The sequence below is a fragment of the Hevea brasiliensis genome, chromosome 14 (genome assembly GCF_030052815.1).
Source record: "Hevea brasiliensis isolate MT/VB/25A 57/8 chromosome 14, ASM3005281v1, whole genome shotgun sequence".
Lineage (NCBI taxonomy): Eukaryota > Viridiplantae > Streptophyta > Magnoliopsida > Malpighiales > Euphorbiaceae > Hevea > Hevea brasiliensis.
This window is the reverse complement of record NC_079506.1, coordinates 73,337,340-73,409,428: the sequence shown is the minus strand read 5'-3', so window position 1 is coordinate 73,409,428 and position 72,089 is coordinate 73,337,340. Positions and strand designations below refer to the sequence as shown.

The 72,089-nt window shown below is 34.1% G+C and overlaps 1 protein-coding gene and 1 long non-coding RNA gene across 3 annotated transcripts in view; one reads left to right on the top strand and one right to left on the bottom strand.

Moving 5' to 3' along the window:
• LOC110650183 (uncharacterized) overlaps positions 1 to 277 on the top strand; it is a 5,161-nt gene extending 4,884 nt beyond the window's left edge. For both annotated transcript variants that reach the window (XR_002493903.2, XR_002493902.2), the window contains one exon: positions 1 to 277. This exon is cut by the window's left edge. This is a non-coding gene — a long non-coding RNA (uncharacterized LOC110650183).
• Positions 278 to 23,664: 23,387 nt separating this feature from the next.
• LOC131173458 (uncharacterized) lies at positions 23,665 to 44,485 on the bottom strand. The gene is made up of 7 exons (XM_058135836.1): positions 44,425 to 44,485; positions 44,249 to 44,333; positions 44,049 to 44,088; positions 43,716 to 43,964; positions 39,076 to 39,175; positions 38,919 to 38,993; positions 23,665 to 23,689 (listed from the first exon to the last, which is right to left on the bottom strand). The coding sequence occupies exons 3-7, from the start codon at positions 44,060 to 44,062 to the stop codon at positions 23,681 to 23,683; spliced, it is 447 nt and encodes a 148-aa protein (XP_057991819.1). The 5' UTR covers positions 44,063 to 44,088; positions 44,249 to 44,333; positions 44,425 to 44,485; the 3' UTR covers positions 23,665 to 23,680.
• Between the last annotated feature and the right edge of the window lie 27,604 nt (positions 44,486 to 72,089).

The window sequence follows — 72,089 nt, the reverse complement described above, 5'->3', positions numbered from 1 at the left end:
AAGAATGCTCATGAAATCCAAAGAATGCTCATGAAACTATGAAAAACTTTGGCCTAGCTTTTGGTGTGCCACACAGCCGTACTAGACCACATGTGCGGTCAAAGGGAAGGAAGTTTGAGAGTGCTAGAGGGACGAGAAATAGCAAGGGATTGAGGGTTTGAGTTGTTTTTAGTTCCAAAATGTCAGGCAATTGTTTTATTTTTGATTATTATGTCCCAAATTTTGTTAGACTCTAGGTTCCAATGGAACTTGTTTATGTTATTATTAATTCCTAGCTTGAATTGTTTATGTTATCTATATATAATATTGATTGATATTTAATATTTGATACCCTTATATCATAAATATTGTGATATTGAGCACTATTATATGCTTCAATATAGGAAATAATATATTAAAAAAATTTACAGTAATTTGAAACAGATTGCATTTGGTTTTGAAATAGAAAGGATTTCTTTTTTAATTTTATTATGTTTAGAAACGGATTTGAAATGGAAAATCGAATGCATTTCGATTTTAAAAAGTGTTTTATTTTTGTTTTATTAATATTACAAGTTAGAAACTGATTAGAAATGGAAATCCATTTCAGGTCAATAGAAACAAAAAAGTGTCAGTTTCTAACTTGAAACGAATTTAGAAACAGAATTAATTCGGTTTCTAATTTAAAAATGGAAATGTCTGTTTTAAAATGGTTTCAGAATTTGAAACGAATTTCATAATCCATTTTAAATTTATTTAGAAACCAGTGGATTGTAAACTGAATATTTCAGTTTCAAATTAGTTTCTAATTGCAATTAGAAATCGATTTTCACTGATTTGAAACCAAATTTTCGGTTTCAAATTCCCTTTTTTCTTGTAGTGAACGGACAAATGATACTTATTAGGTTTGATGGATGAATTCCTGTCCATGTTGGTAACACTGGCTGGAAAGATGTCTATCAAGGGTACCGGTGGAAATGCCAACATAACTCTAGCTATGAAAGTACAAGCATAATTAATAATGGAGCTTGAAAGGTATCTCTCATTGCCCTAAAGTTTCATTATTTTAAGGATTTTAGCTATGCTAGATTAATTTTTGGTGGGCATAGCTAAAATGAAGGCAAAAATGAGATCTTGGTAGAATATGTGTGTGCTTTATGTGCTAAAGTTGAATGACTGGAAGTAGGTTGCGGTATCTAGGTTGAATTGCAGTGTGGCTTGAGGTTTAAATTTCTAGAACTTGGTATGTGCTTCATAAGATTGCCTTGCTAGAATTTTTTAAAAGTATTCTTGGGTTTTGGAGAAAGTACTTTTGTGATGCATTATTTGTTTCTATGAGATGGCTTGATTTCTTTGAATGTGCTGGAAAGTTTTGTGGTTTAAGCTGATAAAAGTGGCTAAATCTTGGTATGATGAAGTGAAGTTGTGCTTTCTAAGTGTTTGGGCAAGCCTAAGAGTTGATTAGTACAGGATATAGTGGAGTACAATTGAGAAATAATGAAGAGTTTATGGTGTTGTGCAATGAAAATTAATTGGTACAACTATACAAATATATTTTTACAACTTGTTTTTATTGGGCAAGCAATAAATAGTTCATATTGGCACCACAAGTCAATTAGGTCCAGAATTGCTCAAGAAGCAAAAAGTATTAGTTTTGTGTAGTGGATATCAATTTTCCATTGAGGAAGAAAAAATTTGGTGTTATAAGGTGCAAATTTGGTCCTACAGAAAATTTGGCAGCATTTTCTCATATAAATTGCTTTAATAAAATTTTCTTAACACCGCACACAAATCATAAAAATTAATGATGTTATTCAAGGTTTACAAATTTTGTGTCACACAATACAAAGGTTCAACATGTGATCAACATTTTTCTCAACATCAAGGGTCCAGAAAAATTCATAGAAGCTCAATTCACAGGTATCATAAAGCAATTACATGGTACAATCAATAATCATGCAGTACATTATTAATTTTATCAGAGGTGCATTACCTGAAAAATTTTAATGCCAAAATTTATCAGTTTTTTTCAAATGTACGTTATGCAAAAAATTTTTGATACACAAATTTCATCATTCCCATCAAAATTCGTTACCCAAAAGATCCAATACCCAAGATTAATAGTTTCTATCAATTATTTGCTACCCCAAAAAATCCTGATACCCATCTTCGTCAGTTCTCATCAATTCTGTTCGTTACCCATAAGGTTCTAATATTAAAAAAATTCATACAATTTCATCAAATTCAACTACGATTCATCATTCCAAAATTTTTTGATACTTAGAATCATGCAATTTGATACTAGTTTCATCAATTTTATCAATTGTCCATTACCCAAAAAATTTTTGATACATCAAAAAGCCATGAAAAATCCCAAGAACACGTACGTTTCCCCTTCCTTTTCTTTTTTTCCTTTTCCTTCTTTTTCTTTCACTTTTCCTTTCCTTTCCTCCTTTCTTTTATTTTCCTTTCATTTTTCTTCTTCCCTTTGGCGCGTTGCTGTCTTCCTCCTTCTCTTCATTGACGGTGGTCCTCCCTTCTTCCTCCTCCCTTGTTGGTCAGCAATGGTGGCACCTTGTTCTTCCTTTTTGCCAACTAGAATAGTTATTAGGGTGGGTTTTGTAAGTTCTTATTTGAGATGACAGTTTGGGTGTGGAAATTGAGAAAGTTGAGAGAAAATTTGTGAGATGAGAGAAAGAGAAATTGAGAAAGTTGAGAGAAAATTTGTGAGATGAGAGAAAGAGAAGCTGATTGAGAGAGAGAGAGAGAGAGAGAGAGAGAGAGAGAGACAGAGAGAGTGTGTGTGTGTGCATGAGATTTTGATATGTCTTGGTGGTTTGGGTTTCAATGTGAAATTTGGGTCTGAATAGTTGAGAAAGCTGATGGGCTTATTTGGGTAAAAGAGTTATGAAATGGGCTCATTATATTTGAGAAGCTTGGAAAGTGAGGGATATGTGATTGAGACCATTTTAAAAAAAAGTTGATACTGTAATTTGTTTGGGTAAGGAATTTGTGAGAACGAGTTCACTAAAACATTAGCAGTATGTCCTAGAGTATAATTTATAATTTGTATTTTATAAATATTAATTCTTATTTAATGGCATATATCTTTTCTTTTGATTTAAATTATTTAAATTTAATTGAAAATATTCTTTAACAGCTTGTTAAATATTTTATTTTTAAGATGTTAAGAATATGAGTGATGGAACAATCTAATACAAGTGTTATAAATCCTGGTTCACAGTCAAAGATACCTCATTGGGTATGATTTATCTGTATAGACTATACTTCTATTTGTTTCCAGATATTAGTATGAGATATTAATGAGATAGAATGCTAAGTCTCATACCAAATAACAAGCATGGTGGACACTTATAAAATAAATAAACTGAACCAGTGACATTAAGATGATGTGTACGTGGAGTTAACTCTTGTCAATACACTATCATCTAGATCATATATAATAGTGTATATAATCTCTTGACCAGAGATGATACGGTTATCTTGTAACGTTCTCACTTTAGGTAGTCCGTGCATTCTACTGTTCCGATTACTAATATCTGTTTGGACAGCCAGAATATCTGGAACTACACTCAAACTAGGGTGAGGAGACATTAAATGATGGAATAAAGACTAAGAAAAACTAAGAGAAAATAAAAGACAAGAATTGTAAATGAGTTAAACGAGCTGGGGTTACAGCGATGGGTGACCGTACGGGGAAGTAACTGCAAAGTCAGTTGTCGACCCCAGACCTGTGGAGAGTCATAAGAAATAATTTTTAGGACTTAATTGAAGGCTTATTGAGGCATAAATAACATTAAAAATGCCAAAGAAAATTTAGAAAATTTAGTCAATCGGTAAAGGAAATTATAAACCGACAAGTCCAACGGAGGGCATTTTGGTCATTTTAACCATAGAGTTAAATTTTGACCTAAATATCAATTAAAATAAGAGAGATTAAGACACATAATATAAATTAAATTATGAATTATGTAATGAAAAAATGAGACAAGAAGAGAAAAGAAAGGGAAATAAAATTTATTGCATAGGCATGATGTCCTAATGACATCATTTAAATTAATTAGCCAATGGGAAATTGACAAAGGGTTATTAAGAGATAAGAACACTTAAAGAAGACAAAGAATTAAAATTGAAATTATTTCTTCATCTCCTTCTCCATCTTGCCGTCCACCATGGTTATGGTGCTCCTTCCATTTCCAAGCTTTTGAGCTTGAAATCTCCCCCTTGCTCACTATAATTTTCCTAATATCCCTTCACTAAAATTAATCCTCACCAAGAGAAAGATTTTGGTTATCAAAAAGTGAAGAAATTCCAAAGTTTAGACAAGTCAAGAATTGAACTACGAGAGGTTAGTGCTAATCCTTTTTCTTTTCTTTAATTAAACATTGAATTGGAGTTGATAGGAGTAGAAATTGCATAAAATAAAAAGGAAACTCTTACCAATTGAATATCCTAAAATTCGGCAGCCTTAGGAGATGTAGAGATTTGATGAAATTATGAACATAATTGTAATTAGTGGTGTTAATTAATAAGTAGAGATGATACATATATTGAATTGTAAGTGATATGCTTGAAATTGTAACTTTAAGTTAGGGTTTTGGCCATAAATTAGGACTTTTGAGAAATTATTGAAAATTTGCATCTTGAGATTGGTTGTTGCTTAATTGAAGTGCCATGTATGTTAAATTGAAGGGAGTTGGAGGAACTTGAAATTGGGAGTGCTCTCTTGTGCAGGTTGAGGGACTCATTGAGTCCAGCTTGAATTTTGACCCATAACTGAAATTGTGTGGCTCCAATTGATATGAGGCCAATTGGATATGAAACTAGACCCAAAACACTCCATTTTTTTTTATAAAGAAACCATGCCCAAATTCTGTCTAAATCTTGACCTAATTACTGTTCCAATCTGGCCTACCAAATCCTGAACCCAGAAAAATGGCCAAATGAACAGTTCATTTGGCCATAACTTCCTCTAGACAGGTCCAAATGACCTGAATTTTATACCATTAGAAAGCTTAGACATAGGACTACAAATTTCGTGAAGAACACAAAACCTAGAAATGCCTCTAACCAAACCAAATTGCTGGCCCAAGTTAGGATACCAAACTATCTAGAATCATATTGTCCAGAAATTCTAGACTTAGGCATACCTGACCAGTTTTGGCAAAATGGCCATAACTTGGTCTACAAAAATCCAAATGCCATGAAACCAGTGGTAAATTTCCACAAGATATAGATCTACAATATTGATGTTTTGATCAGAACCCAGAACCTAAGGGAATTAAGTCAAATTATTAGAACAAGTTAGTATAGCAAATCCTAGAATTTGCCTCAACTACCACCTAACCCCAGAACAGAATTTATATCATAACTTTTACTAGGAAATCCCAAATGGGATGAGCCAAACTATTCTGGAAACCTAAGAAATATAGCTTCAACTTTGATTTAAAAACTTTTCTCAAAATTTGAGTGTAAGAATCCTAAAATGAGAATCAAAGCTACTGACCTGAACCTGAAATCCTGTAGACACAGGGCACCTGAGTCTATGTCAGTTAATTTGCTATAATTAATTCTACAAGACCTAAAAAATTGTAATTTAAAATTTTGAGTAATCATAAGACATAGGGTAACAACTTCTATGAAGAACATTAGGCTTAAAAGTGGCTATAACATGCCCAAATAATTAGGAAAAATATTGACTCCAGAATCTGCCTGGTTCTGGAACTTGAGTGAGTTAAGGAACTAGTTTTGGTTATTTGACCATAACTTGAGTTCTAAAACTTCAAATAACATGATTCAAAGAGGAAACCAAAGACAAGACATAGAGAGACAACTTCCATGAAGGAAGCATAGCCAAACAGTAGCCACATCTTGGCCAAATTGCTAAGAAAAGATAAGATACCAAATCTAGACCTAAAGAAAGGTTCAAGATATTATGTGATACATGACATGTAAATTACCTATATGAATTGCTAAATGTATAAGTTACATGAGAATGAAGGGGGAACCTATTTTCTCACTATAAATTAACATGAAACTACTGTAAAGCACTAATAGTGCATGACATGAAATGATAAGATCATAAGTAATTAATAATATTAATTTGCCCAAAGTATATCTAGACTTATTTATATAGTATGGATCAATTGGTATACCAATTAGGGACTACAGATTGCAGTACTTGTAGACCCTTATTTTGTAATGAGTATGTGCATTGAGGCTGTGGGAAACCCGATGATGAAAAATTATATGACTGTAAGATGTAATTGGAGGCATGGAGCTGAATTATTAATTCCGTGGCATAATCTTGAAAAAAATAAAAATAATAATAAAGTTTTGGGGAAATTAATTTGATTAAATTTAAATAAAATTTTATTTTGTTTAAATTTAATATGGGTAGTTCTTAAATGGATCTAATTAAGTTTAATTGGGCTCTATGGGCCTAAGAAAGCCTAATTAGGAATTTTAAATGGGACCCATTTAATTATTTTCTAAAAATTAAAATAACAAAATATCTCTCTCCTCCTTGGCCCCACTCTCTTCCTCACTCCCTATTGGTGCCTTCCATTTTTTCCTGTCTTCCTATTGGTTGAAACACCTCACCCATATCCCAGTCTTATTCGAATTCTACAATCGTAGTTGTTTAAGTCATCTAAACTTTATCACCCCAAGACTCCAAATCCTACCACACCTCTTCCTCATTCCCTATTGGTACCTTCCATTTTTTTCTGTCTTCCTATTGGTTGAAACACCTCACCCATATCCCAGTCTTATTCGAATTCTGCAATTGTAGTTGTTTAAGTCATCTAAACTTTATCATCCTAAGACTCCAAACCCTATCACACCTCTCTCCCAAAACCCTATAAATACCCTACTAGAGAAGGGAAGAAAGGGAGGATGGGAGGAAAGAGGAAGAGAAAATTCAGAGCTACAAGAAATTTAGAGATATTCAAGACTCTTTGAGTTCTTCCTTATTTTTTCTTTTCTTCAAGAAGATTTTCATACAAGATTTCTGAAAGGTCAGTTTTTATTGTTTTCTTTTCAAGATCTATGCCACACAATATTTTAATTCTATGCTCTTTGTCTTCAATTTATTTTATATGTTCATATAGATCATGTAATCATGTTTAATTTGAGGGGATACACAACTTTGCACATGTTTAGTTTCTCTTCTCAGATTTTTATTATTTTTCTTTATTTTCTTTATTTTTTATTACAAACAAAATTGGTAAGTAGCCCTAAGGTAAGTACCAAAGAGGTCATTTGCGTGGAGCTTATATGGAGCTAAACGGGAGTAAGCTAGGGATATCATTGCCATACTAGAAGAGAAGACCCTTTTTTAAGGGTAGCTTGCCCCAATGGCAACTGCATTTACCAACAAGTAAGTAGCTCTAAATTTATCGAATAACCATTGGCATGAAATTGTAGTAATAATAGAACTTTTATTTGGTAAATTAAAATTAACTTTGTTTTTAATTTAACTGATTTTTGCATGTAATTAATTTAAATAAATACTTTGTAAATTAAAATTAATCTTGTTTGTAAATTAAACTAATATTGGTATGTAAAATAAATTTAATTTAATACTTGGTAATTGTAAAATAAATTTGCATGTTAGAAATCTTTATTAGGTTGTGATTGTTTGGGACTTATGTGATATTAGAATAAATTACACATGTATATAATTAACTTAGTTCAATTATCCTTAGGGTAACTTGGTGAAAATTAATTAATTAGGTTAAATAGAAACATAGGGTTATTTGAAATTGAATTTGTTTGTAAATTAAATTCCCAATAATAAATTAATTTTAGTCATTTGATAAATATCATTTAAATAATTAGCAACCCCATAGATAGGAATTACTTGTGCCTGAAAATTGTGTGTAAACAACAACCTTTTTTGTGAATTACTTGCGTGTGTAGGATTAGAATTGCATTTTTTAGGATAAAGTTTAATAAAGGAATAATAAAAAAGACTTCTAGAAACATTAGTAGAGGACTGGCACTCGAATTAACGAGGTTAGACCAGGCGTAAGGGGTGCCTAACACCTGCCCCTTATGTACCCACTATCCCGAATCTAGACATTGGGCTATGGTAATGACGGTTGTGGAAACTCTGCAAGGAGTAAATTGCCATCCATGACCCTCGGAAGAAACACTGAATATGTCTCGGTTATTACCCGGGTGGCGACTCCTGTCTATCTATGCCTTCGTGGCATAAATCCTTAGTACCGTGGTAGTATTATGGGAAGACGGTACTTACCAGTGGTTTGATTCTATTAGGATTGTGTGAAGTGCATGTCTAGGAAATGCTGTCTAAGGAGGTGGTACTTAAGTGAGACCATTGTGACTCCACCATCTTTCTTGGGTATTACCTGGTGCATTTTATATAATTCTAATGGATGATATTTTGCCTCACGCCCCCCTCCCTACAGTTTGGCGACTCCACTGGGGACTAAATGGATAGTCACTCCAACATGTTTCTATTAGTATAATATTATTCCTTTATTAAACTTTTTGCATTGCACTACACTATCACACGGATCACCCTTACCCTTTTAGCCTCGTTAGTACTAGCCAAGGAGACCATGGTTCTACTCGAGCTATGAAGAATTGGTGAATGCTAGCACCCCATGCCCGTACCTTCGAGTATATAAAAGAGCCACAGCTCCGGCTGTTGTGCTTAATAGACAAGCTCTCGCATGGGTGACCCTTTTCCTACCCAATAAAGCCCATGAGCCATAGATTTCAACCCTAGGTACCCCGTAGATTTTTGTTGTGCTGGATTCGTATCCTTACTGTTCAAACCATAAGTTCTAGTGGTAGTTGAGATGAACCTAGGCCTATGCATAAACCCAATGTGTGTATAGGCCCAAGTCCATTTTAAAACCCATGCTAAGCAAGATGATGCTTACTTATGGTTGAACTTTAAGGATACAAATCATTTGTTTATAGAGGAAAGGTCGTCCTGGACCACCCCTGTTGGTGCGTCTAGTGTACCATAACCTAGGATAGAATTTTTTTTTCTTACCCTACACGTGAGAGTTGAAGGTATAAGGGGGCGAAGATTCAGTTCTAGAGACATTCTTTTCGGTTTATCATTTAGTCTTTGGTCCGATTTTAGTTCGGTTTATACAGTTCGGTTTTGGTTCAGTTTTGGTCGTATTAGTACGATTCGGTTTTGGCTTTGTAAAGGCAAAGGTAAAAATGAAAGTGCATATTCATGCATTCATGCATTGCATTTGTACATAGCATAAGATGTTAAAACCTTGTATTTTTTTTTCTCTTGTAGTAAACATAGCTTTAGAACACATCAGGAAGACTTCTAATAAGGTCACTTGGGTTAGGGAGGGAAAGAGATTAGTAAGAGTTACACCTGCGCAAGCTAAAATGGAAGACACTAAGGTCATGTTTAGACAGATGCTTGAAGAAGCTTTGAATGCCAAGATGGCTGAGCTTGAAGGAAAAATCATGGCCAACTTTGAGAAGAAGTTAGAGATGGGTGGGCCTAGTGATGTTCAGGTGAAAAGGCCTGAAGAAGAGACTAGTAAAAAGAAGGCCTTTGATGACGTTTGGGATGAAGAAGATTATCTCCAAGACAAGGCCAAAAAGAAAGAAAAGGGGACAAGTGAGGAGATTAGAGTTGTTACTGAGATGATGGAAAAACTTCAGGCCAGTGTGAAAAAGCAAGCTGAATTTACTGGAATGGGGCTGTTAGATGCAGATGACTTTGACATCCACTTGGATGGAAATCTACCTGAAAAATTCAAGATGCCTGATTTGGCTAAATTCGATGGTACTGGTGACCCAAAAACCCACCTCAGGTCTTATCTTATAGTCATGAAAACAACTGTTTTGACTAAGAACCAAGTCACTCAGTTCTTTTCTATGTCACTAGAAGGGGTTGCATCTTCATGGTATAATGGGCTAGAAGCCACTGTGAGAAAAGATTGGGAGGAGCTAGTTAGGAGATTTGTGCAATAATACTCCCATAATACAGCTTTAGATGTTACCCTGAGAGACTTAGAGACCACTAGGCAAAAACCAAATGAAACCTTTTCAGAGTATCTATTGAGATGGAGGAAAAAGGCCATGAAGATGACCAATAGGCCTACTGAAAAGGATCAAGTGCGATTGGTAGTGAAAAGTCTACAGCCTAGTTATTATGAGAAACTTTGTTATTATCCCTTGGCTACTTTTGAACAGCTATATGATGCTGGGGTATTAGTGGAGGATGTATTGAACAATGAGAGGAAGAGTTATCAGCCTAAGAGGGGAGGATACCAGTCAGCTGGCAACATTACTGGGGAAAATAAAGTCATTGAGGTTCAAACCGTGTCCCGCACCCCTAGAAAGTTCTCTCAATTCAACCAACCTCTATCTAAAGTCTTCGAGCGGCTCAAAGCTCGAGGCCTCCTCCAACCCTTGGCACCTAGACCACCACCAAACCCACTGCCACCCAATTACAATGCTAACCTATACTGCCAATTCCATCAAACTCATGGCCATGACACTGATAAATGTTTTCGGCTAAAACACGAAGTTCAGGACTTGATCGATGCTAAGAAAATAGCTAACCCAGAAAATCGACCCAACACACGCACCAACCCAATGCCCAACCATAATGTTCCACCTCCACCAGGACTTTACATGATTTCCACCACCTCCATTGACCCTGACCAAATTCTCAACCTTATCCAACCTATCCAAAAGCTTGATGAACCTCGATCTGTAATGACAATTGATATTTGGGATAGTTTCAGTGATGAGGAAGGTTTGTTAGATGTTTAGGTTGACTCTGACGGAGAGGAAAAGAGTAGGGTGAGCCACATGACCAAGAGTGGTAGATATTATCCTGATCCACCCATGGAGAAGGACAACGTGAGAGGGAAAGCCAAGGTGTTGGCTGAAGAGGACACAGATGAAGAGGATGATCAGTTCCTTAGGCAATTGAAGAGGACTCAGGCTAGTGTAACGGTCTGGGAATTGCTATTGGCATCGAAAACACGAATCAAGACGACCAAGGCCCTGAGTGTACTCAAGGTCTCCACGGAGATAACTCCAGAAGAGATTGCCAAAGTTGTGCTTATAGAAGATGGGGGTCATATTACTTTCTCTGATCATGATCTCCCAGCTGAGGGGAGAAACCATAGTAGGGCTCTGTTTGTGACCGCCGAGGTTGGAGGGTGGAAAGTGCCTTGTGTGATGCTAGATGATGGGTCAGCCATCAACGTATCCCCTCTGAAGATTTTGCCAAAATTAGGAATTTCTATGTCTGAACTAACTGGTTCTGATCTAGTTATCAGGGCCTATGATGATTCAAAGAGAAACGTGATAGGGGTATTCAAGACTATGGTTAAGGTGGGGCCTATAGAGACTGAAGTTGAGTTCACTGTGCTAGACATCCCCATGACATTCTCCTTACTGTTGGGTAGAATCTGGTTCCATCCCTTAGGTGGAGTCCCCTCTACACTCCACCAAAAGATCAAGATCCCGCACCAAGATGGTGTAATCACCGTCAATGCTGAAAGAGATGGGGAAGTAGCTATGCAGCAAGTAGATGGTTCGGTACCACTATTGTCTGGTTTCCAAGTTGCTGGGATCTAAGGAGACTGGATGGACCCTAGGGTGGCCATTATGATGAAAGAGATGAAGTTTTTTCCTGGCATGGGTTTGGGAAAACGAGCTAATGGCTTAGTGACTTTTCCAGAAATAAAGGGGCAGATCACTAGATATGGGCTGGGCTATCAGCCAACTGAAGATGAAGAGGGACTCAAGCCCACCAAGTTTATCAGGGAGGGCGCAATTGCATGGACTGATGACCAGGAGCTGCCGCATGTTGAGGAATTAGAACAAGAGGTCAGTGCCATCAAGTTAAGGTCTGCATGGAAGCCAAGCACTTGGACCTACACCCCTAAGTTTGAGTCTGTCTTTTGTAATGCTCACAGTAGTGATACTGATATTGTTATTTCTGATGTACTTGATGACAATTTTGAGGCAAAAATAAATAATATGACTAGTCCTTTTGCTTACTTGTTTGATGTTCATCCTAATGGCTGCACACATGGCATTCATAATCATTTAGAATCTGTTTCTGTTAATGCATTAAAATCAATCTCTATTAATTTGGGTACACCAGATGATCCTAAAGACATTAAGTTAGCTGAAGATTTAACCAAAAAAGAAAGAGATAAATTTATAGCCTTATTAATAAAGTACCAAGAAGCATTTGCCTGGTCTTATAAAGATATACCGGGAATTGATCGAGACATAGTACAACACAAGATCCCCACAGACCCTAACATGAGGCCAGTAAAACAAAAGAAGCGTCGCCTTAGGCCAGAATGGGAAGAAAAGATAGCTCAAGAGGTGAAAAAGCTCATTGAGGTTGATTTCATTGAAGTAATTAAGTATCCCGAGTGCTTAGCCAACATTGTGCCAGTCCCCAAGAAGGATGGGCGAGTTCGGATGTGTGTAGATTATAGGGACCTGAATAAGGCTACTCCTAAGGATGATTTCCCATTGCCTCACATCGATGTGCTTGTTGACAGTGCTGCTTGCATGGCCATATACTCTTTCATGGATGGTTTTTCGGGATATAATCAGATCCTCATGGATTTGATAGATAAAGCAAAGACAACTTTTATCACTGAATGGGGGACTTATTGTTATAAGGTCATGCCTTTTGGGCTAAAAAATGCTGGTGCGACTTATTAGAGAATGGCTACTATGTTGTTTCATGACATGACGCACAAAGAAGTTAAAGTATATGTGGATGACATGGTAGTAAAATCCCCAACTAGGGAGAGACATTTTAAGGTATTAGAGAAGTTCTTTCAGAGGGTCATCAAGTATAAATTGAGACTGAACCCTAGCAAGTGTGTGTTTGGGGTCACTTCAGGGAAGCTGTTAGGGCATATGATCAGTAGAAAAGGGATTGAGGTTGACCCAGATAAGGTAAAGGCAATCCAGGAGATGCCAGCCCCGAGAACGAAAAAAGAGATTAGAGGTTTCTTAGGAAAATTACAGTACATCAGTAGGTTCATAGCTAGGCTCACAACTACCTGTGAACCAATTTTTAAGCTACTAAGAAAGAATCAGCCAGTGGTGTGGAATGAGCAATGTCAAGAGGCATTTGAAAAGATAAAGCAGTACCTGAGCAATCCACCAATTTTGTCACCACCCATCCCTAGCATCCCTCTAATCCTCTACCTATCAGTGGAAAAAATGGCCCTGGGGGCAATGTTGGCACAAGAAGTAGAGAATCTGGAGAGAGCCATCTATTACATCAGTAAGAAACTCCTTGCTTATGAGGAGAATTATTCACTAATAGAAAAAACCTGTTTGGCTGTAGTATGGGCAACTAAGAAGTTAAGGCACTACTTTCAGACCCATTGAGTTATTGTAGTATCCCGGATGGATCCTTTAAAGTACCTATTTGAAGTACCGACGCTAGTTGGAAAATTGGCCAAATGGTTGGTCCTACTGTCTGAATTTGATATTATGTATGAGACTCGAAAAACCATCAAAGGGCGTGTAGTGGCCGAATTTCTTTTTGAAAATCTAGTTAATGAAGAGGAAGAAGTCGAAACAGCCTTCCCGGATGAGAGTCTCAAGCTAGTAGAGGTCCAGCTATGGAAAATGTACTTTGATGGGGCCATGAATAAGAGCGGAGTCGGTATAGGGGTAGTTTTGGAAGCACCGAATGGAGAACAATTGTTAATGTCAAAAAGGCTATGTTTCCCAACCACTAATAATATTGCAGAATATGAGGCTTGCATTTGTGGCCTAGAGGCATTAATAGCTGTTGGGGCTAAAAAAGTGGAGGTGTTTGGAGATTCAATGCTAGTAGTTTCCCATATTAAAGGTGAATGGGAATTGAAAGAAGAAAAGTTGAGGCCATACCTAGAGTATGCTAAGAAACTATTATTTAGCTTTGAGGAAGTGACAATGAAGCACATGCCTAGAGCTCGAACTGCATGGTCGATGCTCTAGCCACGCTGGCATCCTTATGGGAGAAGGGTGATCAGAAGTTGACCCAGCCAGTTATCCTGATGAGGAGTAGAATCCCATGCTATGAGGGTTAATAATAGCACATTTAGATTTAGAAGATGAGATGAAATGGTATGAGGACATAAGAAGATATTTAGAGGTAAGAGAATACCCACAGTCAGCCAATAGTAGGGATAGAGCTACAATTCATAGATTAGCCGTGGGGGGCAACTCTACAAAAGGTTCTTCGAAGGACTATTGCTCTTGTGTGTGACAAAAAAGCAGTCTGAGCAGATAATGGAGGAAGTACATGCAGGAGTCTGTGGTCCTCACATGAACGGAAGGGTATTAGCGGGCAAAATTTTAAGATTAGGCTATTATTGGTCTACCATGGATACTGACTGCGCTAAATTTGTGAAAAGATGCCATGAGTGCCAAATCCATGGGAATTTGAATCACCTACCGTCCAGTGAACTCTACAGTATGACTTCACCGTGGCCATTCTCAATATGGGGCATAAACATTATTGGGAAGATTTCTCCCACGGCTTCTAATGGCCATAGATTTATCATTGTGGCAATTGACTATTTCACCAAGTGGGTTGAAGCTGAATCTTATAAAGTAGTAGGGGCCAAGCAGATAAGTAAGTTTGTGCGAAAGAACTTGATTTGCAGGTTTGGGGTACCCCATGAGATAGTATCAGATAACGGCAGCAAGTTCAAAGGTGATTTCTTAGAATTAATTACCGAATTCAGGATTAAGCATCACAAGTCTTCACCATACAGGCCACAGACTAATGGGGCAGTAGAAGTAGCAAATAAGAATGTGAAAACCATTTTGAGAAAAATGGTTGAAACCTATAAGGATTGGCCTGAGAAGCTCCCTTATGCTCTTTGGGGTTATCGCACTACTACAAGAACATCCACAGGGGCAACTCCATTCTCTTTAGTGTTTGGGACTGAAGCAGTGCTACCCATTGAGCTAGAGGTCAAATCCTTGAGAGTGATACTAGAATCTAAGATTCTGGAAAATGAGTGGGCCCAGAAAAGATATGAAGAACTAGCTTTGATTGATGAGAAGAGGATGCGAGCCTTGTATCATATGCAGGCTTATCAAAGGAAGATAGCAAGGGCCTTTAATAAGAAGGTGAAGCCAAGAAAGATCAAAGAGGGAGACATGGTTTTGAAACAAGCTCAGCCCATCCCTTTTGATCCAAGAGGAAAGTTCAAGCCAAATTGGGATGGTCCATACATAGTCAAAAAGATCTTGTCAGGAGGTGTCAGAAGAATATCGCACTGGATGGGAATGAATTTCAAGAACCAGTCAACTTAGACAAGCTCAAACGGTACTTTGTGTGAGATAGGCCCGCTAGGCTGTAAACTTACAAAAGACGGTCTAGGCAAAAGTAAGGGTAAAAAAAAAAAAAAAGCTAGATTGAAAACTTGCGAAAGGCGGTCTAGGCAAAAGGAGAGATGAGAGAAGATCTGGATAGAAAACCTGAAAAGGTCATTCAGCAGGTTATAAAGCTTATTTCTACTTTGGAGGGTTAGAAATTTGGCAAAACCTAATGTAAGAGGGAGTAATGGTGTACCTGAATAAATAAAGAATTTTTTTATTGCATTAACTAGGAATGGATTTTATTTAATTATGATCGCGAATGTTTGTGTCTTGAGGGATACATCAAATGATTAAGTAATTGAACTGCATTGTTTTGATTTAATCTATGCCTTCTAAAAAAAAAAAAAAAAGGAGCTTGCTAGGTGGAAAACCCGAAAGGGCCGCTTAGGCAAAAGTTAGAGCAAGCCCGCTGAGATGAAAATCCAAAAGGACATTTCAGGCAAAAGTTAGGGCACAGAGAATGGAGTTCATGAAAGAGAAATGAGTCAAGACAGAAACCATGGGGGGAGAGAAGAAAAAGAAAAATCAGAGTGAAATTGTATTGTGACCTTAAGGAAGTCTTTTTTTTGGTGAACAGTTCTTCTAAAAAATTTTGAGGTTGTAAGAAAGTTTTTGCAAAAAGAGGTCCCCCAGAGGACTAAGTTTTTTTTTTAGAATCTAGTAAAATCAGCATGCCTATGATAGGAAGTAGCATACAGGAAACATAAAAATCAGAGAGAAATTTGAGACCCAATCATTCTAAATTTTTCAAATCGTGACAGAAATTTTTGGTAAGTCCTTAGACGTTATTTAGGGTGCATGACATAGTTGTGTAAAGCATAGAAGAACATGCATCAACATGTCACTTGTGGGTGTGTAAGGCGTAGAATAATATGCATCACCACAGTTTCAATTGTCGAACTACGAGGGGGTCTGATTCTTCCTCAGGATAGCGAGGGGGATACGTAGGTAGTTTAGGACCGTGGTCCTAAATACGAACCCACAACATTTCATGACAGATATTTTTTGGTAAGTCCTTAGACGTTGTTTAGGGCATATGGCATAGTTGTGTAAGGCGTAGAAGAACACGCATTAAAATGTCACCTGTAGGTGTGTAAGGTGTAGAAGAACATGCATCACCACAGTTTCAAGTGTCGAACTACGAGTGGGTCTGATTCTTCCTCAGGATAATGAGGGGGATACGTAGGTAGTTTAGGACTGCGGTCCTAAATACGAATCCACAACATTTCAAATCACACAGTTATCACTGTTATGAGGCCGTAGCTAGTCTCATGACGCAGAGTGTATTGACAGAGCAAGATACACTCATTTTTCACATGACACAGTTATTACTGTTATGAGACTGTAGCTAGTCTCATGACATAGAGTATGTCGACTGAGCAAGATATACTTGATTCTCATAGCCAATGTTTCATAGTTATTAGAAATTTGAGTTTCACTTTGACGAAACTTGAGCAATGCTTTCGCATTAATTTCAACTTTCGCCAAAGTGGGGGGCAAACTGTAGACCCTTATTTTGTGATGAGTATGTGCATTGAGGCCGTGGGAAACCCGATGATAAAAAATTATATGACTGTAAGATGTAATTGGAGGCATGGAGCTGAATTATTAATTCCGTGGCATAATCTTGAAAAAAATAAAAATAATAATAAAGTTTTGGGAAATTAATTTAATTAAATTTAAATAAAATTTTATTTTGTTTAAATTTAATATGGGTAGTTCTTAAATGGATCTAATTAAGTTTAATTGGGCTCTATGGGCCTAAGAAAGCCTAGTTAGGAATTTTAAATGGGACCCATTTAATTATTTTCTAAAAATTAAAATAACAAAATATCTTTCTCCTCCTTGGCCCCACTCTCTTCCTCACTCCCTATTGGTGCCTTCCATTTTTTCCTGTCTTCCTATTGGTTGAAACACCTCACCCATATCCCAGTCTTATTCGAATTCTGCAATCATAGTTGTTTAAGTCATCTAAACTTTATCACCCCAAGACTCCAAATCCTACCACAATTCTTCCTCATTCCCTATTGGTGCCTTCTATTTTTTCCTGTCTTCCTATTGGTTGAAACACCTCACCCATATCCCAGTCTTATTCGAATTCTGCAATTGTATTTGTTTAAGTCATCTAAACTTTATCATCCTAAGACTCCAAACCCTATCACACCTCTCTCCCAAAACCCTATAAATACCCTACTAGAGAAGGGAAGAAAGGGAGGATGGGAGGAAAGAGGAAGAGAAAATTCAGAGCTATAAGAAATTTAGAGATATTCAAGACTCTTTGAGTTCTTCCTTATTTTTTCTTTTCTTCAAGAAGATTTTCATACAAGATTTCTGAAAGGTCAGTTTTTATTGTTTTCTTTTCAAGATCTATGCCACACAATATTTTAATTCTATGCTCTTTGTCTTTAATTTATTTTATATGTTCATATAGATCATGTAATCATGTTTAATTTGAGGGGATACACAACTTTGCACATGTTTAGTTTCTGTCTCTCGTACTTTTATTATTTTTCTTTATTTTCTTTATTTTTTATTACAAACAAAATTGGTAAGTAGCCCTAAGGTAAGTACCAAAGAGGTCATTTGCGTGGAGCTTATATGGAGCTAAACGGGAGTAAGCCAGGGATATCATTGCCATACTAGAAGAGAAGACCCTTTTTTAAGGGTAGCTTGCCCCAATGGCAATTGCATTTACCAATAAGTAAGTAGCTCTAAACTTATCGAATAACCATTGGCATGAAATTGTAGTAATAATAGAACTTTTATTTGGTAAATTAAAATTAACTTTGTTTTTAATTTAACTGACTTTTGCATGTAATTAATTTAAATAAATACTTTGTAAATTAAAATTAATCTTGTTTGTAAATTAAACTAATATTGGCATGTAAAATAAATTTAATTTAATACTTAATTGTAAAATAAATTTGCATGTTAGAAATCTTTATTAGGTTGTGATTGTTTGGGACTTATGTGATATTAGAATAAATTACACATGTATATAATTAACTTAGTTCAATTATCCTTAGGGTAACTTGGTGAAAATTAATTAATTAGGTTAAATAGAAACATAGGGTTATTTGAAATTGAATTTGTTTGTAAATTAAATTCCCAATAATAAATTAATTTTAGTCATCTAGTAAATATCATTTAAATAATTAGCAACCCCATAGATAGAAATTACTTGTGCATGAAAATTGTGTGTAAACAACAACCCTTTTTATGAATTACTTGCGTGTGTAGGCTTAGAATTGCATTTTTTAGGATAAAGTTTAATAAATGAATAATAAACAAGACTTCTAGAAACATTAGTAGAGGACTGGCACTCGAATTAACGAGATTAGACCAGGCGTAAGGGGTGCCTAACACCTTCCCCTTACGTACCCACTATCTTGAACCTAGACATTGGGCTATGGTAATGACGGTTGTGGAAAGTCTGCAAGGAGTAAGTTGCCATCCATGACCCTCGGAAGAAACACTGAATATGTCCCGGTTATTACCCGGGTGGCGACTCCTGTCTATCTATGCTTTCGTGACATAAATCCTTCGTACCGTGGTAGTGTTATGGGAAGACGGTACTTACCAGTGGTTTGATTCTATTAGGATTGTATGAAGTGCATGTCTAGGAAATGCTGTCTAAGGAGGTGGTACTTAAGTGAGACCATTGTGACTCCACCATCTTTCCTGGGCATTACCTGGTGCATTTTATATAATTCTAATGGATGATATTTCGCCTCACGCCCCCCTCCCTACTGTACTGCTCACAGGAATAATCATTGATAGACAATATATGTCTGATATGATTGTTCTATAGGCTTTATGCCTGCCCGTTGGCCATTGTGCTTGATTTTATTTCTGGCTTTATGCCTGTCCGTTGGCCTTGTGCCTGATATGACAGATGTATAAATGTTAGACATATGGATATTTAACTAGTATACTCTCGTGTATCCAGTCTTTATAGTTTGTTATAGGTTACTTGGGCACATATATCAGTAATAAGACTGAACATGAAATAAATGAACAGAAAAGATCCTGATTAACTTAATTGCTTCCAAAGTTCTATAAACATGTAAAAGACTATAAACTCATGAAATCTATATTTCTTTATATAGTTATACGTGGAATAAATATTTCAATTATTTAGTTACTTTTATTTTAATTTATGCACCACTAAGCGTTATGCTTAGCGCGTGGGTTTTTCCATCGCGTAGGTACAGGAGACCACCAGCAGCCACAGTAGAGCATAGACAGGACTTTGATCAGACCTGCTACAGTATCAGTGTCACCTCAGCAGTCCGTTTTGGTAGGGCTCATGTAAATTTAGATTTTGCATTTTGATCATTGTATATAAGTAAATGTTATAAATTATTTTGAGACATGTAATTAAATTTTGGATTGTATATATATATAATTGTACATTATTGTATGTAATGTTATGTGAATGTAATGAAAGTTTAGTTTCTTGAAAATTTTATGAGTAATGATATGATATGGTACATGAATAATTGATATGAGAAATGATGTGATGAAATAGATATAATTGATTTTAACAGGTAAATAAGGAAACCCGCAATGCACTAATAAAATAGAGGAGACTTTGTTTAGGTCTTTATAAAAATGAAATGGGATAAAAAAAAAAAATCTACACGTAAGATAATGAAATTAAATAGACATTAAATTAATATTGTACACGACAAGATAGGATAGGGTGTTCCGACACCGAATGTAGTACACCTTGCTCGACTACACTATAGATGAATGAGGGGTGTTACATATCTTTTATATAGGTGGTTTGAGTTTGATACCGCTTGCATACTTGTTCTGGGTATGAGTATAAGGGCATGTGTTGGCTCTAACTAGTTATATATGGAGATAGGTGTTAAGTCAAGATGGAATCTATTGCCCTAAGTAAATAGGGATAAAATCCTATGTCTATCTCAATTGTTCTTGATATATAAAGTTCCTGGTCAGGATAGATAGACTGATTCAGAAAAGAGTTTCTAGTTGAAAAGTCTTAATCCAGAATTGGAATTAAGATGAGCACATATGATTCTAAGTAATTAGGGTTTGACATAAACCGTGACTTTAGCTAGAATTGGGATTATATAACAGAGAGATTTTAGTGTACAGTATGTATGATCAAGGTTTATGAGTTAAGTATAAATTAATTCATCACTAGTTAGATAGTAATGATATACTATGCTAGGCGTCAACTATGATTTATGAGAACTAAAAGTGGTATGAGAATTTCACTCTAAGTATGAAATAGTTTTAGTAATATTAAAGAGTTAATATTATTCTCATTGCCAATTAGTAATAAATATAGAAAGTCACACATAATAAGAATAATATAATCAAAGCATAATTAATTAAATTAATTAATTAAATGATTTAACTAATTAATTAAATTAATACTTTTGGTTTGCAATAAGATTACAAAGTCTCTAACATGACTTGAAACTAAATTCATTAATAAAAGTATTCAAGTTAATGTTTAAAGTGTTTAAATATAAACTTAATTAATTAATTATAAGGTAAGAGATTTTAATTTGATTAAAATGACTTAGAAAGTCATGAGAGAGGAGAGAGAAAATTAATAGTTAATTAGTATTTTACCTAATACTAATTAATTAAGGTTTTAATTCCCTAAATTAAGTTAAGTTGACAAGTGGCCAAATCAAAATAAGAAAACATATCCAATTGGAGAATTAGATGTGGACACTTGTAAAGGAGGTAATGATTAGTGGTTAACCACTAATTGACCTTAAGGGAATTAAAAGTTTCTAAGAGTTAGAGAATGAAAGATTAAGGGGTTAATCTTCTTCCTCTCCTCCGCTTTTCTCTCAAGCCAAGATTTCTTATCTTCTTCCTTATGATCAATTTAAGAGAAATTTGAACTTGTTACTGTTGAATTAAAGGTAGAGAAATTATTTCTCTATACTTTCATTAGCTTAAAACCAAGAAAAACCTTAAACTTCATCTTTGTGAAAGCTTGTTCAAGACAAAGAGAGGAAGCCTAAAGGAGTTTTGGGTGGAAATTGGTGCTTTGATCATCTTGTTCACGTGGACGGACTAGAGGATTAACTTTTGGAGATATAAGCTTCTCGAATTAGGTGTTGATTGTGATTCTGCGCCTATACGAGTAAAGTCCTTAATTTTATCTTAATATTTTTAAGGTTTAAATTTCCAAATGGCTAATAGGCTTTTTAGCAATTGAGTTACAAGTGTTGTAACTAAAACATGTGTTTTTACAATAGTACAAAGAACTTACATGTTGCATGACACATTAGGGTTTAAAAATTTAAAATTGCTAATTTCACACCTTTGGTTCTATTTTTCTTTCATGTAATTAGGTAAGAACGTTGATGGGTTGAGTGAGAGAAAAATAATTGTGAGTGGGTCTCAGAGAGTTAAAATACCATATTATTTTAATTTTTAAAGATCTTTGTGGTTTGGGAGAAGAATTGATCCATTGGTTATTAGTTGAAAAAAAAGAGAGTGGTGTGTTTAAAAAAAAAAAGAGAAAAATAAAATAAAGAGCTAAGAGAAAATTGTGAGCCCAGTATTAGAAAAAATTCAAAGCTAATTTTATTAAATAAAGTTTGGTTGGCACATCACTAGTTAATTCTTATTCGGTAAAATTAAAATGTTCTCTTATTTAATTTGTTAGATAAAATTTTAGCTCTACTATTGTTGTCAATTTTTATTCAATAGGTTTAATCCTTCAAGAGTTTCTCTATGGAAGCAAGTCAACAAGAGCAATACAGAAGGTATAGAATTTCAACTCCAACTCATGGCAGCTGAGTGACAGTCAAGATGACATTCAAATTTTTCTTTACATGTGTATGTTTACTAGTTTTTCAACCCTGCAAGTGCATAAATCGCTAACAAGTAATAAAGTAGGGAGTGAAGTATCATCCCACGAGGAATTTAGTTAGTAAGTACCAAACTACACAGCAGTTCTGACTGTTTAGGCTATCGAATATGAATGAAGAGTATATTAAACTTATTTTGGATGCTGAAAATAAACTTCGAATAAAATTATCTATTGAAACAATTCCAGAATTAAGATATCACACTGTAATCTTATTATAGATTTTAATCTCGTCTATTCATTGGATTGAGGATCGTCACTTTGATGGAAATTAATCCTAGGATATCCTAGGTCCTCTCTCAAGGCACCTAAGGTGTGTTCCAATTAGAGCCAAGCCTACTTTCGTCAGTGATTAGTCCTAACAAAACCCTTTAAGATCTATGATTAATTTTAAAACTCCACAAAGGTCATCAGCCTATCTCTATGTCAGATTTCCTAGGTTCAAAATCCTGATTTTTAATATTAATCTTCACCTTTTAGTCCTTCAATTAATATTTGTAATCAATACCAAGTGGGTATCAACACATAGCATGCATTAAAATCACAAGAAATTGAATCAAATGGCAAAACTCAAATCTAATAAATAAAACTTAATATTTGTCCATAATAATAATTACAAGCGTTACTCTCCTAATTCCAGAATCAAGGATTTACTCACTCATGGTGAGTTTAATAAACATAATAGAAATAAAATAAAAGAACATGAATGGTCTTAAAGAAATAGAACAAAAGAACCGATGAGGATTTTCTGCAGCCTTGAACTTGTGGAACTTCAGCTGGAGGCTTCTCTCTTGTACTGATGATCTACTCTCCAAGACGGTTGTGAATAATGTGAATATGAAAGTGAGATTAGGTCTGGAATTAAGACTTCTCTCCTAAAACTTCAAAACTAAAAACTCTATTCTGTTTTCTGCAACTCCTCTATTTATATTGAATGATTTAGGGTTAGGTTTTTAGAGTCCTCAAGGCATTAGGAGTCTCTTCTCTCTGTCAAAGCTAGAGCTGAAACCAATTCAGAAAACTGATTGTCGCGTGATACACGGCCTGTGTGTCACTACACGGTCTAGGGCCGTGTAACTTACTGGAGCTTAAATTATTGCATCTTGTATAGGGACAGGACTTTACACGGGCCTCAAGTAGTTACACGGGCCTGATTACATGGCCCGTGTACTTTTGTACTTTAGGAAAATCTTCAAGCTTGGCCCAGCAGAGACTTACACGGGTCTTTATATTTTACACGGGGCATGGTATACGACCCGTGTACTTTGATTCTTCCTTGGCTCTTTGTCTTTCTCCTGGCAGTAAGTTACATGGGTCTGTGTCTTTGATTACACAACCTGTGTAAGGTGTATCAGCAACACTTATCAATTCTTTGGCCTTTCCAAGCTCTCTGCTCTGCTCCTATGCCTTGGAACCTCTTCAAAACACCTGAAAACATACAGAAAACATAGAATTCAGAGTTTGGCAATGGAATTTACAAAAGTACATGAAATTGATGATTATGCATGAGATTACTTATCTAAATGCTATGAAATATTACACAAATGTACTTAAAAACATCTATATAATACAAGTATATCAGTGTACAACCTAAATTCTCAATCTATACAAATGGGGCATCTATTTACATCACAATTTAATTTTAATATTTTTGAACCACAGTTAATTAATGGGTCTAAGATATTAAATTGTCTATTTGATGTGACCTAGCCCATAACTCAAGATGGCAAAAGACTAGCAGGTGGATATTAATTATTTAGAGTTAGACCAATTAAATAATTAGCCATATGAATGTGTGTTATTTATTGTCTCAAAAATATCTACTAGAGATAATGGGTAGAGAGTGGATAAAGTGGAGTAGCTTGTAGTGGTGTTATTGGTGTTTACGGGTGGCTAAAGATGGTTATGGATAGTGGCAAGTGGTGAGAAAAATGAGCAAGTGGTAGGTAGTTTTTTTGAAGCAAAACTTGGCTACTAAGCATCTTTCCATATAAATAGATTTGCTAAGCTTCATTCTAAAGGAAAACAAACAATCAAACAATCAACATCTGGCAGACACAATCTCTTAGCTCAATTTTTCTTTTAGTTCAGCCTTTTCTTTTACATTTTAATATTTTTTTTTTTTAATTTTCCGGTCTAGTATCAGTTTCAATTCAGCATTGTTATTTTCTTTTCAAGCAAACAATTTACAATTCTTCGACAAATATTTCATTTCTTGTATTCAAGATCTTCAATTTTCATTGCAAGTTACAATTTCCTGTTCATATTCCAGTTCTTACAAATCAACTCTTTAGTTTTTCAGCAAGCCAATTTATTATTTTCTGCCAATGTTTATATTTTCAAGCAAATAAATCTTTCAATTTCTCAAAACTTTCATTCATATTTTTTGCACATATTGTAACATCCTCATTATAGCGATTTCGTACATTCTACTGTTCCGGTGACCAGTGTCGGTTTGGACAGCTAGAACATCCGGAAAAATATTTAAACTAAAGTGAGGAAGCATAATTAACTCAAATATTAATAAGAAAAAGTTAGGAAAAATTTTAGAAATAAAATACAACTAAGTTAAATGAGCCGGTGCCCTAGCGATCGGTAACCTAGAGGGAAGTTGCGGTTCTCGCAACTAGGAGCCCTAAACCTGAGGAAAAATTCATAAAATAATTTTTGGGACTCCAGAGAAGGGTCATTGAGGTTCCTATGGCATTAGAATGCCAAGAAAATGCTTAGAAAATTTTTTCAATCGGTACAGACAATTTTGGTCTGTTAAGCCAAACGGAGGGCATTTTGGTCATTTCGCCTTCAGAGGTGATTTTTGGCCGACTTGTCCAGTTAAGTAAATAATTATTATGACACAAAATGTGAATAAATATTGCTAAAAATTAAATTGAAAATGAGTAGAGAAGAAAATAAGAGAAAATGAGATAAAAGGCTAATTATGACATCACCATGATGTCATTAAACATTTACCACCAATTACAATTAACTAAGCTCAGTTAAAACAAATGAAAAGAGATAAGAATAAACCAAAAAAGGTCATCAGCCACACCCACCCAAAATCAGCCGTCTCCCTCTCCTCCATACCCATTCCACCATTGAAAGCTTACCAAAGCTTCATAACTCACCAAATCTCACCCCAAAACCCTAAACACCCTTCACAAAAATTAACCCCCACATCAAGAGCAAGGTTTTGATTATCATAAAGTGAAGAAATTCCAAGGTTTATACAAGCCAATAAAGAGACCAAAGAGGTTAGTGCATGTTAATTACTTAATCTTGTTTATTTCTTAAAATTTAGTTTGAATATGAACAAATAATTAAGAAATTGAGATAAATCATGTGTGAAATTGAGAATGGAATTTTGACCAGCTTTATGGGAGTGGTAGTTGATGGTTTTGATGGATTTAAAATGGCTTAGAAATGGTGTTAACGTGTAGACATAAATTTCAAAATGGATTAGTATGCCTAATTGACATGTGTTGTGTGAACTTTGAATTGGAGCTAGGGTTTGGACACAAAAACTTGGATCTTGTTCATGTGTTGGTGAATGAAAGTTTAAATGGTCAATTAGTGACCATTTGGCTGTGTATGATGAAGAATTGACGTGAGTTGTAGCTTGGGATTTGAGTTTGGCTGAGCTGCCTTGTGTGACTTGCAGGTCTGGATGTGAGTCTAGCCTGTTTGGGGAGCTATAACTTGGGTTGTGTAGGTTCAATTGGTGCAAGGCCAATTGGACATGAAACTAGACACATAATGGCACAACTTTGGTATAGAAATCTTGCCCAGAAAACCAAACCAAGTTGACCTAAAAATTGCCCTAATCCGGGTGACCTGCAGTCTACTTGGACAAAATGACCAAATGAACAGTGTTTATTCATTTGGTCATAACTCAGTGTAGAAAGGTCCAATTGACCTAAAATTTTACCAGAAGAAATCTGAGATATAGACCTACAACTTTGATGAAGAACACAAATTCCAATTCTGACCATAACCTAGTCAAATTGCCAACCAAACTTAGGTTACCAAATCTGGCAGAACCAGTTTTGCCCAGAATTTTGGATTCTGTCCAATCCGGCCAGTTATGGTGTTTAGGCCATAACTTTAGCTACAAAACTCCAAATGGAGTGATTCAAAAAAGGAAATGTAACTAGACAAAATAAGGAACAACTTTCATGAAGACAATTTTGTTAAATTCCTACTGTACAAATGACCAATGGAATAGAAAATATGAGGCTTAAAATCTGAAAATTTTGAATAACTAACACTAAGCTTAGAAATGGTATTGGCAACCAATAACAACAATTTTAGAATGCAAAATGTGGTATGTTAGGAGTATTAGAACCAATGTACCTATTGTCTATGTAAAAGTCAACATTTTAGTTGACTAATGAAATGAATAGTAACACTTAAACTTAAATTTCAAGAATTGTAAAATTTAAAAGTATAACATGCCCTAGTACACCTAGCAAGATTGGCTTGGATAGGTTGACATGCCAATAGGATTCAGTTAGCAGTACTGCACATGGCATTATGCCATTATGTGGTTTCATGGCTTTTAGCCATTCTGTCATTATGTTGATACTTGGCCTTGTGCCTAATGTTATTACAGCTTATTAGCTGTTCTATTGCACACCGGGAGATACATATGTGACTGATGGTGTGACGGCCCGAGGTACTTGATACCCAGTGCCAGTTTACCCATTTGTCCAGTCCAGTCATCCAGTATAGGTTACTTGGACAGCCAAAAATAAAAGTAAATAAATTTAATGAAATTATGAATATAACAAGTACAAAATAAATAAAATTACCAATAATGATCGAAAAATTATCTACATAAGACATCAGGACATGCACTGCATATTTATTTTCTGTTATTTTATTTTATTTTATTATTGGCACCACTAAGCATTATTGCTTAGCGCGTTGCTTTTTGCCACGCGTAGGTTCTGGAGAGACCGACCGAGAGCCCAGTAAACCACAGATTGGGTGAGATCTTCTGCAGCTCTGCAAAGTGTTCGTGTCACCTCACCGACATCAGTGCACTGGTAGGACACTAGGTTTTATTTTGGTATTTTGTAATTAACTTTTATTTTCTCATGTGTAATTAATACTGATGTAATTTATTTTAGTATTAATGTAAATAATGAAAATTGTGCTTATGAATGAACAAGTGAATATTTATTTATGACTTTTATATGAATTTCATATGAAATAAATAAATGAGAAATGGGAGTATATTTGAGAAATATTGAGATTTTATTGATGAAATGGAGTTTGGGAGTGATTGAAAATTTTGGAAGTGTTTTTCACAGGTTCCAAAGAACTGTTTTATCCATTTTTAGCCGGCACTCTACCGGATTTTCAATAAAATTTGCGGAACCTCAAATAAATTATAATTTTAATAAATGACTTAAATGAATTATATTTCACAAATTGTACTTCATAACTATGATAAAAATAAATTAAGGAAAAAAAAATGATTGAGATAAAATAGAGTGTTCCGGTACACTGTGTGACATATCTTACTCGGCTATACTGTGGACGGGTAAGGGGTGTCACATTTAGTGGTATCAGAGCACGGTTTAGGCGTTTATGGGCCTAGATTGAGTCCATACCATGCATTGCATTTGTAAGAGTCGAGGTGACACTAATGCAGATCTGTTTGTATTTGTTATTTTGATTAGGATATGGACCCTACATCACAGAGGGCAGTTGAGGAGGAAGTGGAGAGTCATGCTCCACCTGCAGCAGCTGAGACTGGGGGTAGGGGAGAACCTACTCCGCCAGCTTCAGCAGAGCCTGCTCAGCCTCCACAGGCCATGTTTCAGCAAATGGCTGAATTCTTCAGACAAATGGCTAGGGTAATACCACCACCACCACCACCTCCACATCAGAAATCCCACCTAGAAAGATTGAGAAAATTTGGAGCAGTGGATTTCTTTGGCAAGAGAGAAGATGATTCTGTTGCAGCCGAAAACTGGTTGAACAGAACAGGCAGAGTTTTGAAGTAACTCCACTGCACTCCAGAACAAAACCTAGAAGCTGCTGTATCTCTATTGCAAGATGATGCATATGAATGGTAGGATACGGTGTCCAGTGAAGTACAGCCAGAAGTAATAACTTAGGACTTCTTCCTCTCAGAATTCAAGAAGAAATATGTGGGTAGTGTATACCTAAAAGAGAGAAGAAGAGAGTTTATTAACCTGAGGCAGAGACAGCTGACAGTGGCTGAGTATGAAAAGGAATTTGTCAGACTGAGCCGCTACGGAAGGGAGATAGTCCCTAATGAAGCCGAAAGGTGTAAGAGATTTGAAGAGGGATTAAATGACAATATAAAGATCATGATTACTGCCTTGGGAATCACAGACTTCACCAAGTTAGTGGAAGCTGCATTAAAAGTTGAGAAAGTTAGAATAAGTGAGCAGACTAGAAGGGAGAGACAGCAGAAGAGGGGCCCGGGTTAGGCTAGTTCATCTCCTGCACCTGGAAAGAAGTTCAAAGGTCCACCTGCACAGAGTTCAGGTCAACCACAAGGTCAGGGTCAGTCCCAGGGGCCTAGGCCACAGATCACCCCTAGGAGAGGTCAGTCCACACCATTAGTGGGCAGCTCTCTAGGGATGGGGTTCAGGGGACCAGCCCCGACATCTTCTACATGTCCACATTGCCTGAAGTGGCATAAGGGGGAGTATTGGAGAGTGACTGGTGCCTGCTTAAGGTGTGGGTTGACAGAGCATCAGTTGAGGAACTGTCCACGCAGAACTGCTACAACTGCTCCAACACAAGCAGACAGACCTGCTCCTGCACCATAAAGGGGTAGGAAATCTGGCAAATCTGAGGTAGTGGGACCATCACAGAGACCTGCATCTGAGCCAGCAGAGAGGCCTGAGGGCAGACCACCTGCCAGAGCCTATGCCATGAGAGCTCAGGAGGAGCAAGATGCCCCGGACATCATCAGGGGTACATTCTCCCTCTACAATAAATCTGTGCATGCATTGGTGGATCCAAGATCCACTCATTCATACATCTGCATCAACCTACCCGTAGAAAGGGGGATACTAGTAGGGGAGAGTGACCAAGACATCCTGGTCATTAATCCATTGGGCCACAGTGTAGTGGTGAACAAAGTATGCAAAGGTTGCCCGTTAAGAATTCAGGGGTATGAATTCTTAGCAGACCTGATTGAGTTGCCTTTCCATGAGTTTGACGTGATTTTGGGAATGGACTGGTTGTCACGTCATCAGGCAATGGTTGAATGTAAACTGAAGAGGATTTCTTTGAAAACTCCTGAGGGTAATGAGATCACAGTTGTGGGGGAAAGGACAGATTTATTGTCCAATGTCATCTCAGCCACAGTTGCAAGAAAATTGATGAGAAAAGGCTGTGAAGCCTACCTAGCGCATGTGGTGGATACTAGACAGGCTAAGCCAGATCTGTGTGACATACCCACAGTAAGAGACTTCCCAGATGTGTTCCCTGAAGAATTGCCTAGCTTGCCACCAGAAAGGGAAGTTGAATTTGCTATTGAGATACTGCCGGGTACAGCACCAATCTCTATTACTCCTTATAGGATGGCGCCCACAGAATTGAAGGAACTGAAAATCCAGTTACAGGAGTTACTGGATAAGGGGTTCATACGCCCCAGTGTGTCACCATGGGGAGCTCCAGTGTTGTTTGTGAAAAAGAAGGATGGGACTTTGAGGTTATGCATCGATTACTGGCAGTTGAATAAAGTGACTGTGAAGAATAAATATCCGTTGCCTAGAATTGATGATATGTTTGATCAGTTGAAGGGAACAGGAGTATGTTTCAAAATTGATCTCAGATCAGGGTATCATCAGTTGAGGGTGAAGGATGCAGATGTGCCAAAGATTGCATTCAGGACCCGGTATGGGCATTATGAGTTCTTGGTGATGCCCTTTGGCCTAACAAATGCACCAGCGGTATTCATGGACCTTATGAACCGTATCTTCCATCCATACCTAGATCGGTTCATAGTGGTCTTTATTGATAATATTTTGGTGTATTCCAAGACCAGTGAAGAACATGATGAGCATTTGAGGATTGTTCTGCAAACCCTGAGAGAAAAGAAGCTGTATGCTAAGTTGTCCAAGTGTGACTTCTGGTTAAATGAAATTGCATTCCTTGGACACATAGTGTCAGCAGATGGGATTAGGGTGGATCCCAAGAAAATAGAAGCAGTGATGGAATGGAAGCCTCTCAGGAATACAACTGAGGTCAGAAGTTTCTTGGGGCTAGCTGGGTATTACAAAAGATTTGTGAAGGGATTTTCGTTAATAACTGCTCCAATGACCGAGTTGTTACACAAGAATGTTATATTTGACTGGAATGACAAGTGTCAGGCCAGTTTTGAGAAGGTAAAGGCTATGTTGATAGAGGCACTAGTATTAACACAGCCAGTGTCGGGAAAGGACTTTGTGATCTACAGTGATGCCTCTCATAATGAGTTAGGGTGTATATTGATGCAAGAGGGGAAGGTGGTCGCCTATGCTTCCAGGCAGCTAAGGCCACATGAACAGAATTACCCTACCCATGATCTAGAACTTGCAGCAATTATCTTCGCAGTGAAGATATGGAGGCATTACTTGTATGGTGAAAAGTGCTACATTTACATAGACCACAAAAGTCTGAAATACTTGCCAACCCAGAAGGAGCTCAACCTCGGACAGAAGCGATGGATTGAGTTCCTGAAGGACTATGATTGTGTGATTGATTACCATCCTGGGAAGGCAAATGTAGTTGCTGATGCTTTGAGTAGAAAATCCATCACAGCTTTGAGATCATTGAATGCCCGTCTATCCTTGGCTCGAGATGGAGCTCTTTTGGCTGAGTTACAAGTGAGGCCAAACCTGCTACAATAGATTTTAGATGGGCAAAAGGTAGATGAGAAATTAATGACTACTGTGAGTAAAATCTCAGAGGGGAAAGCAACTGACTATGAGGTGAAAGCAGATGGGTGTCTGTACTACAAAGGAAGAGTATGTGTACCAGATGATGGGGAATTGAAAGCCAGTATTCTGAAAGAGGCACACACCAGTGTTTATGCTATGCACCCAGGAAGTACAAAAATGTATCATGATTTGAAGCTTTAGTATTAGTGGCCTAGTATGAAGAAGGACATAGCTGACTATGTGACTAAATGCTTGACATGTCAGCAAGTCAAGGCAGAACATCAAGTTCCATCGGGTTTGCTACAGCCTATACGTATACCTGAATGGAAATGGGATCGGGTCACCATGGATTTTGTAAGTGGTCTACCTCTCACCCAGAAGAAGCATGATGCAGTATGGGTGATAGTAGATAAATTGACGAGGTCAGCACACTTTTTGCCAGTTAGGACTGACTACTCACTGGAGAAGTTAGCAGAATTGTATATCAGTGAGATAGTTAGACTGCATGGAATTCCACTTTCCATCATATCTGATCGAGACCCAAGGTTTACATCGAGATTTTAGAAGAAATTGCATGAATCCTTGGGTACACAACTCCACTTCAGCACAGCTTTCCATCCTCAGATGGATGGGCAATCAGAAAGAGTAATCCAGGTAAATAATTGAAACCAATTGAACTAATGCAAATATTGAACTGAAATGATAATAATAACATGAAATATTTGTCAGGTCCTTGAGGATATGCTAAGGAGTTGTGTCATTGAGTTTGAGGGAAGTTGGGATAAATACCTCCCACTGGAAAAATTTGCATACAACAATAGCTGTCAAGCTAGTATCCAAATGGCCCCGTATGAAGCACTGTATGGGAGGAAATGTAGAACTCCAGTGTGCTGGACTGAATTAGGTGAAGATAAACTGGTAGGGCCAGACCTGGTGAAACAAACTGAGGAGAAGGTAAAGCTAATCAAAGCCAATATGAAGGTTGCCTCAAACAGACAAAAATCCTATGCCGACCTAAAGAGAAAGAAATAGAATACATAGTTGGCGATAAAGTGTTCCTCAAGGTGTCACCGTGGAAGAAGGTACTGAGGTTTGGAAGAAAATGTAAGTTGAGCCCTAGGTTCATTGGCCCATATGAAGTCATTGAACGTGTGGGACCAGTAGTCTACAGGCTAGCTTTACCACCAGAGCTGGACAAGATCCACAATGTGTTCCACGTATCTATGCTAAGAAGATACCGCTCAGATCCTTCACATGTCATCTCCATGGAAGAAATTGAAGTACAACCGGATTTGACATATGAAGAAGAACCCATACGGATCCTGGCTCGGGAAGTGAAAGAGTTGAGAAATAAGCAGATTCCACTGGTGAAAGTGCTTTGGAGGCACCACAACATTGAGGAGGCAACTTGGGAAAGTGAAGAGACGATGAGGCAACAGTTCCCTCAACTGTTTACATCAGATAAATTTCGAAGACGAAATTTAAATTAGAGGGGAAGAGTTGTAATACCATCACTATAGCAATTCCGTACATTATACGGTTCTGGTGACCTGTGTCGGTCCGGACAGCTAGAACGTTCTGAAAAATATTTAAACTAAAGTGAGGAACCATAATTAACTCAAATATTAATAAGAAAAAGTTAGAAAAAATTTTAGAAATAAAATACAACTAAGTTAAATGAGCCGATGCCGTAGCTATGGGTAACCTAGTGGGAGCCGATGCCGTAGCTATGGGTAACCTAGTGGGAAGTTACGGTTCTCGCAACTAGGAGCCCTAGACCCAAGGGAAAATTTATAAAATAATTTTTGAGACTCCAGAGAAGGGTCATTGAGGTTCCTATGGTATTAGAATGCCAAGAAAATGCTTAGAAAAATTTTTCAATTGGTATAGACAATTTTGGTCTGCTAAGCCAAACGGAGGGCATTTTGGTCATTTTACCTTCAGAGGTGATTTTTGGCCGACTTGTCCAGTTAAGTAAATAATTATTATGACACAAAATGTGAATAAATATTGCTAAAAATTAAATTGAAAATGAGTAGAGAAGAAAATAAGAGAAAAGGAGATAAAAGGCTAATTATGACATCACCATGATGTCATTAAACATTTACTACCAATTACAATTAACTAAGCTCAGTTAAAACAAATGAAAAGAGATAAGAATAAACCAAAAAAGGTCATCAGCCACACCCACCCAAAATCAGCTGTTTCCCTCTCCTCCATACCCATTCCACCATTGAAAGCTTACCAAAGCTTCATAACTCACCAAATCTCACCCCAAAACCCTAAACACCCTTCATAAAAATTAACCCCCACATCAAGAGCAAGGTTTTGATTATCATAAAGTGAAGAAATTCCAAGGTTTATACAAGCCAATAAAGATACCAAAGAGGTTAGTGCATGTTAATTACTTAATCTTGTTCATTTCTTAAAATTTAGTTTGAATATGAACAAATAATTAAGAAATTGAGATAAATCATGTGTGAATTTGAGAATGGAATTTTGACTAGCTTTATGGGAGTGGTAGTTGATGGTTTTGATGGATTTAAAATGGCATAGAAATGGTGTTGATGTGTAGACATAAATTTAAAATGGATTAGTATGCCTAATTGACATGTGTTATGTGAACCTTGAATTGGAGCTAGGGTTTGGACACAAAAACTTGGATCTTGTTCATGTGTTGGTGAATGAAAGTTTAAATGGTCAATTAGTGACCATTTGGCTATGTATGGTGAAGAATTGAAGTGAGTTGTAGCTTGGGATTTGAGTTTGGCTGAGTTGCCTTGTGTGACCTGCAGGTCTAGATGTGAGTCCAGCCTGTTTGGGGAGCTATAACTTGGGTTGTGTAGGTTCAATTGGTGCAAGGTTAATTGGACATGAAACAAGACACATAATGACACAACTTTGGTATAGAAACCTTGCCCAGAAAACCAAACCAAGTTGACCTAAAAATTTCCCTAATTCGGGTGACCTGCAGTCTGCTTGAGCAAAATGACTAAATGAACAGTATTTATTTATTTGGTCATAACTCAGTGTAGAAAGGTCCAATTGATCTGAAATTTTACCAGAAGAAAGCTGAGATATAGACCTACAACTTTTATGAAGAACACAAATTCCAATTCTAATCATAACCTAGTCAAATTGCCAACCAAACTTAGGTTACCAAATCTGGCAAAACCAGTTTTGCCCAAAATTTTGGATTCTGTCCAATCAGGCCAGTTATGGTGTTTAGGCCATAACTTGAGCTACAAAACTCCAAATGGAGTGATTCAAAAAAGGAAATGTATCTAGACAAAATAAGGAACAACTTTCATGAAGACAATTTTGCCAAATTCCTATTGTACAAATAACCAATGGAACAGTAAATATGAGGCTTAAAATCTGAAAATTTTGAATAAATAACACTAAGCTTAGAAATGGTATTGGCAACCAATACCAATAATTTTAGAATGCAAAATGTGGTATGTTGGGAGTATTAGAACCAATGTACCTATTGTCTATGCAAAAGTCAATATTTAGTTGACTAATGAAATAAATAGTAACACTTAAACTTAGATTTCAAGAATTGTAAAATTTAAAAGTATAACATGCCCTAGTTGGACGACCGAGCATGAAACCAAATTGATTGAGAGAGATAGAAGTATCATGACGTAGTCGATGCTCCACAACTCTCTCCCACAACTTCATAGTATGGCTCATGAGTTTAATTCCCCTATAGTTTGAGCAATTTGTATGTTCATCAGGCATTTTCTTTGAGTTTAGAATCTTATTAAATAATTTAGTTAACCATGCCACTCCCATATCTCCCAAATACTTCCACACTTCAATTGGTATTTCATCGGGTCCACAGGCTTTACCCACTTTCATTCTCTTAAGTGCTTCCTTTACTTCTAAAGATCTAATCCTTCTAGTATAATTCACATTCTTTTCTATTATTCTATAATCTATATTCACGCTATTACCATTTTGACTATTATTAAAGAGATCATTAAAGTAATTTCTCCATCTTTCTTTAATGTCCTCATCTTTCACCAACACTTTTTCTTCTTTATCCTTAATGCACCTAACTTGATTGAGATCTTGACATTTCCTTTCTCTCCTCCTTACTAATCTATACATATCTTTCTCCCCTTCTTTAGTTCCAAGTTTCTCATATAATTTTTCAAAGGCCTGTGCTCTTGCTTGACTAACTACCTTTTTTGCCTCTTTCTTTGCTATCTTGTACTGTTTATATGCCTCATTATTATCACATTTAGGTAATTTCTTATACCATTCCCTTTTTCTCTTCACTGCCTTTTGTACTTCCTTATTCTACCACCATCTCTCTTTTGAGGGTGGTCCATGTCCTTTAGACTCTCCAAGTACTTTTCTAGCTACTTCTCTAATATTTGATACCATCTGTATCCACATATCATTGGCCTCCATATCCAGCTTCCATACTTCGGACTCGAGAAGCTCATTTTTGAACTTCACTTGCTTTACTCCTTTGAACTCCCACAACTTTGTTCGAGCTACACTATTTCTTCTGACCTTACTTGAATTGTTCCTAAACTTGACATCCAAGACCACCAACCGATGTTGACTTGTTAAAGCTTCTCCTGGAATGACCTTGCAATCCTTGCATAGAGCTCTATTTGTCTTCCTAGTTAAGAGGAAGTCGATTTGGCTTCTATGTTGCCCACTTTTGAAAGTCACTAAATGTGACTCTTTTTATAAAGTAGGTATTTGCTAGTATTAGGTCGTATGCCATAGCAAAATCCAAGATGCTTTTTCCCTCCTCATTTCGACTGCCAAAACCAAAACCTCCATGAACATTCTCATAACCTTGTCTATCACTTCCTACATGCCCATTCAAATCTCCACTAATGAAAACATTCTCTTCATTCGGTATGTTTTGCATTAAATCATCCATATCTTCCCAAAACCTTTGTTTACTCTCACTGTCTAGTCCTATTTGTGGGGCATAAGCACTAACTATATTTATTGTTTCTCCTTCTAGTACTAGCTTTACTAGTATAATTCTATCTCCTACTCTTTTCACAGCTATTACTGCGTCTTTCAATGTCCTATCTATGATTATGCCCACTCCGTTCTTGTTTCTCTCCTTTCCTGTAAACCACAGTTTGTACCCTGAATTACCCACTTCCTTACTTTTCTCTCCTACCCATTTAGTCTCCTGAATGCAAGCAATATTCACCCTTCTCCTTTCCAAGGTATCCACAAGCTCCATTAATTTTTCTGTAAGTGATACAACATTCCAAGTACCAACCCTGATCCTCCTCCTATCCTGCTCCTTCCTAATTGGTCTCCTTCTACGATATCTTCTATTGTTTTCTATGTCTATCTTGTGTTCTGTTCTACTATTTATTATACTATCTGTCCTATGGACTAACTTCTTTACCCACACCCGTCCATGATGTGGGAACCCTTGCTCACTTAACACCACACCCGGGCGCCGGCATAGCGCGTCGCTTTCGGTGAACGCCCTACACCCTTGCATATTTCTCACTACACCCGGGCTCCGATGTAGCGCGTCGTTAGTAGAGGACGCCCCAACGTTTATATCATTTGAATCCATATAATATTTATTTTTCAATTAATGTATGATAATATATATATATATATATATATATATATATATATATATATATATATATATATATATATATATATATATATATGAAAAAGGTTTAATAAAAGTTAAATTATAAAAGACTAAAAAGCGTTAAAAGATAGTAAAAACCGTCCAAATCAAACCTAACCTGCTTAATGTGAAAACCGAATATATGTGATTTTGTAATTTAATTGGTTGGTTTTAGTTTGAATACTATCAAAACCTACTTTGTCAGCTTAGTTTGGTAAAATACAGTGAACCCACCCAAACCAACTCATGTATAGCTCTATTTCTAGCGATCATCAAAATCATACCCCTTCAAAAACCATAGTTGTTAAAGGCTCAAGACGCACTAAGGCGCCAAGGCGCAAGACATAGGCGCATGCCTGAGCGCAATGAGGGGCAAAAGCAAAAAAAAGAAATTTAATTCATAAAATTTAAAAGTGATGCTTTTCCTTTTTCCTTTGGCATATTTGTGATGTTGGGTGTGCTGATTTTATGAGATTTTGATGACTAGTTATAACCAATAATACTAATTCTAGAAACTTCCCATTGTGTCAATATAGAATTCTTATAAATTGACAAATATCAAGTTTAAGTGGTAGTATTTTTTGCCAATGAAAGTGGTCACTAAAGGTTGAAATAAAGAAGGCATATCTCTCTAGAACCTTGTGCCTGAAACAAAGGCACACGCCTAGACGCATAAGACGCTAGGCTTCGAGCCTGGTAAGCCTTGAGCTTGAGGTGTGCCCGAGACACGCCTTTAATAACTATGTCAAAAACCAATGCCTACACATATATAACATTACTATACCATCTAACACCTCCTTATAAAGTCTTGCGAGAACTTTCAATGCACACTATTGAACTGACCCTCATTAGCTAATTAATATGTCTCTATCCACAAGAGCAAATGATGCTTATAAGGTAGCCATGATGTTAAGCCAATATTAGAGCATAATTATCTTTCTAAAACTTCCATCTCAAACACTCCGAGAACATACATCATATGATAACATGCAAAAATTGTTGAGTGACCTAAAAGGGCACTAATTCTATATATGTTGTTTTGCACATTTCTGTTGAAAAACATACATAGTTCACATCAGTAAAATCTTGTGTGCTTGATTTGCATGCATTCCTTTCTTTGTTAAATTCGGAGAAAATATTAGTCAAATTACAATTTAATTCATTTTATTTCGGATTTTTATAAGTGATTAGATTGCTTTACACATCAAAATGACTAGCTAAATCAATGTTATAATCTAACCATTTATAATGTTTATACTTTCCCAATGAATGATTTATAATCCCAACACTCCCCCCTCAAGTGCATTCAACCACATGGTTATTACTTGACAATTAGTTTGTATCTTTAACCCAATATGGGCCCAATTATACAACCTTATAGGCAGCTGAAACCCATAACCCAATTCGATCTCTGAAACCATGTTAAATTTGGAAAGAGTGCTTATCAAATTACATATTAATTCATTTCAATTCGAGCTTATAAATGTAATTAAGTTGCTTTACATATTAAAATGACTAGTCAATTCAATGTTGCAACTCAACTACTTTATGTTCACCCCTTTAATTTTTGTTCATTCCCGATGTGGGACTTGAATTCCCAACACTCCCCCTCAAGTGCAACCACGTTGGTTGAAGAAGTGTTTGCCTAACCTGCTTCAATGTTGGGCCACCCGTAGATGTGTTTGCCTACAAACTTCAGGCTCCAGATGTTCAGACCTGAACATGAGAGGGGTATGTTATCCCACTTTAGTTTGGGATAAAATATTTGAGCTATATATAAAACTTAAGCAAACCTCCTCCCTTGGAGCTCGCTTTTGGGGTAGAGTTAGACCCGATTCATTTTCTTTACATTCTTTTCAACTTTTTATACTAAATTTTCACTTATTGCAACGAAAAATAATTACCCATTATGATACTTATCATTAATAAAATTAACCAAAGAACAAAAATTACAGAAAAAGGGAACAACTCATCAATTTTACAAAATCCCTTGAAAAGCAAGAAAGCACCCTATTCAAGTAGGTTGCACAAACATTCAAAACCAGATAACCAAGTTTAACGTTAAAGCTAGCTGAATGAAAATACTAGGTGAGAACGAAAGAAGTACCTCACCAGAAGCTGCCATGAAAGTCATCAAACAAGAAATGGATCCTTTATGACCTCCAGTATATCTACGCACAAGCTGCAGAAAAACAAATATTACAAAACATGAGAAACAATAATGACAACACTGAAGAACCTTTTGGGGGAAAAAACCCACAAACCTTCCATGTAATCATTGAAAGAACTCTAATGACACCATCTGATCCACCAAAAGCAACCAAAGGACCATCCCTAGCAGTAGATCTACAAAGAAATTCCATACTACAGGAAAGGACAACAAAAATCACCATATTATATTATAAACATAAAAACAAACATGATAAGAGTGCAAAGAAAAAAAGCAAGGACATCCATGCCTTGTATTCAAGACAAACAATAAATTCATTAGGGGAGAAGCAAAAAAGGAAATATCAAATATCCTACAAAAGAGCCATGATATTAGGCAACTAGCTATTGCTAAAACAAAATTTATGGCAATACCTTTTAACTATGTGGACGATCTCTTAAATAATTTAGAAAATAGCTTGCAAAGAGTAATGGGGAAATCTTTTGGTGACTGCATTTAGGATTAGGGTTTGAATATTTAGAAACTAACGGTGGAGAAAGGACTAAAAAGGGAAAAGGGGAGATTTAAAATGAAGTGGAGGAAAGTAAAATATTACAATTTTTGGATATTGAAGAAGAATTGGCTTCAAACAGAGCTGCATGACGAAAAAGAATCCATATTAGTGATCCAACGAGTAAGATACCTACAAAAATCACTATACTCGAACCTGAACCCGATTAATGTTCTCAATAGCCGACCCCATCCCAAACTCGATTATTATTATCCAAAAAATACGCAAACCCATTTAATTTATATATAAAAATATTTTTTATTAATAATTATATTTTAAAATTTAATAATTCCATAACATAACTAAATTTTATTTGATTTAAAATAAAAAAATATAAAAATTTATAAACATTGTTATAAAAAAAACATATATTTTATAATTAATTAATTATTTATATAAACGGATTCAGGTAACGGATACCCAACATGCAAAACCTGTACCCATCACGAATATTATTACTCAAAACCAAACTCATCTCAAATCTAATTATGTATTACCCAAACCCATCTTATTAAGGTTTGGTCGAGTCGAGTACCCACAAATACCTAACCCGTTACCATCCCTAATTCATATAGCCAACCTCAACTAGTTTAGGATTCAGGCTCAATTATTGTTGCTATTGTTGAACAATGACGAAGGAAGGGGGCAAAGGGGTGGCGCCCCCCCCCCCCCCCCACCAAACTTCATAAAAAAAATTATTATATATACGTACTATTTGATTAATAATTTTTCATTTTTTTATTGCCACCCCAAAAAAAAATTAATGGGCAACAATTAAACCTTAATAATACATTTTTGAAATATTAAAATCAAGTCTTTGGGTCTAATTTTTCTCCTTCAAAGAACACTCTCTTGGCCTCTCTCGTCTCTCATCTTTCAATCTCCAGTTTCTTAAAGGAAAAGTGGTCCATCCACACTTGAATTCCAATCTAGAATTTCTGCTTTTTTTTATTCTATGGGTAAATCTGTTTTACTCGAATTAAATATTCTTCATTTTTTTTTATTCTTATTATTTTAAAATTAGGATTTTCAATTTCACACGTATAAGACTATTTTTTATCTATTATTATGCAATTGAACAAAAATTAAGAGTTTATTATTTCTTTCCCTCATCATGTGAGTTAATATATTTATAGATTTCCATTTCAACATCCACTCATACAAATAACAAGAATTTAATGTTTGGAGAATAACTGATGAAAGTTGAGATTATCCTTTGATTGAATAGGTTTAGATTTTTAATTTGCATATTTAGTTACTTAATTTCGATGACATCAATTTCATTATTCAAAGATTTTAATTTTAAATTTCTTCTATGAAGTTAAAAAATGTTGAAGTCTACAACTATTGATTCATTTTTGAAGAGAAAGGAAAAAGATCCCAATCATGTGAACAAAAAACTATTTCAATGATATCTTTTGTTTTGGCCCCCCTAAATGATTTTTCTAGCTCCACCCCTAGAAACTAAGGTCTAAATCTAACAACAGAGAATAAGAAAAATTTGAAAAACAACTAGCAACAACACCAGTGGAGTTCCTTAGAATAATTTATAGAGAGGAAAGCATATGACTTTCTCACGCTCAAAACTCAAGTAGTTATATTCTCGTTTGATCATTTCCAAAATATGCCAATAAATCACTTAATAAACTAGATTAACATTACAACCCTGACAACTAAATTTTAATCCCAATCTAGTTAAGACTATTGTGTGGATTGTTTCATCGACTCCACTCAGTTTAGCGCTTCAACTATCGAGTTGCACTAAATCTTAATTCTAATATAACTTTGGTCTTCTTCACTCTTGTAAGCTTGATATGATTAATCTTTTTCAAGTTCATTTGTCAATATATACTAAATATAACCAAATATTTCAATTGCCCCTCCTCAACTTATTTTCAACTAGTGCAACTTTCACCTTTCTAAAAAAGCATTCAATTGTGTCCAATCATTTCTCATATTTCCACAAGTCTAGTTTATTATCACCATTTCTATCATGGACATTTTTGTGAACATATTGTTTTTCTACCACCCAACACTCAACTATTCACCATAAGCCTACACAATTGCAATATGATAATACTTCACCTTCAACTTAATAAAAATTTTCCAATCTAAACACCCATTTCAATAATCCTACTTTAGTCATATGATATTCTCCTTATTCTCACTATCTAGCTATATAATATACCTAAGCATCATGGGTGAGCATTTTGCACAGCTTCTTCTAATTCTTCCTAACTTCAAACCTACATTATAAGGTCTAACATTATTGTCGAGTTTCATCTCCCAAAACTGTCACCAACAAAATAAAAAAAGCACCAATGTATTTCCTCTTATATACGCTCAGTTAATTCATTCATGACCTCTGTGTTTGAACTTGCTAGCATAAATCCAAGCGATTTTAGATATTTTCATACCTTAACCTAACCTATGCTCTATTACTCTATCCACAATTCCAAAGTTTAGTAACTTTATCCATATAATTACAAATTGTGCAACTTTGGATATTAGATATTTTAACAAGTTAACCTATGCTCTATTATCTCAAACAAAGGAACTTTCACCATTAAGTGTCCCTTGAATAATTCCATCCTTTTTTTCTAAGAATTCCTATTTACTTCCCTTGTTCAATTCAACCTATAGAGCACAAGATTGAAAAAATTAATTCCCTTCTTGGAGGACTAACTTAACCAAGATAATCCCATTTCCCATCGTCTTTGCCCAAACCATTTCATCTTTAAAAAACTTATTAATGACAATCACACACCATTAATGCTATTTTCATTACCTACTTATCAAAATTGTATTCCCAACCTCCCAGCTTTTCCTTCCTACCCATTTTATTTCCTAAATGTGGAAAATATAAACGCCCCTAAAACTCATTGTGTCCACAAGCTCTATCAATTTTCTTGTTAGTGTCCCAATATTACACATGCCAAATAAATACTCCTAAAGATTCACCTAACCAATCCTATAAAATTGTTCATAAACCTTAATCCCCACCCAATCAATCCTACAAAATTGCCAAGTTTAAACTAGAGTTTTTCCCCTTAGGCTTGAACAAGCCCAGCCAAACTTGACAACAAATCAACCCATTCTTGCACATTCATTTCCTTAAGGCGCAGCCTACTTAAGACATAAAAATATATTAGTCAAATTGGACACCCAAGCTTGGCCCAAAAGTTAGGCCCATACCTATGGGGAAGAATAGGCTTCAGCCTAGCGACCATAGATCAGGGAATAGGCTTCAGCCTAAAAGCTTAATGGGTTGAGCCGTAGCAACCCAGACCCGTGAATTGAGCTAATTGAAACAAACTCAGGTGAATCCATGAGCTAGCCCAGTGAGCTAGAGTTTGAGGACAAAGCCAAGAGGAAATCCAAAACCCAAATTAGATGGGCCACCATACAATTCCAAGTGACAACTGGGCTTGTGAAATCTAAGTCAAACACAGTTTCACTTTCACTTGAGGGAATTGTTAGAATATGGCTTGCAAGAATAAGCTCACATTGGAAATGTACAAGAAAATAAAAAGGCATATAAGTGTTGGCAAACCAAACCAAACCAAATCAAACTAACATGGCTTAAGGTGTTGGGGAGCCCAATTTCAACCCAGACTAGCATAGAGGCCTACTTGTTTATTAATCTACAGTCCTTGGGCCATGATTTCAACATGCTCATTTGAAGGATCATAGACTTTTGCTTTGCAAAGAGAAAGGAATTAAAGAGAGATATAGACACTTATGTAGGGAACAACTACAACAACTACACCCTATCTATAATTGATATAGGCGCTTCTTAGAGACTTCCTTATGTGTATTCAACGCTTGTTTTCCTAGTGCAGATTCAACATCTATTGAAGAGATATGAATATGATCCACTTAGACATGTAAAACTTGAGTTCTACATAAATTTTCAACCACTGATTTCCTTTGTAGACACTTCTTATATCATATGTAACATAAGAAAAAGTGAAAATGCCATATTTTTGCATAGCTGCAGACAGTGAAAAACTGTATAGCTAGCAAATGGAATTTACCATATTTGATTTTCAAGTAAGGAGCCATATGTATCAGCAAGTAGTAGAAAATAAGAATTCAGAGCATATTAAGTATATGAATTTTGTGTGTGTGTGAACGCGAAATGAATATCACAAGAAAATGAGATTTCTCAAGGTGGGACTTGCCACAAAAGTGACTTGTTGTCAAGCTCTTGCTTGAGTACATCACGGCCACGCATTGTAACCAGGTCCAAAAAAATGGCTTTGTTTTCACAACAAATGACAAGAAAGTGGCTTCCTTTAGTTGATGGAGCCAGGGAAGTAAAAGCTGAAGTAACATTATTTACAGCAGAGGGAGCTTCAGCAGCTGCAGATCGGTTACACCAAAGTTGCCAAAACCGTATATCATCATCATAAAAGTTAACCTGTTTAACACTTTTTCCACAAAAGAAAAGGGTCAACAGATAAATTTAAAAATAAAAAATAAATGAAGAAGAAGAATATAAAAAGAGGAATTACCTGCCTCCCCTCATGGCTTCTGTGGGTTTACCTTTGGAATCTGCCAAAGGCAAAATTAAGAAAAATAAATAAGTAAATAAATAAAAATTTGAATCCCAACATTTCTCGGCATGCCAAAAAAATCAATCACACTTTTCGCAAACAAAAACGAAATTCAAACAAACTGTAGAGCGAAGTAGAGAGTAAAAGCAGATCAGAACCTAATTCACCCTCGGCAAGCTTCTCCAACTTAGCTCCGACCAAACGCCTCTCATCAACACCACCAGCTTTTAGCTCGTATATTATCTTTTTTATATACACGTAAAATCATAAGTCAGAAATTTACATATAAAATCAACATAAAATTTTAAAGAAAGAGAAGGGTTTAGCTAAAAACCTGGCGGTGTTCCCAATTCCAAACAGATACGCGATCAGAGGCGTCGGCAGTAACAAGCCATGGATGTAGAGTTTAACAGCAGAGAGCAAATACAAGCATAAACAATTGGATTTCCCAGTGATAATATTATTGAGTTTTTACTTAGCTTAAATAGCCATTACATCTAACAATAAACCAGAAAAATCTGTAAACAAATAACAGTGAAATAACTCAGCTAAAATATCTCTAACAACCTAAAGAATAGGTCTTATTTGACTAAATCAAACAACTTCCAACAATCCCTCCCTTGAACTTATTCCTCTAGACAAGAATTAGTTCAGAGCAGTATCTGGGCACATGCCTAGCTCTTGCCGCAACTTCTGGAAAGCTTCCAGCTTGAGTGGTTTTGTCATCAGGTCTGCAAGTTGATCCCTGGTGCCACAAAACTGTAAATCCACGATACCCTCCTTAGCAAGATCTCTAAGAAAATGAAATCTCACCCTTATATGCTTGGATCGACCATGTAAAACTGGATTTTTGGACAGCTTAATAGTTGATGCATTATCACACATTAAAATCGTTCCTTCGGCCTGTGAATGACCAATTTCCTTCAAAATTCTTCTCATCCAAATGGCTTGACAAGCACAGGCAGCAGCTGCAACAAACTCTGCTTCTGTGGTTGACAGAGTTACTATTGGCTGCTTGCGAGACGACCAGGCTACAGCTCCTCCACTCATCTGAAAAACATAACCTGAGGTGCTCTTGCTATCATACATATCACCCGCATAATCGCTATCCGTAAATCCTACTAAGTTACTAGCTTCACCCCTCTTGTAGAATACTCCATAATTAACAGTTCCTTTTAAATACCTTAGTATTCTTTTGACTGCTGCAAAATGGAGTTGTGTGGGACAAGCCATGAATCGACTAATGAGGCTCACTACAAACATGAGATCAGGTCGAGTAGCCGTGAGATACATCAAGCTCCCCACCATTTGCTTAAACTGAGTTGCATCCACTTTAGTGCCTTCTTCATTTCTGCCAATTTTTTGTCCTGGAACAATTGGATTGCACACTGAATTGTAATTTTCCATTCCAAATCGGCTCAAGATTTCACCTGCATACTTTCTTTGGCAAATGAATATGCCACTGTCTTTTTGGATAACCTCAATTCCGAGAAAGAACCTCATTTGCCCCAAATCTGTCATATCAAACTCCTTCTCCATAGAGTATTTAAATTCAGCCAGCAATTTCTCATCATCACCAGTAAATAATAAATCATCAACATAAATGCTCACAATTAAAATTTTACCTCCCTTTCTTTTAACAAACAACGTCTGCTCATTGGAACTGCTTTTAAAACCTTCCTTGATAAAATAAGATTCTATTCGGCTAAACCAGGCCCTAGGTGCCTGTTTTAAGCCATAAAGAGCTTTCTGCAGTTTGTACACCATCTGTTCACTTCCCTTTTTTTTCATAACCCTTCGGTTGCTCAATAAAAACATCTTCCACTAGTTCTCCATGTAAAAAGGCTGATTTAACATCTAATTGATAGAGTTTCCAGCCCTTTTGTGCCGCAAAAGCAATAATCATCCTTACCGTATCCATCTTGGCCACAGGTGCAAAAACCTCAGTATAATCAATTCCATACTGCTGAGTGTACCCTTTCACTACCAGCCTTGCTTTATATTTGTCGATTTCTCCAAGTTCGTTCAATTTAGTTTTGTAAATCCATTTTATGCCAATCTTCTTTGCATTAGCTGGTAAATCCACTAAACGCCAAGTATGATTCTTCTCAATAGATTTGATTTCTTCATCCATGGCCATTCTCTAATTTTTGCTTTTGACTGCTTCTTCAAAATCTGTTGGATCTGAAATCATAAAAAAAGCCATCATGTTAGCTTCATCCTCCTCCGACAAACCTTCTCCTGAAACATAATCTGCTAGACGTATGGGAGGCTGTCGAGTTCTGCCCTCCCTTGCTGCCAATTCAGGTGCAGCAATTATGTCCTCTGTTATAGCGGTAGGGAAATATTCCTCCGATGGTAAATTGACATCAATTTCGTCTCCCCCTGCCATATTCTCTTCTATGACTTTGATGATGTCTCCCCATTCCAATTCAACTTGTTGTTCTTCTTGAAAATCTGTACCCCAATTCCACTCACGATCTTCTTCGAAAACCACATCATGACTTACAATAATTTTCTTGGTAACTGGATCAAACATTCTGTACCCTTTGGATTCGTTGCTAGTTCCAAAAAATACACAGCTCACACTTTTATCTTTAAGTTTGGTTCTTTTTGCATCTGGAATATGTACATGACCCACACACCCAAAAACTCTGAAATAGTCAACTGAAGGCTTCTCTCCACTCTAAGCTTCCTCTGGAGTCTTGTTTTTTACGGCTAAAGTGGGTGATCGATTCAAGATGTGAATCGTCCACCTAACTGCTTCTGGCCAGAATACTTTGGGCACTTTCTTCTCTGTTAGCATTGCTCTCACCAAGTTCATCACAGTGGGGTTCTTTCGTTCAGCTACTCCATTTTGTTGTGGAGTATAAGCTGTGGTCAATTATCGCTTCACTCCATGTTGCTTGCAGAAGTCATTAAACTCTGCAGAGTTAAACTCCCCACCTCTATCTGTTCTCAAACATTTAATAGGTAATCCTGTTTCTTTTTCCACAAGCATTTTGAAACATTCAAAGTGATAAAATGTTTCAGATTTTTCAACAAGAAAATAACCCCAAGCTTTCCTTGAAAAATCATCTATAAAACATAATAAGTACCTCTTGTGGCTGTTTGAAGCTGGCGTGATTGGTCCACAGAGATCAGCGTGAACTAGACCCAACAGTTCAGTTGCTCTCCACTGGCTTTTCTTAGGAATTTGAGTTCGATGTTGCTTACCTTTCACACAAGCTTCGCAAGTAACACTTGGCATGACAATTCGAGGCAAGCCAAGTACCATGTTTTTATGTTCCAAAGTGTGCAAGCCCTTGTAGCTGAGGTGTCCGTGGCGATGATGCCATAAAATTGACTGATCTGTACTGCCAATTTGAAGGCACTTTTCATCTGTCACTGTAGTAAAAGGTTCAGCAAGCAAAATGAACATTCTATTTGCACTCATAACAGATTCCGCCATTTTTCCCTTTTGCGGATGGTAAAGACTACATACACCGTCTTTAAACAGGATTGCAACTCCCTTTTCTTGAAGCTGCCCAACACTTAACAGATTGTTTTTAAGTTTAGGAACCAAGTACACATCATTGACAGTGTAACAAATTCCCTGCATAAATAGTTTCACTACACCTTTTCCAGTCACCTGCATTCTAGTGTTGTTTCCAAGCTTGACCGAATGAGAGAAACTTGTGTCTAAGCTTGAAAACATTTCAGAATTTCCGCACATGTGGTTTGAACATCCAGAATCTACAAACCAGGCGTCGCTTCTTCTTGTTTCATGTAGCTCAATATAAGCCATTAATAACAACTCTTCTTCTTCGTCCAATTCTGCATAATTGGCTTCCTTGTTCAACTTTGGACATTCATATTGAAAATGTCCTAAGTCATGGCACTTGTAACATTCAACAGTTGCTTTGTTGAACGCAGCTCTTCCTCTTCCTCGTCCCCTTCCTCTATAGGAACCTCTCCCTCTGCTGGCTGTTCCTGATCTCCCTTCAATCTTTAAGACCTGATCTTCATCATCGTGTGCCCGTTGAAATTTCTGTTCATGTACTAGTAATGAACTTTGGAGTTCATCAACAGACATGGTTTCGATATCCTTGGATTCTTCAATGGATACACAAACATATGTGAATTTCTCGGTTAGGGTACGTAAGATCTTCTCGACAATTTTGGTATCTGACATGTCTTCTCCATTACTCCTCATTTTGTTAGCAACCATCATTACTCTTGCAAAGTAATTGTTAATAGTTTCATTTTTCTTCATTTCTAAAACTTCAAACTCCCTTCTTAATGAGTTAAGAAGAGATTTCTTCACCCTTGAATTTCCTCCGAACTTCTTCTTCATTGAATCCCAGACAATCTTTGCCGTGCGACGATCCAGGATCTGTTCAAATCAATTGCTTGAAACAGATAATGCTTAACCTGATGATCCTTAGTTCTGGCATCATCAAGTTGAGCTTGCTGCATATCTGTCAATCTTGTTTCCATCTGTGGTTCTTCAAAACCATTTTCAACCAAGCTCCAAAGTCCTTTTGCTCTAAGGAGATTTTCCATCAGTTCACTCCAGTGATCATAATGACCATCGAAGTGTGGAATTTTCGTCAAGGTTTTGTTGTCACTCATCCTCACAGTGTTAGATCACTCAAAGTTTGCTACTTTTGTCAGGGCCAGTGGGGCTCTGATACCAATTGTAGAGTTTAACAGCAGAGAGCAAATACAAGCATAAACAATTGGATTTCCCAATGATAATATTATTGAGTTTTTACTTAGCTTAAATAGCCATTACATCTAACAATAAACCAGAAAAATCTGTAAACAAATAACAGTGAAATAACTCAGCTAAAATATCTCTAACAACCTAAAGAATAGGTCTTATTTGACTAAATCAAACAACTTCCAACAATGGATGTGTTGGATGCAACTGAATCTTCACTATCTTCTCACTGCTCGGCCTGAATGCCCTCAAACGCAGCATTTTGCTTCTGCTTCTTCTTCTTCTTATTCTTCAATCAATCTTTTCTTTGGGATTCACGATCTGATTTATACAGAATGGAGTCGACGCTTGCAGGTGCTGGAGGAGATTTGGCAGGTCTTGCTCTTCGACTTCTCTCTCTCTCCCACAGCGATCTGTGTTTCAATTGTGTGCAGTTGTCTGGTTTTCATTTTCTACCAAAAAACGGGAGAAAGCATTGCCTTCATCTCTGCTTTGTGTATTTTTCATTTTCTTTTTTTTTTTTAAATAAAATTTTTATTTTTATTTTTTTATGAAAAAATATAAAATATAAAATATAAAAAATGTATTTATCCGTTAAAAATAAGAAATCATTTTTAATTTAAAAATTAAAAATTTGCTCTTATTTTTTAACATTTTAAAAATAAATTATAAAGTATATTTTTAAAATTTTATTTATTTTAAAATATTTTTAATGAGTTATTTTATTTTAGATATTTTTAGTGAGTTATTTATTATTTTGTCTTAAATAAATATTTTTTAAATAATTATTTAATTTTAATTAATAAAAAATTAACTTATAAACAATTATATTTCAAATTTTAATCAAATTTCTTGACAAAACAAAAAAAATCTTTTAATTAATTTTTTTTAACTCTTTTTTTGAAAAATTAAAACATAAAACTTCATTCCTCAATTTTTTTAGAAAACTAGCATAACTGATTCATTCTTAATTTTCCTACTTTTTGAAATAATTAAAATTTTGAAAAATATTATATAGTTTAATTATTCATTACTTCAAAAATTAAAGGCATAAGACTTATTTGCCTTGCTGCTAAAAAATTATTAATTATTTAAAAATTATATTTAAATTTATTTAAAAATTAGAAAACTAAATTGAATCCTATTTAATATTTTTATTAAAATAACTATTAAAAAATAAATTTTTTAATATGTTAATAACAAAATAGTTTTTTTTTTTCTTAACTACTTATTCTGACAATATCTAAATTGACCTTTTCTTTAGTAGGATCTTTGGTCAAAAGTTAATGAGAACTAATTATTTCCTTTATAATTTTAACTAATTATTACTATTGTTTGATGCTAATTAGAGGTTACTTTAGTTTTTGAAAAAGTTAACATTTATCACATCTTTATGGATTAAGTGTTAATTCTAGAATAAATTGTCTGCATTTTCATATGTTATGATTTGATATGTTCTGATGCATGCTCAAGAAAATGTTATTTCAAATGGTATTTTCTTAAGTAATCTGATAAACCCTAACAACACCATTTTAATTAGTTATTTTGTGAGCATCAACACACCCTAACATGAGAACTGGAATTGCCATTGAAAGCACTTCTTCAATTAGCAAATTTGTGTTTAATTTTTGAACCTTGAATATACTTTTTCAATTAGCATTTTTTAAAACAAATATTATTTTATAAATAGTTTTAAATTCAAGTTAAAGTTGTAAAAAGTTTTTAAAAACACATTATTTAAATAATTAATCCACTAGTTAGGTCATATTTTGCACATTTATCAATATTTTTTCAAGTTGCCCATGTATATAAGTTGGAAGCTAATTATTGAATTTAATATTATCATGGCCGATAGTAAAAATGGAGCTAATAAATTTTTTGAAAATTAAATTATTTATAAACAAAAAAATAATAATTTTGATATTTTTTAATAAAATATGATGATAGATATTTATACACTTTCATTTTAAGTTTTTTCTCCTACCAAACATCATCAACTTTTATTCAATTAATTATTTTCCCTTTAATAGTTACTCCTTTAAAACTTATAGAAGTAAGGATGACAATGGGTAAGGTACTCACGGAAATTTTTTACCTGAATTTGAACTTAATTAATATTTACACTACCTAATACATTTTAAACCCAATTAAAATTTATTTTTAACTACTTGAATCCATTTTAGACCTAATTATTATTACCCGAAAAATACTTAAACTCATTTAATTTTATATATTTTAATTAGTAATCCACATAAAAAAATATTTTTACCCAATAATTTATATTTTAAAAATTTAATAATTCTATAAAATATTTAAATTTTATTTATTTAAAATATATGTATATTACTATAAAAACATATCTTTTATATTTAATTAATTATTAATATAATCGAGTTTGGATAATGAGCACTCAATATGTTTCAAACCCAATCAAAACCCATCACATGTATTATTCCTCAAACCTGAACCCATCTTAAATCTGATTATATACTATCTAAACTTATTATATTAGGATTCGTTTGAGTCAAGTACCTGCAATACCCGACTCATTGTCATTCCTATATAGAAGTAACACTTAACTTTTAATTTTTTAACCTTGTGTCAAATGCTTCCTTATAATTAAAATGGATTACTTATAAATTTAAATTACCAAAAACTAAAATAATGAGCATGATTTACATGTTGAATTTTTTTTTTCTAATATTGAAAATGGATTACACAGATCAAAGTAGTGGGAGCTCTCGTCTCCTTTGTAAGTGAGAGGGAAAAAATGCCTCATCTTAGTCTTTCTTCAGTCTATTCAGTGGCCATTTCCTAGCCCTTAGGGGTTGGGGATGGCTATTTCCCAACCAGCAACAAGGATTTCCCTCTCCTCTTTTTCGGATTTAGGGGTGTATAGTTTTGAAGGTCTACTTTGTGTGATGTTGCAGATCTATGCGTTTTCTTTGGCAAATGTTCCTACAAATCAGATTGGGGTAAAGGTTTTAGTTGTTGATCTATGGGTCATCTCATTTGGCTGGTACTCTTAAGGAAGGGAACTGTCTGGGTCTTCAATTCCATGTGGCTACAAAAGAACGAGAAGCCAAGAAGTTGAGCTCTGCCATGCCTGTTTCTGAATTCTTTGGACATCTCCATCTTTAGTCCCTTCAGCTAAAGTAGTTGCTACAAAGAGCGGGTCTCTTTATTGGGGGGTGTGGTATGATGGTGTATGTGCCATCTTTCTAGGTGAAGCTCCTATGTGTTGTTGTGCTTAGTGGTCTGCTTCTATCATCTCGGTGGTCGCCTTTGGTTCTTCTGTCTACAGGGAGGCTTTGTTTTGGTGATGGTAACTGGGTTAAGAGTATGGACCTTGACCCATTTTCTTTCTAAATCTAGGTTTGAGTTTTGGATGTGAGGCCTTTGACCTTTTTCATTTTTGGCCTTATTTAGTTAGTGCAATTGTTTTGGTCAGAGGACTTTAGATCTGGAGTTTGTAATCTTGGTTTTATCTTTAATGATATCTCCTTCTCGTTAAAAAAAAAAAAAAGATTACACCATTGAGATTTAAATTGTAGCGCCAATTAAACAGCAACTACTATATTTGTATGTAACTAGATAAATATCCCTATGCTGCACAATATATTTATAATTTTTTTAAATAAAATTTTAAACTTTTTTATCAATTTTAAGATAATAATTACTAAATTTTTATAATTAAATGAAATATTAAAAACTAAAAAAAAAACATAGTGTTCGAGTCAGAAACATAGTGTGAGTATATGATGAGAGCATCAAACAGAAGGACACGCAGCCTGGTAATGTGAATGAAATCTATCACATAGCTAAGCCATGTGCAAGGGTTAAGTGGGCAAATCAATCCAAAGCTCACATAGACTAGCCATGTGACACAGCCGAATCACCTGCACAGACCATGTCATGATCAGAAAGACACGTTCCAAGTGCTTTCTTTTCCTATTTTGCTTGGATTCTTCTTTATTCTATATTTTTAACTTCCTATATAGTTTTATTTGTAATTCCCAGTTCATTTAGGACTTTAAACTTTATTCCAATTTATGTTTTTTAAATTAATTCTTACTTAGATTAAAATTTACAACTCCATATCGGCCATGTATTCTTTGTATTTTACAGATTTTAGACTTTGTTCATTAATATTTTCTCTTTAATAAAGTTGAGTTTACTTTAATTTATCTCTTATTCTGAATTGAATCTTGCATTTGATTGAGGTTTTGGATTAAATCTCATTTATTTCAAGGGATTATTTGTTTGACGATCCTTTTTTCGGCACTATATATTATTTCAGATTAAGTGAGGTAAGGCAAAAACTAAAAAATTCATTAAAAGTCAAATAAGTGTGAATATTTAATCAAACTTTAATGAACATAAAACTAAGGAGAAATTAGGATAAATTTTGACAATCGTCCCTGAATTTATCTAGTATAATATTATAGTCCCTCAACTTAAAAATGTAAAATAAAACCCCTTCAACTTTCAAATTTTGCACAGTAAAATCCCTCTAACCTCTAATTGTCAATTTTTCAGTTAGACACTGATCTAAACAATTCTAGCATGGAGCTTAGTCAATATTTCTCTTTTTTCTCTCAAGTTATGTGTAAATTGAATCTTTTTTCTCACTGTAAGCAGAATAATTTTTCAGGTACAGAGAGAATAATTTTACAATTTGAATAGAAGAGGAGAGAGAAATGTTGACTAAGAGCCATGCAAGAGCTGTTCATATCAGTTTTTAACTGAAAAATCAATAATTGAAAGTTAGAGAGATTTTACTATGTAAAATTTGAAAGTTTAGGAAGTTTTATGTTACGCTTTAAAGTTTAAGGACTGTAATGTTACAATCATATAAGTTCAGGGATAGTTATTAAAATTTACCAGGAGAAATTATAAAAAAATCTTGTACTTTTAAAATTTTTTCAATTCTATCCTATATTTTAAAAATTACCAATTAAATCATACATTTTCAAATATTGCATAATTCTACCTCATGGTAACTATGTCCGTTAAATGACTAATAGAGATACCATGTCAACTGCCATGTTATGCAACATCATATGCCACATGGCACATTAGTAGGGTAAATTTGTGCAATATTCAAAAGTATAGGGTTTAATTGATAAATTTAAAACTATAGAGTAGAATTGAAAAAAAAAAATTAAAAATACAGGATTATTTTTGGTAATTTCCTTAAATTTATTAATTACAATTATTAAATTTTAAAATATAAATTATTAATTATAAATATATTTCATGTAGATGATTAAATAAAGTATATAAATTTAAATGATTTCGAATATTATTTAGGCAATATATATCAGTTTTAGGATAGGTTTAGGTATTTAAAAAAGTAATTGGATTCGAATATGATGATTTTAATATGTATTTTATACGTTACTATCCTTATCATAAACTAAAAACCAAAAAATAATTTTTAAATATTTACTATAAAAATTATATATAATTAATAAATTGTATACAAAAATAACAATTAAGTCTCTCAAACTAGTTAAAGTTAGCTATATGAATCCTTTTTCATTATTAATTTATCTTTGAAATCAATTTCACATTAATATTTGAAGATTATAATCCTTTTTTGCCATTCATTTTAATTTTGTATAAATTAAAATATATTATGAGTAATTTTAGGATAAATTACCAACTTTGAATAGTTTAAGAGATTTAATTATTATTATTGTTGTATATACTTTAATTAATTATATATAATTATTACAGTAAATATTTAAAGAAATTTATTTTTTCATCTTTAAATTTTATTAGAAATAGCAACGTATAAAATACCTATTAAAATCATTCTAACCAAATCTAACTAGCAATTAAATTTATATATTTTACTTAATAATCTATATAAATATATTTATAATTAATAAATTAGGAAAAATTATCAAAAAAGTATTGTACTTTCAAAATTTTTTCAATTCTATCATATATTTTAAAAATTACTAATTAAACTTTATACTTTTCAATGTTATACACGTCTATCCTATTATTAACATAACGTGACAATTGACATAGCGTGACGTAACGTCTCTGTTAGTCACTTAACGGACATAATAATGATGGGTAGAATTATATAACATTTGAAAATATGAAATTTAATTAAAAAATTTTTAAAATATAGGATAAAATTAAAAAAATTTTAAACGTATAAGATTTTTTTAGTAATTTCACCTAAAACTAAAAATAATTATTATATTATACAAAAAAGCTCACTTTTGTTGTGCTAAGAACAGTAAAAGTATTTATTTATCCCTTTTTCCTTTAAGGTTTTAGTCCTATTTCAGCTTATATACACGTGTTGATTTTATTTTATCTACACGCTCTGCATTGCAAGAATATTTTCCCTAAATTTTTTCTATGCGCGTATTAGATACATATACATGTATATTATTATTATTTTCATTAAAGTAATTTTTTTCAATAAATTGTAATTCAATGTTTTAACAGTGCTGTGATTATTTTGCTGAGTTATTGTTCCTTATTTTACAATTTCTTTATTTTTCAAATTTTTTTTATTACTAAAAATTAAGATTTTATTTTTTATTTTTTACATGATATATATTGAAATATTTAAAAATGCTACCACACTTTTATTTTTGTTTTTAATTATTTGATTCTTTTGAATTAAAAAAAAAAACGCTTCATGAGTTTCATTCAAATTTTATTTAGGGTGTTTTGTTTTATTAATTAAAATTTTTCAAATTTTTTACTTTTTTTAATTTTTAAACCACTTAAGTATTAAAATAAAAGTTCAAATTATTTTTCTACTATTTTATTTTTCTTTTATCATGATTTTAATAATTATTTTGAATTATTTAACTATTTAATTAAATTTAAATTTATTATTATTATCCTTATTAAACTAATTTTAAAATAACTTTTATCTTATGATATAATGAATTTTACTTTATACATCAATAAATAAAACTAGGGCGTCCCCTCAATTTTTTTCCAAAATAAAAATTAGATACATGGTGCGTCTTCCTTGCTGCCCACGCATGGAGTACGAGGCGAGTGTTGCCAAATTATTACGGTTATTACGGTTAATCTTAAAAATTTTTTTGAGGAGCTTTTAAACTTCTTATATCTTGTTTTATATTCTTATGTCTTCATATCAAATTATTTCACTTAGCATTTTAGATTTTATATTGGGTGTACAGGGTGCATATGTGCATAGTATAGAACTTTTTATTAAGTTTTTTTTTTTCTAATTATTTAAATTAATTAAATATATAATTTATAAAAAATTATGAAGAATGAATATTGTTTGATAAAAGTGCAATTTAGAACCAATATAAATTTTAGTTTAGTGATATTAGAGTCATTTCTATGACCGTGTGAGGTCTCAAATTTAAATTTCTATCAAAACTAATTATACTAAAAATGTATAATTTAAAAATTTTTATTAATAAAATATATAAATAATTTTTAGCCCCCTCAATATACAATCCTGCATTTGTCCCTGAATCAGACTTTCATCTTATTGCAGTGAAATTATAATAACAATAAATTATTGATTTATTTTAACAATATTTCTTCCACTTTTTTTTATTTTTATTTTTTTCTATAAGCATTATTTTAAAATATTAAAATTTTGATTGATATTATTATTCTTTTATGATAATAATATAATTTTATTATTATTTAAAAATATTAAAAATGATATTTATAGACTTTTTAGATATTTATTTATAATTGTTATTCTATTAAATGTGCAAATTTATTTTGCTCTTAAATTCTCATTTAATTTCGAAATATCTAATTTATTTTTTAATAATTAAAAAAAATTTAAAAACAACATTGTTTTTATATACTAAACCTATTACCATAAGAATAGTGTTAGATTTTTTTAAATGAATTAATTTATTTAATTTTTTAACCAATATTGCTATTGTCTTTTTATATGTGGACTCTATAATTAAAAATTTTTATTATCATATTATATTTTATTTAATTTATTATAATAAAAATAATAAATATTATATTACTAGTATTAGTTGTTCTACATAACTAATATGCAATATACTCGGTGAATGATTAAAATTTTATTTAAATTAAATTGATTAAATAATTTTAAAAATTATTGATATAGTTTTGTTTTTAAGATGTAAGTCTAATAGTTTATATTATTATAAAACAGAATCCGACGTATTTTTTAATTATATTATTAAGAAAGAAAAATACACGCAGCATTTGCGCGGGCTTGTAAAAGCTTATAATAATTAATAAGCATTCAAGTAAAATAATTTTATAATACAAATAAAATAAAATTAAACTACTAAGGATGGAGCAACCTCCTTCCTTAGTACCTCTTCTCCTTTGGCTGGGGAAGCTTCAGCTCTCCTGCAAGTTATTAAGTTAGTAAGAGTCGGGGGATGTAGGTCCATAATTCTAGAAATGTACTCGGCTTTTTTATTTGATATTGTATCTTCTTCCCATGGATGTGATAGATGGGAAATCAAGTCTCCTACTCTAGCCATAAAATCCTTCATTCCTAGTTTTGATCAAGTGCTTTTCTCTCTTGTTAGGAGATGGGCTAAAAGAGTAGCTTACTTTGTAGCTAAATGCTTTTTCATGAAGGCTCTTGCTTGTAATTGGCTCATTGCCACTCCTAATAAGCTTTTGTCTATCTTGTACTAGAATACCAATGGGGCCTTGTAAATGCAATTGTTTTGTAGATAAAAAAAAAGGATGTGTTTAGTAGAAAGTTAAAAGATAATTTATACCTAAAGAGGGTAATTGTTGACTTAGTCTCCCTAAGGTTAACATTTAATCCATTATGAGTAGGGGGTAAGCATTATTCGATTTTAACTGAATAAATTGAACTTAACCACCCTAATTCGATAATTCAGTTCAATTTTATGTGGTTTGATTCAATTCATTTTTATTTTTATATATTTTGATTTATTCGGTTTGGTTCAATTTTGAGGGAAATAAATTTGGTAAAACCAAACCGAATCGATATAAATAAAATTTGAAAAGAAATAAAACACTCTCCTTTATTGTAGTTCGGTGGTGAATTGCGTGTCCAAAGCCTTAGAGTACTTAGTTTCGATCTTCAGCCCAATCTTTTTTTTTTTTTTTAAGTTTTACTAAACCTCTTTAATCCTAGCCATCCATTCTTGAAATAATCTCAGTCATCCATTCCCTAATCTATAAACATCCTTTCACAAAACCCTACGTCTCTTCTTCTCTTCTCCCAACCACCCACCTCCCCATCTCCTCTTCTTTCGCTCTTTGCCTTTCATTTCTTCTTTGCACGCCAGCTACCACTCACCTCCCCATCTTCATTTCTTCTTTTGCTCTCTACCCACTTCTTCCTCACTATAGAGTTCTATCTTTTAAGTTTATTTTCTTCCTTCGCATGTGCTTGAGTGCTTCCATCCTTAAGGCCTAACACTGCCTCTTTGCAGCATCACAACACCATAGAAGTAGCACCTGTGAGATTGGGGGTAGTAGGGCATGAGGCGAAATATCATTTACTAGAATTATATAAAATGCACCAGGTAATGCCTAGGAAAGATGGTAGAGTCACAATGGTCTCACTTAAATATCACCTGCTTAGACAGCATTTCCTAGACTTGCACTTCATACAATCCTAATAGAATCAAACCACTGGTAAGTATCGTTTTTCCATAACACTACCACGGTACTAAGGATTTATGTCACGAAGGCATAGATAGACATGAGTCACCACTCGGGTAATAACAGGGACATATTCAGTATTTCTTCCTAGGGTCATAAATGGCAACTTATTCCTTGTAGAGTTTTCACAACCGATATTACCATAGCCCAATGTCTAGGCTTAGGATAGTGGGTACGTAAGTAGAGGGTGTTAGGCACCCCTTACGCTTAGTCTAATCTCGTTGATTCGAGTGTTAGTTCTCTACTAATGTTTCTAGAAGTCTTATTTATTATTCCTAAAAATGCAATTCTAATCCTACACACGCAAGTAATTCACAAAAGGGCTGTTGTTTACAAATAATTTTCATAAACAAATAATTCTTATCTATGGAGTTGCTAATTATTTAAATGATATTTACCAAATGACTAAAATTAATTTATTATTGAGAATTTAATTTACAAACAAATTCAATTTTAAATAACCCTAAGTTTCTATTTAACCAAATTAATTAATTTTTTACCAAGTTACCCAAAGGATAATTAAACTAAATTAATTATGTACAAGTATAATTTATTCTAATATCACATAAAGCTCAAACAATCACAACCTAATAAAGATTTCTAACATGTAAATTTATTTTACAATTATCAAGTATTAAATTATATTTATTTTACATGCCAAGGTTAGTTCAATTTATAAACAAGATTAATTTTAATTTACCAAGTATTTATTTAAATTAATTACATGCAAAAGTCAGTTAAATTAAAAACAAAGTTAATTTTAATTTATTAAATAAAAATCCTATTATTACTATATTTTCATGCCAATAATTATTTTACAAATTTAGAGCTACTTACTTATTGGTAATTGCAGTTGCCATTGGGGCAAGCTACACTTAAAAAGGGTTTTCTTCTCTAGTATGACAATGATATCTCTGGCTTACTCCTATTTAGCTCAATATAAGCTCCACACCAATGCCCTCTTTGGTACTTACCTTAGGGCTACTTACCAATTTTTTTTATAATAAAAAATAAAAAAACTAAAGAAAATAAAGGAAATAAAGAAAATAAGAAAATACTAATAATAATTCATATTGAATTCTAACTCTAGTCTTCTAAAGGGGTTAAAATTCCTAATAAGTTACAATTACCTAGTGGTCTAAGTCTTCTAACATGATCCAAATACTTTATAACACCTCTTGAATTAAAATTACATAAAAAATAGATCAAATATCAATTAGAACTCAAGAACACCGAAGAACATGCATAAACATGCAATTCTCAGATTTTGGCAGATTGACAGTAGTAAGAAATTTAATTTTTTAAAAAATAGTTAGACATGCCTAAAAATCATAAAAAAAATTATAGAAGACAGATAAAACATCATACAAGACTACAAAATTTATAGATCAAGCAAAACCCTAGCCGAATGGTCTATACAAATCGTAAGTTTTCCTAGTGACAGAATCACACTATTTTTTTATAAATTTCATAACTCATCAACCACAATAGATATGAATGCAAACATAATTGCAAAAGATTCACAAGATTTTGAACTTAATTTTAGACACTAGATTCACACAAAAATATTAAGAAACAAGGGAGATATGGGCTCCACAAATTGGGTATTCTGCAAATTGGGTTTTACAAGAATCCTAAATTCAAATAGCCATAACTAATAAAATATAAAAGCTTTTTCAGTGATTCTTGGCCCTAAAATTAATAAAATTTCGTGCAGAATATGAATATAATTTTTCTAAAATTTTTACAGATTCAGAAAATAACAAAAAAAAAAATTAAAACATGAGAGACAGAAAACTGAATATGTACATAGTTGTGTATCCTCTCAAATTAAACATGATTATATGATCTACATGAACGTGCAAGATAAATTAAAAGATAAAGAACATAAAATTAAATATTACATGGCATAAATCTTGAAAAGAAAACAACAAAAACCAACTTTCAAGAAATCTTGCATGAAAATCTTCTTCAAGAAAAGAAAAAAAAAAAGAAAGAACTAAAAGAATTTTGAATATCTCTAAATTTCCTATAGCTCTAAAATATCTCTAAATAGCTCTGAATTTTCTGAATAGTTATCTTTTTTTTCTCTTTTTTTTATCCTCATTTCTTTTTTTTTCCTCTTTCTTTTTTCTTCCCCCCTCTTTTTTTTTTTTTTTTGTCCTTCTCCTTCAGTAGGGTATTTATAGGGTTTTGAGAGAGAGGTGTGATAGGGTTTTGAGTCCTAGTGTGATAAGGTTCAGATAACTTAAATAAGTGGGATTAAGAAATTTGGGTGAAACTGGGATATGGGTGAGATGTTTCAATCAATAGGAAGAGAGGGAAAGGGGGCAGCACTAATAGGGAGTGAGGAAGAGAGTGGGGCCAAGGGGGAGAGGGATAGAGAAAAAAATATTTTCTTATTTTAATTTTTAGAAAATAAATTAAATGGGTCATATTTAAAATTCATAACTAGGTTTTCTTATGCCTATGGGGCCCAATTAAACTTAATTAGGTCCATTTAAGAATTACTCATATTAAATTTAAAAAAAATAAAATTTATTTAAATTTAATTAAATTAATTTCTCAAAAAAACATATTATTATTTTCTTTTTCAAGATCATGTCACGGAATTAATAATTCAGCTCCATGCCTCCTATTACATCTTACAGTCATATAATTTTTATCATCGAGTTTCCTACAGCCTCCATGCGCATACTCATCACAAAATAAGGGTCTACAGTTTGCCCCCCACTTTGGCAAAAGTTGAAATCAATGCGAAAGCATTGCTCAAGTTTCGTCAAAGTGAAACTCAATCTTCTAATAAATATGAAACAATAGCTATAAGGATCTATACGTTTTGCTCGGTGGACATACTCTATGTTATGAGACTAGCTACGGTCTCATAACCGTGATAACTATGTCATGTGAAAATCGAGTGCATCTTACTCTATCGATACACTCTGCGTCAAGAGACTAGCTACGGTCTCATGACAATGGCAATTGTGTGATTTGAAATATTGTGGATTTGTATTTAGGACCACGGTTGTACGTATCCCCTTCGCTATCCTGAGGAAGAATCAGACCCACTCGTAGTTCGACACTTGAAACTGTGGTGATGCATGTTCTTCTACGCCTTACGCACCTATAGGTGACATGTTGATGCGTGTTCTTCTACGCCTTACACAACTATGCCATATGCCCTAAACAATGTCTAAGGATTTACCAAAAAAATCTATCAAGAAATGTTGTGAGTTTGTATTTAGGATCGCGGTCTTCAACTGTCTACGTATCCCCCTCGTTATCTTGAGAAAAAATCAGACCCCCTCATAGTTCAACACTTGAAACTGTGGTGATGCATGTTCTTCTATGCCTTACACACCTACAATTGACATGTTGATGCGTGTTCTTCAACGCCTTACACAACTATGCCATATGCCCTAAACAACGTCTAAGGACTTACCAAAAAATATCTGTCTTGAAATGTTGTGGGTTCGTATTTAGGACCACGGTTCTAAACTACCTATGTATTCCCCTCGCTATCCTGAGGAAGAATCCACCCCTATAGTTCGATACTTGAAACTGTGGTGGTGCATGTTCTTGTAGTTCGACACTTGAAACTGTGGTGATGCATGTTCTTCTACACCTTAAACACCTATAGGTGACTTATTAATGCATGTTCTTTTATGCTTTACACAACTATGTCGTGCACCCTAAACAACATCTAAGAACTTACCAAAAAATATCTAATTCATGATTTGAAAAAATTGGGATGACTGAGTCTCAAAACTCTCTCTGATTTTTATGCTTCTTGTATGCTACTTCCTATCATGGGCATGCTGATTTTGCTAGAGATTCTAAAAAAAACTTAGTCTTCTGAGGGACCTCTTTTTGTAAAAACTTTCTTATAACCTTAAAATTTTTTAGAAGAACTGTTCACCAAAGGTCACAATACAATTTTTCTCTAATTTTTCTTTTTCTTCTCTCCTCCCATGCTTCATTATTCTAAAGCTGTTTTAAAATCTTATTTTGCCTTCACTCATTTCTTTTCTATGAACTCTATTCTTTGTGTCTTAACTTTTGTCTGAAATGCCCTTTTGGGTTTTCATCTCAGTGGGTTTGCTCTAACTTTTGCCTAAGCGGCCCTTTTAGGTTTCCACCTAGCGAGCTCTTTTTATTTATTTATTTTTTGAAATTAGAAAATTGCCAAGGCATTCATATCAAGCACCTATTCTGTCATGCTCACAAGACATAGATTAAATCTAAACAATGCAGTTCGATTGCTTAATCATTTGATGTATCCCTCAAGACACAAACATTCGCAATCATAATTAAATAAAACCTATTCCTGGTTAATACAATAAAAACTTCTTTATTTATTCAAGTACACCATTACTCCCTCTTACATTTAGTTTTGCGAAATTTCTATCCTTTCAAAGTTAGAAATAAGCTTTATAACTTGTCAAATAGCCTTTTTAGGTTTTTCATCAAGATTTTCTCTCATCTCTCCTTTTGCCTAGACTGTCTTTTGTGGGTTTTCAATCTAGTAGTTTTTTTCCTTTTCTTCTTCTTTTTTTCTTTCTGTTTTTCGACCTTTACTTTTGCCTAGACTGCCTTTTATAGGTTTTTAGCCTAGTGAGTTTATCTCACACAAAGTATCATTTGATCCTGTCTAAGTTGACTGATACTTGAAATTCATTCCCATCTAGGTGTGATATTCTTACAGCACCTCCAAGCAAGATCTTTTTGACTATGCATGGACCATCCTAGTTTGGTTTAAACTTTCCTCTTGGATCAAAAGGGATGGGTCGGGCTTGTTTCAAAATCATATCTCCCTCTTTGATCTTTCTTGTCTTCACCTTCTTGCTAAAGGCCCTGGCTATCTTTCTTTGATAAGCCTATATATGATACAAAGCTTGTATCCTCTTTTCATCAATCAAAACTAGTTCTTTATATCTCTTCTGGGCCCACTCATTTTTCGAGATCTTAGCTTCTAGCATCACTCTCAAGAATTTGATCTCTAGCTCAATGGGTAGCACTGCTTCAGTCTCATACACTAAAAAGAAAGGGGTTGCCCCCATGGATGTTCTTGTAGCAGTGCAATAACATTAAAGAACATAAAGGAGTTTTTTTTTAGGCCAATCCTTATATGTTTTAAACATTTTTGTCAAAGCACCCACTACTCTGTAGGATTCAGTCTCAACCCATTTAGTAAAGTAGTCCCCACCATTATAAATCTATGGCTATTAGAAGGCATGGGAGAAATCTTCTTGATAATGTCTATGCCTCAAACCGAAAACGGCTATGGTAAGTTATACTGTAGAGCTCACTTACCGGTAGAAGGTTCAAGTTTGCATGGATCTAACATTCATGTCATTTCTTGACCAACTTGGCATAAGTAAACCAGTAGTAACCCAACCTTATAACTTTTCTAGCCAAAACCTTTCCATTCATATGGGGACCATACCTTCCTGCATGTACTTCTTTCATTACCAGCTTAGCCTATTTCTCTATCATATAGAAGAGCAAGAGTCCTTTTAAGAACATTTTGTAAAGTTGCCCCCCAGCCAAAGTGAACTGAGTGGTTAATCCACAAATTATTACTCTATCTCTTTTGTTGGCTGATTGCGGGTATTCCCTCACTTCCAGATACCTCCTTCACCCTCTAGGTCCACATGTGCTACTACTAATCCTTTAAAGTATGAAATTTTATTCATGGTTAGGATAACTAACTAAGTCAACTTTTGATCACCCTTTCCTATAGGGACACTAATGTGGCTTGGGAATCGATCATCTGATTCTAAGCTCAAGGTATGTGCTTCATATTCACCTTATCAAAAATTAGCTAATAGTTTCTTTATATATCCCAAGTATGGCCTCAATTTTCCTTCCTTTAATTCCCATTCAACTTTAATATAACAGACCACTAGCATCGAATCTCTAATTACCTCTTCTTTTTTTGCCCTGACATCTATCAATGCTTCTAGGCCACAGATATAGGCCTTATATTCAGATCTATAGGGATTTTGTATTATACTATGTCTTGGTCAATTCCCGACATATCTTTATAAGATTAGGTAAATACTTCTTGGTACTTTGTTAATAAGGCTATATATTTATCTCTTTCTTCTTGGGTTAAATCTTCAGCTAACTTAATGTCTTTAGGATTATCTGGTATACCCAAATTAATAGAGATTGATTTTGATGCATTAACAGAAGTAGATTCTAAATGATTATGAATGCCATACATATGCCTGTTAGAATAAACATCAAACAAATAAGCAGAAGGACTAGTCATATTGGTAATTTTTTCCTCAAAATCTTCATTAAATACATCAGAAATGGAAACATTAGTATCATTACTGTAAGCATTACCAAAGACAGACTCAAACTTAGGGGTGTAGCTTTAGGTGCTGGGCTTTCCATGCAGTCTTTATATCAATGGTGTTGATTTTTTGCTCTAGCTATTTCACATGTGGTAACCCCTAACCATATGTCTAAGTAATTGCCTTCTTTTTCAAGAACTTAGGAGGCTTTGGCTCTTCTTCCTCTTTAGTTGGCTCATAGCCCAAACCATAACTCACGATCTGCCCCTTCATCTCTGGAAAAGTTACCATGCCATCCACATATTTTCTAGGCCCATGCTAGGAAAAAACTTCATCCCTTTCTTCATAGTAGCTACTTTTGGATCCATCTAGTTTTTATAGATTCTAACAACTTGAAAACCAGATACTAGTGGAATTGAACCATCTAATTGTAATACAATTACCTCCTCATCAGAATTGGTCCAAACAGCCAAAGGACCCTCATCAAAGCTAAAATTGTCACAAATGTCAACAACCATTATAGATTGAGGTTCATTAGGCTTTTGGATGGGTTAGATAAAGTCAATAATCTATCAAGGTTATTTGGGGTGGTGAAGATCATATAGAGACCTGGTGGAGGTGGAAAATTTAGTTAGGCATAGGAGTAGTATAGGTGTTTGGTCAGTTTTTTAGGTCGGTTATCTTTTTGGCATCAATTAGGTCTTAAACATCATGTTTAAGTTGAAAGCATCAGTCGATGTCATGACCGTGGCTTTAGTGAAAATGGCAATATTGGTTGATATCATAGTTATGTGAGAGTGGATTTGGTGGTAGTCTAGGTACTACGAGATGTAGGAGGTCTTGAGCTTTGAAACGCTAAAAAACTATGGATAAGGGTTAGTTGAATTGGAAAAATCTTGCGAGACACAATTTATACTTCAGTAACTTTCATCAAGCATGGCTATAGTTTCTTCCATTTCAAGTAGTACAGGTAAAATCCTTACCAATCTCTTCCCTTTCCTAACCCAAGTGACCTAATTGGAAGTCTCTTTGGTGTGTTTTGAGGCTATGTTTGCTAAAAGAAAAAAAGGATTTAAGGGTTAACCTAAACATGCTATATACATGAATGCAATGCATGAATGAACCTTTTTTTTTTCTTTTACAGTTACCTTTACAAAATGAAAATCGAACTATACTAATAGAACCAAAACTGAACCAAAATCAAACCATATGAACTGAACTAAAGTCCAACCAAAGATTGAATCAAAACCTAAAAGAACATCTCTAGAATTGAGCTTCTCCCCTTTATACCGCCAACTATCACGTGTAGGGTAGGAAAAAAAAATTCTATCCTAGGCTACGGTACACTGGACACACTAACAAGGGGTAGTCTAGGATGATACTCCCCTCACAACAAGGGATTTATATCCTTAAAGTTTAACCATAAGTAAGCATCCTCTTGCTTAACACGGGTTTTGAAATTGACTTAGGTCTATACACATATTGGGTTTATGCATAGGCATAGGTTCATCTCAACTGCCACTAGAACTTATGGTTTGAATAGTAAGGTTATAAATCTAGCACAATAAAAATATACGGGTTACCTAAGGCTGAAATCTATGGCTCATGGGCTTCATCGGGTAGGAAAAGGGTCACCCATGTGAGAGCTTGTCCATTAAGCACAACGGTTGGAGCTGTGGCTCTTTTATATACTCGAAGGTATAGGCATAGGGTGTTAGCATTCACCAATTCGTCATAGCTCGAGTGGAACCATGGTCTCCTTGGCTAGTACTAGTGGGGCTAAAAAGAGTAAGGGTGATCCATGTGATAGTGTAGTGGAATGCAAAAAGTTTAACAAAGGAATAATATTAGACTAATAGAAACATATTAGAGTAACTATCCATTTAGTCCCCAGTGGAGTCGCCAAACTGTGAGATTTGGGGTAGTAAGGCATGAGGTGAAATATCATCCACTAGAATTATATAAATGCACTAGATAGTACCCAGGAAAGATGGTGGAGTCATAATGGTCTCACTTAAGTACCACCTCCTTAAACAGCATTTCCTAGACATGCACTTCATACAATCTTAATAGAATCAAACCACTGGTAAGTACTGTCTTCCCATAATACTACCACGGTACTAAGGATTTATGCCACAAAGGCATAGATAGACAGGAGTCACCACCCGAGTAATAACCGGGATATATTCAGTATTTCTTCCGAGAGTTATGGATGGCAACTTACTCCTTGTAGAGTTTCCACAATCGTCATTACCATAGCCCAATGTCTAAGCTTGGGATAGTGGGTACGTATGGGGAAGGTGTTAGGCACCCCTTACGCCTGGTCTAACCTAGTTAATTCGAGTGCTAGTCCTCTATTAATGTTTCTAGAAGTCTTATTTATTATTCCTAAAAATAGAATTCTAATCCTACACATGCAAGTAATTCACAAAAGGGTTGTTGTTTACAAACAATTTTCATGCACAAGTAATTCCTATCTATGGGTTTGCTAATTATTTAAAGGATATTTACCAGATGACTAAAATTAATTTATTATTGAGAAATTAATTTATAAATAAATTCAATTTCAAATAACTCTAAGTTTCTATTTAACCTAATTAATTAATTTTTTACTAAGTTATCCAAAGGATAATTAAACTAAATTAATTATGTATATGTGTAATTTATTTTAATATCATATAAGGCCCAAACAATCACAACCTAATAAAGATTTCTAACATGTAAATTTATTTTACAATTATCAAGTATTAAATTATATTTATTTTACATGCCAAGGTTAATTTAAGGTTAATTTAATTTACGAACAAGATTAATTTTAATTTACTAAGTATTTATTTAAATTAATTACATGCAAAAGTCAGTTAAATTAAAAATGAAGTTAATTTTAATTTACCAAATAAAAATCCTATTATTACTATAATTTCATACCAATAATTATTTTATGAATTTAGAGCTACTTACTTATTGGTAATTGCAGTTGTCATTGGGGCAAACGGGCAAACTACCCTTAAAAATGAGCATTCTCTTCTAGTATGGCAATGATATCCCTGTCTTACTCCCGTTTAGCTCCATGTAAGCTCCACGTCAATGCCCTCTTTGGTACTTACCCTAGGACTACTTATCAATTTTGTTTGTAATAAAAAATAAAGAAACCAAAGAAAATAAAGGAAATAAAGAAAATATTAATAATAATTCACATTGGATTCTAGCTCTAGTCTCCTAAAGGGGTTAAAATTCTTAATCAGTTACAACTGCCTAATGGTCTAAGTCTTTTAACATTATCCAAACACTTTATAACACCTCTTGAAATAAAATTACATAGAAAAATAGATCAAACATCAATTAGAACCCAAGAACACACAAGAACATGCATAAACATACAATTCTTAGATTGTGGTAGATTGACGGTTGTAAGAAATTTAATTTTTTAAAAAATAGTTAGACATGCCTAAAAATCATAAAAAAATTATAGAAGACAGATAAAACGTCATACAAGAGCGCAAAATTTATAGATCAAGCAAAACCCTAACCCTAGCCCAATGGTCTACACAAATCGTAAGTTTTCTTAGTAACAAAATCACACTACTTTTTTTGTAAAATTCATAACTCATCAACCACAATAGATATGAATGCAAACCTAATTGGAAAAGATTCACAAGATTTTGAACCTAATTTTAGACACTAGATTCACATAAAAATATTAAGAAATAAGGGAGATATGGGCTTCACAAATTGGATATTCTGTGAATCGGGTTTTGCAAGAATCCTAAATTCAAATAGCCATAACTTATAAAATACAAAAGCTTTTTCAGTAATTCTTGATCCTAAAATTAATAAAATTTTGTGCAGAATATGAATATAATTTTTCTAAAATTTTAACAGATTCAGAAAATAATAAAAAATAATAAAAACATGAGAGACAGAAAACTAAATATGTGCAGAGTTGTGTATCCCCTCAAATTAAATATGATTACATGATCCACATGAACATGCAAGATAAATTAAAAGATAAAGAACATAGAATTAAATATTACGTGGCATAGATCTTGAAAAGAAAACAATAAAAACCAACTTTCAAGAAATCTTGCATGAAAATCTTCTTGAAGAAAAGAAAAAAAATAAGAAAGAACTAAAAGAGTTTTGAATATCTCTAAATTTCCTATAGCTCTAAAATATCTCTAAATAGCTCTGAATTTTCTGAATATTTCTCTTTTTTTCTCTTTTTTTTTCTCCTCCTTTCTTTTTGCTTCCCTCCTCTTTTTTTTTTTTTTTTTTTCCTTCTCATCCAGTAGGGTATTTATAGGGTTTTGAGAGATAGATGTAATAGGGTTTGGAGTCCTAATATGATAAGGTTCAGATAACTTAAACAACTGGGATTAAAGAATTTGGGTGAGACTGGGATATGGGTGAGGTGTTCCAACCAATAGAAAGAGAGGGAAAGGGGGCGACACCAATAGGGAGTGGGGAAAAGAGTGGGGCCAAGGGGGGAGAGAGAGTTTGTATGGGAGAGGGATAGAGAAAAAGATATTTTCTTATTTTAATTTTTAGAAAATAAATTAAATGGGTCCTATTTAAAATTCCTAACTAGGTTTTCTTAGACCCATAGGGCCTAATTAAACTTAATTAGGTCTATTTAAGAACTACTCTTATTAAATTTAAAGAAAACAAAATTTTACTTAAATTTAATTAAATTAATTTCTCAAAAAAACATATTATTATTTTTTTTTAAAGATCATGCCATGAAATTAATAATTCAGCTCCATGCCTCCTATTACATCTTACAGTCATATAATTTTTCATCATCGGGTTTCCTACAGCCTCAATGCACATACTCATCACAAAATAAGGGTCTACAGCGCCATAGTGCTAGTGTAGCAATGTCATAGCACCATCACCACAGTTGCAGCAATGGCTATTCCATTTCTTTTTTCCTTTAATTTTTTAATTTATTTTCTTCAATTTATAATATTGCTTTTATTATTGATTTGGAAGATTGTGATTTTGAGTTCTTATTAATGGAAATCGTGTTTATTTGAAATGGATTTGGATGATTGCTATCTTTGAGACTAACTAATTTGAATATTGAAGAAAAAATTAGAGATTTGAAGGAACTGAATTTTTGAACCAAATAAGACTGATTTATTTCGGTTTGATTTGGTTCAATTGTATATATACTTTGGTTTGGTTTGGCTCTATTTTTTAATGAAATTTGGTTTTTGATATTTTCAGTTTAGTTTGATGACTGAACCGATCAAATGCTCTCCCCCTACTTAAGACTTAAGAGAGTACAAATATTAATTAGCTTAAAAGTCAACCTAGTCTATTTAAGCATCCAAACAACATTAATGAGGAGTAAAAAGTTATAAGAGTAATAATTACCCCTTATTAACCTTCTACCTATTACCCCATAAAAGTTTAAGACACTGATATATAATGTCTCAAAACAAAATCAAATAATCATAAAACTACTCTTCAATCTTCATCAAGAGTATCATTATGATAATCTTCTTCTACATCTTCGGTTCAACTGATTTTTTGGCTCTTAAAATTGAGCTGAACCGAATAAACTAAAATATAAAAAATTTAAAGGAAAAAGTCCAACCTCACCAATTTTCATTGCCATTCCTAGTAAGGAAGGAGGAGAGAGAAACAACACATTTGGAGGTCGATTTTGGACGATCTAGCCTTCGGATCGATGATCAAAGACTACTGTTGAACTTAGCATGCTAAAACCTTCAAGATAAGACCAACCCCGCTTTGATTGGATACTGTTTAGAAAAGGTGATCATTGAACAACCTAGATCGATTGGCGAGAATTCGAATCTCTTTTGATAGATGTTTCTAAAAATTAATTACACGATAATATTTGATGTGTTTTGGGTTTTGTGTAAGTATTTTCAAATCGGTAATAGCTCATCAGTGCCCGGGACTAAGTTTTCAGCCTGATCCGAATGCTTGGAAAGGTGTCCCAGAAGGTGGTATTGTTTATAGTCATTTTTATTGTTTCCAAATGTTTCGGGCACTTTTAAAGTAGCAAAATTGGTATAGGTAAATCTGAACTCAACTTGTGTAGTTTTTACTTGAATTTAAGCTAGCTAAGTAATATGTAAAATATTTTTAGGTAATTGAAATGAAGTCAAATAAATTTAATTAATACAAGAATGATGTAAAGGATCTTCTGGAATATTTTAATAATTTTTAAAGTGTTGGAAATAAGTAATTAAACTACAGTGAAGTTTAGGGATCTGAGCTTTTTTGGAGATCTGGACCTAGATTAGGTTTTTGTAGGCCCTAGATGGGCATTATGATTGATATTGTGAGCTTGAGGTCTCGTGTGTGTTATTATTTTTGAGTTTTCTTATAGGGAGTTAGGTTCTAGTTATAGGAGAAATTTACGTTTCTAGGACTGATATATTGCTTCTTTAGTTAAATTTAATTATTATTGTTAGTGAATTGATAGAGGTTAGCGTGTTTGTATAGGTGACCAGGGCCAGTTGTCTTCTTCCTTTCAACCAAATTAGCTACAATCGGGTCATCAATCTTGTAAGTTGGATATTGATTATTTTTATAATTTAAATATTATTTATATTTTTATATTTTAAATATTATTTATATTTTTATATTTTATATTTGTTGGCATGCTCATGCATATGTAATTAGTTATATTATTAGGAGCATTCCCTATTTGTTGTATTAAAATTTTCTATGTTGTGCTGCCTTGAAAATAAGTTGGAGCTTACATGCATATATATTATGGATGTGGAAATCCCAGGATTGGTACGACATAAGAAATTCATTGACTCTTGTGGATATGGATGAGGGAGGTAGATACATGCGTTATATTATCGCTGACTCTCGCCTTTTGTAGGGTAGGTATGGGAGTTATATTTTTGCTAACTCTTGGAATATGGAGTAAGAGAATATGTTGGATTTCAGAGAGCTAGGGTATGGGGTCAGCTCCTAATATGTATTAGGTGTGTGTGTGTAGCTCCAATTTATCATCTCATGCGAGGATTGGGTAATTTGTTTGTTTGGTGCATTTTCATTAATAGGACTGCATTAGAAATATATAGTTATAGAAATTATAACTATTCTTTGTGTTGAATGCTCATTCTTGTTTAATATTTTTCCTAGGTTACAAGAGAAGCAGTTTTCTTTTGGAGTCCAACCTGCATTTATGTTCGCATGTTGTGGTGCTGTTCAGTCAGTTGTTTTTATTTTGTTTCTTTACTTTTATATTAATTTTATTTTATTTTATCCTATTCTTAGAACTTTGTTGTGACACTAATAAAATATTATATTAATTAATGATATTAA

Excerpts from the sequence above, each read along its gene's own strand:
- LOC131173458 (XM_058135836.1), bottom strand. Across the intron at positions 39,176-43,715 it reads GACAACAAGTCACTTTTGTG|TATGGAATTTCTTTGTAGAT; the intron begins GCAAGTCCCACC and ends CCTTTCCTGTAG. Across the intron at positions 38,994-39,075 it reads TTTCAATGATTACATGGAAG|CTTGTGCGTAGATATACTGG; the intron begins GTTTGTGGGTTT and ends GTTTTTCTGCAG.